The 72,089-nt window shown below is 35.9% G+C and overlaps 3 protein-coding genes across 5 annotated transcripts; 1 reads left to right on the forward strand and 2 right to left on the reverse strand.

The window, feature by feature from the left end:
* Positions 1-2,947: 2,947 nt before the first annotated feature.
* Positions 2,948-18,672, reverse strand: LOC128212259 (nucleolar protein 56-like). Of its 2 annotated transcripts, none has more exons than XM_052917625.1 (11): positions 18,643-18,672; positions 14,489-14,696; positions 12,779-12,946; positions 11,971-12,169; positions 10,374-10,561; positions 9,874-10,025; positions 9,482-9,582; positions 8,527-8,675; positions 6,566-6,687; positions 5,980-6,169; positions 2,948-3,578 (listed from the first exon to the last, which is right to left on the reverse strand). In XM_052917625.1, the coding sequence occupies exons 1-11, from the start codon at positions 18,643-18,645 to the stop codon at positions 3,460-3,462; spliced, it is 1,599 nt and encodes a 532-aa protein (XP_052773585.1). In that variant the 5' UTR covers positions 18,646-18,672; the 3' UTR covers positions 2,948-3,459. The 2 variants fall into 2 exon arrangements, with proteins under 2 accessions (XP_052773585.1, XP_052773586.1); XM_052917626.1 differs by lacking the exon at positions 18,643-18,672 and adding an exon at positions 18,423-18,434.
* A 1,005-nt stretch (positions 18,673-19,677) lies between these two features.
* Positions 19,678-34,810, reverse strand: LOC128211205 (BCL2/adenovirus E1B 19 kDa protein-interacting protein 3-like). Its single transcript, XM_052915704.1, has 6 exons — positions 34,654-34,810; positions 33,446-33,611; positions 30,726-30,798; positions 29,729-29,799; positions 24,828-24,983; positions 19,678-24,127 (listed from the first exon to the last, which is right to left on the reverse strand). The coding sequence occupies exons 1-6, from the start codon at positions 34,694-34,696 to the stop codon at positions 24,079-24,081; spliced, it is 558 nt and encodes a 185-aa protein (XP_052771664.1). The 5' UTR covers positions 34,697-34,810; the 3' UTR covers positions 19,678-24,078.
* Positions 34,811-35,087: 277 nt separating this feature from the next.
* Positions 35,088-51,187, forward strand: LOC128211204 (pyridine nucleotide-disulfide oxidoreductase domain-containing protein 2-like). Of its 2 annotated transcripts, XM_052915702.1 has the most exons (17): positions 35,088-35,340; positions 35,568-35,613; positions 36,716-36,979; positions 37,193-37,212; positions 38,784-38,877; positions 39,726-39,799; positions 41,229-41,387; positions 42,262-42,418; positions 42,874-42,999; positions 43,969-44,144; positions 44,836-44,967; positions 46,699-46,771; positions 47,098-47,254; positions 47,797-47,951; positions 48,671-48,777; positions 49,583-49,703; positions 50,063-51,187. In XM_052915702.1, exons 3-17 carry the CDS (start codon positions 36,880-36,882, stop codon positions 50,125-50,127), a joined length of 1,716 nt encoding a protein of 571 aa, XP_052771662.1. In that variant the 5' UTR covers positions 35,088-35,340; positions 35,568-35,613; positions 36,716-36,879; the 3' UTR covers positions 50,128-51,187. The 2 variants fall into 2 exon arrangements, with proteins under 2 accessions (XP_052771662.1, XP_052771663.1); XM_052915703.1 differs by lacking the exon at positions 35,568-35,613.
* The last annotated feature ends 20,902 nt before the right edge of the window (positions 51,188-72,089 follow it).

A 72,089-nucleotide genomic window follows, 5' to 3' on the forward strand; every position in this document is an offset into this window, starting at 1 on the left:
AACGGTAAGTCAAACACTGACAGATCTGAGATTTAAAAGACAGCCGGAGGCAAAAAAGATAAAGATCAATACACAGAATTGTGTACTACGGGGGGGGGGGGGGGGGGTTAAAGAAGGCTTAGGGTAGCCTTCAATGGATAGTATTTCATTTAATAATGAAGCAGCAGAACCAATTATACAAAACCTCTAAAAAAATATATGTTTATCTATTATGTGTTTCAAATTAGAAATGCAATTAATAAATCTGGGTACAATTTAGAGAATATACTATATGGTGTACTTATTTGCTAATGATTGCTGTTAGGCTGTCACCTTCAATCATAATACATTTGTTAAACAAAAATAAACATAAAATTGAAAGTTTTAGAATAGATGGAAGAAAATCTTGGTTTATATAACCTTTGAATGAATCAACAATGGCACAACAATTTGACAGTTTGAGCTTGGAACAATAAGGTATGAACCTTGATGATTAACTATTTTCAATAACGAACAACTTGTAATTATCACCAAAGGCTAATGAATTCATTTCATCGTTATGTTCAATAAGTGTTTGAAAATGAAACCCTTTGACCCAGAGCCGAAGTTATATCATTATACCTATCAATTAATATCAAAATAATGCAATGCATATTAATAAAGAAAACAAAAAAAACACATTTAAATATCTTTGTTTGACAATTATTTTTTTTGATAAAACAACATCAGTTTTTTATTTCAATAAATCTATATCAGTTACATGAAAGGTCCAAATGGATTATAAGTATTCTCTATAAATTAATTAACATTAAAACATCTGTTTAAACTACACCCATCATTCTAAGTTTCACTGTAAAGATAGCTTTTATTATAGACTGAAGAAGCCTTATCTGGTCAGCCCCTTGTCTGCATTTAGTCTTTCCCTGGTCTTCCCCTTGTCTTACCCTAGTGCACTACGAAGTGCACTGATGGTGAACTGATAGTGAACAAGAAGTTCACTTACTGTCAAGTTTGGTCTTAACAGTACTGTAGCTCACCAGAGTACTTGTTTCATACTTGAGAGCCATGAAACCCCTTTTGCTCACCGGAGTACTTGTTTCATACTTGAGAGCCATGAAACCCCTAATGCTCACCAGAGTACTTGTTTCATACTTGAGAGCCATGAAACCCCTAATGCTCACCGGAGTACTTGTGTCATACTTGAGAGCCATGAAACCCCTAATGCTCACCAGAGTACTTGTGTCATACTTGAGAGCCATGAAACCCCTTTTGCTCACCGGAGTACTTGTTTCATACTTGAGAGCCATGAAACCCCTAATGCTCACCAGAGTACTTGTTTCATACTTGAGAGCCATGAAACCCCTTTTGCTCACCGGAGTACTTGTTTCATACTTGAGAGCCATGAAACCCCTAATGCTCACCGGAGTACTTGTGTCATACTTGAGAGCCATGAAACCCTTAATGCTCACCGGAGTACTTGTGTCATACTTGAGAGCCATGAAACCCCTTTTGCTCACCGGAGTACTTGTTTCGTACTTGAGAGCCATGAAACCCCTATTGCTCACCGGAGTACTTGTTTCGTACTTGAGAGCCATGAAACCCCTAATGCTCACCGGAGTACTTGTTTCATACTTGAGAGCCATGAAACCCCTAATGCTCACCGGAGTACTTGTTTCATACTTGAAAGCCATGAAACCCCTGATGCTCACCGGAGTACTTGTTTCATACTTGAGAGCCATGAAACCCCTAATGCTCACCAGAGTACTTGTTTCATACTTGAGAGCCATGAAACCCCTAATGCTCACCAGAGTACTTGTTTCATACTTTAGAGCCATGAAACCCCTAATGCTCACCGGAGTACTTGTTTCATACTTGAGAGCCATGAAACCCCTTTTGCTCACCGGAGTACTTGTTTCATACATGAGAGCCATGAAACCCCTAATGCTCACCGGAGTACTTGTTTCATACTTGAAAGCCATGAAACCCCTAATGCTCACCGGAGTACTTGTTTCATTCTTGAGAGCCATGAAACCCCTATTGCTCACCGGAATAGTTGTTTCATAATTGAGAGCCATGAAACCCCTAATGCTCACCTGAGTACTTGTTTCATACTTGAGAGCCATGAAACCCCTAATGCTCACCTGAGTACTTGTTTCATACTTGAGAGCCATGAAACCCCTATTGCTCACCTGAGTACTTGTTTCATACTTGAGAGCCATGAAACCCCTAATGCTCACCAGAGTACTTGTGTCATACTTGAGAGCCATGAAACCCCTATTGCTCACCAGAGTACTTGTTTCATAATTGAGAGCCACGAGTCCCATATACCGCACCAGAGTATATTTAACTTCCTTTTAAAAAAAAAATACTGTGACCTATTGTTTGAGCTGGCATGGCCAACAATCAAACTTATCCTACATGACATTAAAACATTATGACCCGACCCTACCAATATTTGACCATGGTTCATACACAACATATACTGGTCAAGATTCTGGCCAATCTCATACTATATCATAATGAGTTGTTAGTGTGAGAAAGGTTAACCTGGTTATTCAAACATTTGATCAAGGTCTCTGTTGTTTAACTGGGCATAACCCATGCTGCAGTCATTGAAATTAGACTTTGATGAACAAGCACAGATGCTGATACAATTGCTTTGCATCTCATTTTTGAACAAGCCCCGTCCTATAAAATTCTAGAATTTGAGCAAGCCCGAAGACATTTTTCCAGTGCAGGGCTTGCAGGCTTGTGCCAATTTCGACCACTGCATATTGATTATTGAACTATATTTCATTAATGGCTTAAAAATTATGGCTGTTTCAAGGATTTGTGCTTGTTTGACATAGCTTCCATACTTTTGACCCACATCACCAACCTTAACCTAGATTTCTTTCAAATGTTCAAGTAAAAAATATTGACTAGTGACTAGCCGAATACAAAACAGGAATGCAATAATGAACTGAAGGACTGAACACTATTTATTATGAAATATGGTTTAAGGTATGCTTATCCAATGTAATGGGAAATAACAATGAAGCATGAAAACATACAAATGAACACAATTTTACTGCCCATAATGTACATGTATTACTTACAATTACAATTGTATAATAGTACTGAAGTTGGCTAAAACTTATTTCTCAAATAAAACAAATACCATACCAGAATATTTTATTTACATAAAAGTCAGGGGCTTTTTTTAAGCCATTTTGGCTTTAAAAAAAAGGAAAACAAATTAACTGGCAGAATATATCATTCATTTTATCAATGCGTTTTGAAAACTATTTGCCAACTGACAGTCTATCCTTGGTACATCTGAACAAATATGTCTCTTTTTCATATAGGCTACATTTACATTATGACAAAATAGTATCAATAATAAATCCATTAAAAGCATTTAAAATTCCTGGGTCACTTGAGACCACCCCTCACACCACACTGTGACTGCGGTACATCATGACCGCCCAATATTATTCATTATTTTGGCTTCTTCTTCTTTTTCTTCTGTTTCTTGGCTGGGGGTTCCCCCTCTGTCTCCTGGGAGACGTCAAGCTCCTGGGTTGTCTCCATGGTGACATTCGCCTCACTCTCACCTTCTGAAATGTGAGTCAAAGATGAGATATATCGGATGCTTCTTCAATCGGAGCACAATGCATTTTGAAAGCACTTCATATATTCCCAATTTCATTAAAAACCTTCTAATAATACAGAATCACTATTTATCTAAATGACTGTGTTGGCCATGGTTATAACAAATTACAAACTAAACTCATCTGCAGTGAAAAGGGCAACATAGATTTATCATTAATCAAATCCCATACTGAAGCATTACTGCAGGTTATATTGTTATTTTATAATTTAAGCCAGACTGACAAGCCTTCTTGCACATCTGCATTTTGTCATTAAATGTGTATGAAGTGGCAGTGAATTTTAATTTACTAGTAATATAAATTTAATTTACTACAGTTGAACACTATTAATCTGAAATCGTAGGGACTCAACAAATTATTTTGGAATAGCCGTGTTTCAGATTAACAATTTTCCGCAAATGACAGCGTTCGCGAATTATAGATGATGTGAAATACTAAGTCATGGGGACTGCAATGTCGGTTACACATTGATTTAGTGTTTAATAATTGACAAATAATTCATTATTATACTTCTTTATTAAAACAACATAAAACATTTAAAACAAAATGACAGCATATGCATTCGGATTGTTCGGTAGCGGGTCGAGTGAGCAATGCAGTGATCGAATACGATAAGATAGACATTTTCAAATGATACCAGCAATTGTATACACACTACATCACCTAAATGAATCACTCATTTTCTGACATCCATGTTTGTAACATACGCATACTCAATGTCATTCTTTAACAAGTGCAAATTGTGCTCCATTGTCACCTCAAGCCGATGCCCGAGCGCATTTGCAGTATGGTGTGAAAAAACTTTGACACGATCAAATTTGAAATAAAAATTGATAAATAGGTGTGAAAACCAATTCGGGACCTTAATATTTACTTCTGAATAGCGATTATTTCAGAATAGCGATTTCCGAATAAAGACCAAAAATTTTGTAAAACAAAGAAGGGGTAAAATCGGGACTGAAAAATAATTTCAGATAAACGGTGTTCGGAGTAGCGGTGTTGAAATGTAGTATTATAATTTTAATTTTCTAGTATTATAATTTTAGATAAATCTTTGCATGGCTCCTCAGCAGACGCCACACCAATGCAATCTCAATGACACTTCATTGTACATCAACATATTCTTTAGTTTATACAGGGTTCGAATTTTACTATGAGGAGCACTCGCAAAATTTTGCGAGTGCATTTTGAGGCAACTCGCAAAATGAAAAATCAACTTGCAATTTTATTATTTGCTTTATTCCCTTATAATACTGTCTAAAGTAGAAATTTACACCTAAGACATATTATGAATATTAAAAAGTATCAATCTTGAGTGACTCAACTACTAGAACTTGTTGATGGCTTATTCTATTTGGGGGGTACTGAAAGACTCATCTGATGCTGGCAGCTTTTTGATAACAAAGCTGTCCAATAATTTGACATTGTTCACTTTGTATATTTACGCTCGCCATCGGGTAATTTAATATCCATTCGACAAGCACGCTACAGATTTCATTAAGTCTGTAAGTATTAAAATCAAAAACAATATAAATTTGAAATAAAAAAAGCAACCGTAAATGTAGCTTGGATACTTTGGACCATGAAATATATCGATCGACGAAGTCTATTCATTTTGACAATTGGGCCAAAATATATTCAAAGGAGAATGCGCGAAAGCGCTAAATTTAGCCAATGATTGAGATAGGTGATTACGTCATTCGTATTCACTTTGTATAATGCACGCCTCGGAGCATCCCGGGAAAGATTCGAGATAAAACTCGGCCTTGTCCGTATTTGTTCTATTTTTGGAAACTTACTAGTGCGTGACTCCGTACTGTCTTCTTTATACTGGTAGTGTAAACATGCCACTTATCGGCTGTTTACACTCGACTACGAAGCGGAGTTAAGTTCATGTTTATTCTACTTTCCTTTTAACATTTTGTGGTCTAGAAAAAGCCACTCGCAGAATTTTGCGAGCTTGAATAAAAGTCACACGCAATTTGTAAATGTCGCTCGCATTTGGTGAGTATGCGAGTCTAAATTCGAACCCTGTTATAGTATTCATTTTAGCTCAATAGTGAAGATAACTGAAAGCTGATACAAATCACTCTCAAGATTGGTTCCCTGGGAAGAAACCAGCACTGGTGTCCCTTTGAGAGGCCATCAGAAAGTGTCCCTGTAAGGGATCAAACCCACAACCCTTGGTCGAGAACCTGACACCTATATCCCTAGACCACTTTCACCCTGGTGGGGATCAAACCCAACTCTGGGAGAGAGGAGGACACCCTACTCTCTCTAATACAAGACTTATACTTGATAAACTCAAAAGCAGTGATATGCCTAAGATATGAAGATAAAATCTTACCAGACTGCCTCTTCTTTTTCTTCTTCTTTTTCTGGGGCTCCTCAAGCATGGAGCTTTCAGCTGTCATGTCTGCCGTCGTGTTGGCGTCTGTTTCCATGGAAACGTCACCGGCATCTCCCTTACCCTTCTTCTTCTCTTTCTTTTTCTTCTTTCTGTCTTTCTTCAGAAGATTGGCTTGAACAACTGTAGCCTGCAGAAATTAACATACAGTCATCAAATTAAAGACTTCCTCATACAAGCCCTAATACAATATAATTTAAAGTATAAAAAAAACATAGATTTTTCTTAACAAGCCAAGGCTTGTGGACACATGATTAATTTCTATGAATGACCATTCACAACTTTGTTAAATGCCCTAGTCTTGCAATACATGGAAAACTTGCATGACTTTTACATATTTTTCCTTTCAAACATCCATGGTGAAATGCTGATTTAACCACAGCCAACATTACACAGTTGTTCAGTCATTCTCTGGAGTTATCATTTTAAAAGCTTCTAGAGTCATCATTTTAATAGCTTTGGACATTATAGACATTGTAGCAAGACCCCATGTGTTAACAAATCTATTGGTATTAAATCTACAAACCTCTTGCATGGCCTCATGCATGACATCAATATTCTTCTTGGGTGCCTCTCCTGTCTCGTAAAACTTGAGCCTATCTTCCACCTGTTGGCGGAGAAACTCCCCGTACACAGAGGTAGGGATGTCTGAAATAGCAAAGAGCACTCATGTACTTCCAAAAACCATGTTATTAATATTTCATGCAAACACTTAAGATTTATTGGTCCTCAACATCAGACCTATGACCTTGTTCGACATAAATAAAAATTCAACCAGCCATGCTTTAACCCCAGAAAATGAGCTAGCCTGAAATGCATTTTACCAGGGCATAGGTTGCTGGCTCATGCTGATTATGAGCATTGTAAATGTTCATCTCAAGAAAAAAAATGAACAGTGTTCGAATAGAAACATATATTTTGAAAAGTGAAATTTCCTTAAAGTCTAAAACATCTCCCTTTACAATCTAAGACAAAAGCTTAATATGATATGATAGGATCTCTCACAAAGACCTCATTAAAAATTTGATCATAATGCTTTAAATAGTACAATCATATTAAAGCCAATCAAGACCATTTTTTTCAATTTCTCGCTTCAATCGAAAATTATCTATTTTTAGATATATTTCTGTTACAAGTGCATAGTAAAACTGGAGAATTTCCTATGGCAGTTGAACATTCTATGTTTCATTCCTCTCACTTTTGTCTGAGTGATTTTCTTTTCTTTTGTGAGTGTATAAATCACTAATACCGTATTATATCATGCATAGGACGCACTTTTTTACCCCCCAATTCTCGTCTTAAAAATTGCCTGCGTCCTTTCTATGCTATTAGAATTTCATCTGTTTTTTTCCAAGTCCATTTCAGGTCGAAAATATCGGACCGGGGAAGAACGCGGTAATAGTAAGTATCTGTACTGCGTCACCGAAAAGAACAACTGACGTAGGTAAAATCACGCAAGTGAACACACGCAGAAATATATTGAATGTTTACTTTAAAATGATTTATTGAGAAATAAATTGAAAAAAACAAGAGTGTTTACTTTTTTATAAAAGGGACGCTACTCACAAAATCTCGATGTGAGTCAGCACTTTAACTGGATTGAGTTATAACGGTAACGGAAATCGGGAAAGGAGGTAAATATCAATTAATCGTTGTTTATGATTTTAATGTTTCGATATTTTACAAAACATTTTGTATGTAACTGTTTTAAAAAATTGATAAAGGAATGTGCATAACGTTAAGTAGCATTATTGTCACTATCAAATCTTTTCAAATGTGCGAAGGTGTGAAAAACACCCGCTGTCTGTCATTAGAAAAACATCAATAGAACAAACTATTGTGATGGTAATACCTTATGGTTGTTTGTTCGCACTATACCCGATGTGCCTTCCGCTGGCAAGGCTAATTAACGACACTTAATTATGCCGACATGCTTTAATCCGCACAGCGACAAGCCTTATCAAAACAATCATCAGTTTTGTTGCGATTGCAACGGTTGCAGCTGTTGACTGTCATTCAGAAGGCATGTCGAGACTATTGCAACGGTTGCAACGGTTGACTGTCAGTCGGGACTATTACGGCATTTGTATAAGTCTTATAATATGCGTAAATGTTCTCAAAATGTCAAGACATATATCATTGTTGTGTACGCTAGATTACCAAAATACGACGATAATTATCGAAATACACAAGACAGTTATCAAAATATGCCTCATATACAATTTTTTGTTTGTTTTTTACTTCAATATATATGTTATAAATACTTGACCAACCTCAATTTTTCGGCTCCGATTTTGACATTTTTCCGCTGCGTCCTATCTTATATATTAAGGGTTTTTACCCGTTTTCTCAACTATTTTTTTGCCTGCGTCCTATCTATGCTAGCGTCCTATACATGATATAATACGGTATGTGTTTAAATAGGTTTATAGAAGCAGATGACCTTGACTGTCTTTAACAGCATGTCTATTACTTGCTAGTTCTCACCTGAGAAGCAATCAATGCGAGAAGCAATGGAACACTTGTTGGCCAGGTAACGGGAGATTCGTCCTTTGTTCTTAGCCCCAGCTCGACCAATGAATGTCGAGTGAAATATCAGACCATATTTCGGCGTGTTCCCTTTTGTTTTCAGAGCTCTGTTGAGTTTCAAGGTGAAAATAATGAAATGTGTGACATTAAGAATGGGCTTTAAAAATGAGAAAATCGCCTTTTAGTTACAAAGACATGCATAAAAAATTGATCGTAAAAAAATCTTGATATTCGAGTAAACAGATAGCATAGTAGCCTTTCTATAACAACATATATGTATTAAATCTTCATACTCATTTATGCAACAATATACTTCAACCACATGCATGTATTTCAAATTTGGCAAATTGAGATTTGTCAACAATAATCAAACAAGAGCCATCTTTATTGTTATGACAACTAGAATAACTTTTTACAGAAACCAGCTTTACATTCCTTTCACAGACATTTACAATTGTAAAATGTAAAAGAATTTCGGACAATTTTAAATAACTTTTTCTTATGACCTTTTCTTCTATGTCTAGTATATTTTGTGGTGTCAATATGATACAAATCTTTTCCATGCACACAGAAATTCTCCTTAAAACATAACAAAGTTATGAATACCCTACACAATAGCTTTGTCAATACTTGTGAAAACAAAAGTGCTGCAGAGTGAACAACAACAATACTCATGACATCTGTTATTTTTTTTTTGTCTTAAAACGGGCTTAACTCATCAATAATTGAAGCCACAGTTATGGGCCATGCTGTACAATTGTATATTGTCTACGGCAAAGTATTTGCACAATATCAACACTGATGCCAAGGCTATGACAATACCTCAACTTTTTTTCATTGCAAATTAGACAAGCTAATAAGGTGTTGTAATAGGAAATTGAGACATTCTACAATAATTATTCCATTCTCTCACCTAAAGAGGGCCTTCTCAGCTCCCAGGATCTGTACAGTGGAGGCCGGGTATTTGGCCAGGTTGGTTAGACTGCCAGCATGGGCAATCAAACGGGCGCCCACCTGTAAATTACGGCATAATTCCAGTCACAATGGCTCATATTAGTATGAAAACATACTACAATGGCTAGTATTAAGTGTATTTTTTTATATAATTATGTTAAACATAATGTATCCTTTGACATGAATTCTTTCTGTTTTTACAACTTGCGACTATGATCAAGCAAACATTTGTGACAATTTTGCACCATTTTAAAACCCTAATCAAAATGCAATCCGACCAGCTCATCTATAATTAAACAACCTACAAGTTACACTCCTTAAGGAATTCATGCTCTTTAAACCATTGCTTACCTGTTCACCAATGAGTGTTGAGAGGTTCGGGGCAACGGCAGCCATCTTGCTTTTCAGGTATTCGTGTAGGGACTTCCTGTACTCCACCAGGGAGATCACCTTTGAAGCAAATGTCTCAATGTTGATCAGGTCAATCACTGAGATGTCCATTCCTGTAAATATTTAACATTTACTTTAATATGACATACCTATTTATGTTAGGAGGAGCACTGACCTGTAGCAATCAAGTGCTATTCATGAAAATGTCAATAGGTTGGTTGAATAAAAGATTTGTAACAAACTGAACATAATATAAATCATGTTATAGTATTTTCCCCCTTTTTGCCAACCAATGCTATTTTCCCTTATCAAACGGCCCGTCACCATTTCCTTGAAAGTGGAAAAAAGGTTTTCCTATAATACCTTGAAATTCTTGCAAATGCAAATCTACATGTTCAACTCAGCAGAAGTCAGAATGAAGAAATTCAATGGCAACACAAATATAATTTAAAACATCTTACCCATGGATGATCTTGACGCGTCATAGATGGCCTTGACCTTAGCATCATCCATCACAATCTCCTCCAGCTCTGTCATCTTGTCCTCCGTGAACTCCTTACGGTTCTTGATCAGGCGCGCCACCTTACAGTACATGCTGTTATCATTCACGATCTTCATCAGTTCTGGGAAGTGGTAAGAGTACCACTCTCTGTAATGGTAACATTGTCATTTACAAACTTGTGAGCTACAAACACTTAAAATATGCAGCAGAATGCTGACCAACAATTCATTGAATCGCTTGGAAAAATCTCAATTTCCTTACAGAGTTAAGATTAGGTCAGGGCTTTTTCACCTTTTTTGCTAGGGGCCGAAATGAGGCTACTTCACAATAGGGAAAAATGGCTTTTTTCCCCAATTTCCAGATATTTTTTTCACAATTCCCAGATATTTTTCCCAAAAAGGAAGATCTTACTTAAAAAATTTACACTAAAAATTTATTCTGTTTGATCAAATTATTCTTTTTATCTTTTAAGCTTACATAACAAGAATGCTGTATAATTTAAACATTATTCAAGGACCAATTAGTCCATATATTGTTATCAATTCTTTCCCTCGATTTAGAATCAACTCTATGAAGATTAAAACTAATCTCTCTTGTCATTGTGTCATGTTAAAAAAGCGAAGTCAAAGACATGGTTTCTCCCCCAATAAGATCTACATGTGTATCAATTGGAAGTCCATACATTTTAGACCTTTCAAGCTTACCCTGTGGAGTGTTTGTACACATTTCATATTAAAAAGGTCAAAATTGAAAAAAAAACAGCTAGAAGTAGACTCACATGTAATATATGAGCCTGTTTTTTGTAACATGAGTTCCAAGGTTCATATGGAAACCTTGACCCGTGTTTAAAAAGTGTCTTCAATCCTCATATGTGGAATTTTCCATTTTGAGACATTTACACATTTAAATTTCCCAATTTGCAGAATTTCACGCGTTTAAATTTCCCAAAATGAAAAGGCTAGGCCTCTTCACAATTTTTAGTGAAAAAGCCCTGTAGGTAGACTCCCAAGTACCAGTAAAAAACATTAAATGACAAATTAAAGAATACGCCAGGTACTACTCCCTATCATGGCTGTTATGTGCCATAGTATAATATGGCTGTTATGTGCCATAGTATAATATGGCTGTTATGTGCCATAGTATAATATGGCTGTTATGTGCCATAGTATAATATGGCTGTTATGTGCCATAGTATAATATGGCTGTTATGTGCCATAGTATAATATGGCTGTTATGTGTACCAAGAATCACAATGACACCTCTTAAACTGTGCGAGTAGTTTCCCCCTCAAACTTTTGCTAACTAAACATATGTTGACTCTGACAGTTTTAGCTCAAGAGTTACGGAAGGGTGCTGGACCCTGTCTTTTCTGCGTAGCACCCTTCTACCTTCATGGAGACCAGTATTTGCAACCTCCTGCACACTTCGTTCAAATACCTGCCTTTTTGCTTGCAGGATTATAAAAAGAGTTTTTGTTGCTTCAACCATTATCAAGGGAACAGCACATGCTTAAAGTTACAACTGCCAAAACAGAAAAAATATAACCTCATACTGACCTGATCCTCATTGCGAATGTGTTGATGTTCTTGTCCAGCTGGTCCAGCAAGCTGATACTCTGTATGATCATGTTGTCTACACGGTTAACATTAAACTTGACCTTGGCTCTGGAGTAGCTGTGACCGAGACCGAGCTGGGCTTTACTGGCTGACACCTCAGTGAGGCCCTTCACAAGGTTGGGAAAGTGCTGCCTGATTCCTGTTAGTTGGTATAATATGAAGGGTTTAACTTCTTATAATATTTCTTTTTGCAAAAAGTTTTTAACAAAGATACAGATTTATAAAACAATCAGAGAGCAAAAACGCGGTGATTCATTTTGCTGTGCTCCCTGTGCATTTGGATTCTTATGCTCATCTCTTTTACTGAGGACCAACTACTTCTAAATATGTGCATAATGGTGATGCTCTGTTTTCAAGTTATATACATGTGCACAAAGTAATAATCAAGGGGATCCCAGAATATTGTTTGCTCAGGAGCCACAATACTGTAAAAAAGTTTAAGCCAGTTCTAACTATGCTTTATCTAGAAGCAAATAGAAATACACATCTTAAGTTTCAAGTTAACTTATTCCTCTTACATTCCTTAATGAAGTGTTTTATTGCAGATTCCAAGCTCCACTTATTCCTTAAACAATTTAAGGTAGATTTTGAGCCTAACTTATCAACAAAACAGTTTATACACATTTCAAGCTTAACTTATTCCTAAGTTTATGCATATATTGCAAGTTTGTTTATTCCTTAAAATGACTTGAATGACAGAACAGTGCAAAGGAACTAGCTTTATTCTCTCTTTTATTCTCTCTCCTACCTCTGACAACCTCCGGCACTACTCCAGTATGCAGGCATGATACACCCAGGTCCTCACTGATAGATGAACCGATCTTAGGATCGCTAACTCCAAGAACCACCTTCTGCTTCTTAGATGACTGAGGGACATTGGTCTCAATGAACAGACGCAAATCTTCATGTACAACACCTGGAAGAATATAAATGTGAGCTATATATGTCTAGATGTGGCTAGTAAACCTAATACTGAAAAAAGTTAATTTATTGAACTGCATTTTGATGCTAATGTAGGGTTTCTGCTGACGACTTGCAGAAGGGTGCTGCCTTTGTCTTTTACTGGTAGCACCCTTCTGCCCTCATCGAGACCAGCATGGGCACCCTTCTGCCCTCATTGAGACCAGCATGGGCACCCTTCTGCCCTCATTGAGACCAGCATGGGCACCCTTCTGACCACATTGAGACCAGCATGGGTACCCTTCTGCCTTCTTAGAATTAAATAATTAAGAATAGATGATCAAATTTTTCTTTTGTTTTGATCAAAGCTTGTAATACTTTGCCTATTATTATACATACATACAAACACAAAATACAAACCCAACACTTGGCAGTTGAAACCTATGATAATTACACTTGAACACAATTCTTAACAGTTTCTGTCAATTTTATAATGCTTAAGTCCGCAGTGATTTTTATTTAAATTTTCAAAACCACCTGTGGCTTTACAATTGGGAAAATAAGCGTGTTAATTCCCAAAGTTGGGAAAATACAATGAACATTAAAATGGTCATTTAAAATAACCAGTAACAAATACACCTATTAAAACTGTTTTCAAATCTCTTTAATGACAGGTTACGATCATCAAAACATATAAAAAATGATTTTTGTGCCAAATGATCCGTATTAAGCATTATCACTTTCTCAACAAACAAATTTCAGCTTTCTGGTCTTGTGATATGTTAATTAAATGCAAGATCTTAAAAAAACACAATAAACAAAGTTACACTGGAATCATACATAAGTAACAAAAAAAACACTTTTGTTGAGCCTTTTACCCTAGTATTTGCTATTATGTGACATATTTATGATTAAACTTTTAAGTTGAATGTTACATTTTGCTATAAGGTAATGCTATCACTTATTATATGTTATTGTTTGCCGGAAAGTTGAAGTCAAAACATCGAAAATTGTAAACAAATTGATCAGTGTCATTAGACGAATTACTTGCGTTTCGGTGATGATGATCAAAAACGGTGTATTTCCCGGGCCTTATCATGGATCGAACCGGTTCCTGCTATTGTTGCGTGTTCGCATCGTGTTTAAAATGCATTGTTTTTTTACAAAATAAAAACAAAAAGCACAATTCATATTTGTATTTTTTTTTTCATTTCAAATCATGATTTCTGAGGGGAATTGATTACCTTTTATTGGGAAAATATGACTATTTTTTGGGAAAATTGGACGATTTTCGGCGAGGGGAAACAGCCGTTATTTGGCAGTAAATTTCACACAAAAAATCACTGATCCGTCACAGCCTATTTCTTCGTAAGCAACCTATTCCTTTTCTGCAGCACCATATCAATTCATTTTTTTAAATGACTCAAACCCTAGTTAATGCTGAAATAATTTAATAAACACAGAAAATGTTATGTTCTAGTAAAAGTTAAACAGTCTTTGACAGTCATTCAAACAATACCACAAAACAAATGTTTTAATTCAAAGCATTATCTATTACCTTCAGAAATGCTATTTATATTATCCAAGGCATTGGTGCCGCTCTTGAATGGTGAGAAAGCCACAAGTTTGACAACCGAGTTGAACTTGCTGAGATCGCGTATGGCCTCCTCAACAGCTGGCAGCATCATCCCAACCTCCTCAAACTCCTTGACCCTGAACAGGCCATAGCCTGATGCATGCTCAAACAGGATTAACATGGACTGTGCCTGGAAAACAAAGTATCTTCAGATCACACATACATCAATTGATAACATCTTTGGGCAATATACAAAGCAGTGCTTTTCCCACTATTTTGGAAATTGGGCTGGAGCCTTTCTGAGTGGGAAATACATGTATGTGTCATTTAAGTTACAACAGAGAATTACAATATTGCCTGGAAATAACAAGAATGATTTGAAAATACTGTGATTCTAAAAAAGTGAAATTGTTTGTTTCATTAAGTGTATACCAACTCTTCCTCTAACCCTTATTTGTTTATTATTTATTTCCCATTGGTAAAATAAAAAAAATACATTGGCTATGCATATTGTTCATACAAGAATTTGCAAGTATAAGTGCAACAATCAGAATATCTTCTCTAAAAGTGTCGACTCTAAATGCCCTTGAGCCAATAAACAAACATCAGTCTTCCCGAAATGTGCCGGTCCGCCGGACATGTCCGGCAAATTTTGTACGGGTCCGGCAGATATTCCTAAGATGACGGTCCCGATGACGACATATTTTGAGATGACTAAATAGCGAAAAGGTATTTGAAAGCGAAATGTCTATGAAAACATTCGCTGATTATTTGCCTTTGCGGTAGTTAGTCAATCCCATACTGATAATGACGTCACATCACAACGCCAGAAGTCGGCCATTTCGGATTTCCGATATGCTATCATGATGTTGATTCCAGGAAATAAACGAGTAATTACGATTCATCAGTAAAGGCATTTTATTACAACAGTTTTGATTGGTTATTGGTTTGCAACAAAGTACAATCAAAATCATCGGCACTCAATTTACTTCGTCTGCAGTCAAAATGGCGGCGGTTAGTGGAATTACCGGACGACCGAAAAAAACAGAAAGCACCTTAATGGCGGCGGTGTTTAAATTTTTTTTGTAAGACCAACTGTTTTTATTTTTACTAAACGACATTTCAATGTAGTGTTTATATGTTGTTGTTTTTTTGTGAACTAAATCAGGAAATCATTTACAACAGTTGACATTCATTTTTTTACTCTTTAGGCCACAACAAATTGATCATTTGTTCATCGGATTTGCCGCACCTAAAATTCGGAAGACGAAAAAAAAAAAAAAAACCTTTTTTTTTTGCGCCCACACATACCTTTTGGCCGCGCATATTATTTTTTTTGTTTACTGCTGAATTTCCTCTATTTTCTGAACTTCTATTACATAGAATTTAAACCTGCAACGTCGACTTTGCCTTTTTTGAAGGTATTTCCAAGCTTTACATTCTTTTCCTCGTGTCAGGACAAAATCAGGTCCGGGTAACCGCAAAACAGCCTATTTGTTGACAGTCTTTATTGTCGGGAATATTTTGCAGCACACACCGTTGTAATTTATTTCCGGTATTAATTTTCAGGTTACTTTCAGTTTTAAAATACATGTTTAAATGAAAATAAGTGTCATAGTCAATGGATTATAGCCTTCAGTAAACAACAACAGTTTCACAGCGTCGAAGGCAATAATTATTTATGTGTGTTTTAAGTAATTCATTGTTTTGTACTCAAAATTTAGTGTTAAATAATAACTTAATTGGATTTTGAGGGCAAAACTTATTTTAAAATACACGGACACACGACTTACAATTGAACATAAATTCGTGAGTTATTTTTTTAATTCTAAAATGCATTTCTCAGTTTTCATATACTCATAATTGTTATAAACTGATAAAAATAGTAGGACTTGTAAATGTTTTAGAAATATATTTTTTTGGTCTTCAAATAATTGCACGATACTATGAGAAATATTGTCTTTAAAATATATCCACATTTAAATTGTGTTACCATCAAAACCTTTTCATTTATAACTGAGAACCTATGTTTGCAATTAAAAAGCATTTCTTGACATAATTCATGATAGTTGTATAATAAATTTGGTAAGATATGAACTGTTTAATTTTTTTTTTTAATTTTTTGCTTTGCGCTCGCCTCTGAATTGCCGTAAGTTTAAAAAAAAAGTTGTTGTTGTTTTTTTGCTCGCTCGCTCCTACTTTTTTTGGCAAAATCCGTAGAACATATGATCAATTTGTTGTGGCCTTATTTATACTATGACATATTTGTTCGGACAGGCAAATATTTTTTCGGACAGGCAAAATCTTCCAAGGCAGAAATTTGACAATTTCGGAAAGACTGAAACACAGGAAATTTGACCCCTGCTGTGACAGAAGAGCCACACAGAATAAACATGCCACACATTCCTTAAACAGGGCCTTTGATATGGGGAAAAAGTTCTTTTATAGTTCCTCATTTACTTGTATGCATTGTATCTTCATTTTATATTGTTCTCCAAAATACAAATGCAAAACTTCTGAAAAGTCATGTACCAAGTACAGGCCCTTCAGTACTGACACAGAATGTTGTACAATTATGTTGAAAAGACATGCCTAGTTCCACATTAGAAAGTTTTTAAGGTATTTTTGTTCAACATGTTGAAATGGTATGAACAGAAACACAATAATAACACTTTGAATTTATAAAAAAAATAGTACTTGCAAATGTTCGCGTGTGCTGGAAATACCACCTTGCAAAATCTGAAGTTTGGTCGCAATATTTTGATTCACCCCTTTGTTTTTGTTAGAAAATGTAATGTTATATAAAACAACAACAATGTTTTCTTTGTTATAACAATTCACCTTCCAAAGCCATTAGACTCTTAACATAGAAAACGTATTTAGAAAGTCTGCTGCAGTCTGCACAAAATATCTTTCAGACGTTCCCATTGTTCACTGTCTGTATTGAAGGTTAATTTTATGTGGAGTCTTTCTTCTCCCACTTAGTAACATTTTATGGACTGATTATTTAACTTAGACTTCTACGTCGGATTGGTTTGATCATTGCCATCAGCTGTCATGGATATGTTAAATAACTGGTGTTTTTTTTGCATGTCATGATGGTGGACAGTGCCTCAAAATTGATTTAAGCCGAATACTGCCAGCTAAAATCTGAACACGATATACCTGTCCACAATGTGTGCCAAGCATAACATGCTTGTGTCGTTTCATGTGTGATTACAAAAAAAAGAAAGCAGGCAAATTGAAACTTATTTTTTTAGTTTTTGCAAAATCTTGCAAATACCTTAAAACTAAACTCACATTTTCCAATTTTCACAAGCATTTAGCAACTGTGCGAGTGCATAATTTGCGCCCTGATTACAGTCAATATTTCCTGTTTATTTTGTGTATTTGAAGGTACTTCATACATTTTAATAAAGCTTGCACATTTATAAACAAGGTTAGAATTAAAACATGTATTTATAATGTGACTTCATTGGATACACATGTGTTTGCTGATCAGTACTTTCTGGTAGACAAAGCAATATAACGTACTTTCCTTGTTCTAAACAAGTTTTACCAGCCCTGTAAGTAATTCAATTTGTTGATTTTGTTGATTATTTTACAAAATAACAACTTTGGTCAATTAGAATGTTTGATTTTACTTCATCAAAAGAAATAAGTTTTTGATTTTCTGACAAAGGTCTTACGTAATGATAAAAATACGACATATATTGAAATATCTTTAATTCACGTTGCAAATGGCTTCCAACAGGCTTTAAACTCCCAAGTCCAAGTCGGTATTTATGCCTGTAAAAAATGATAATTTTTCGGCGGAAACGAGCGGCCGTTAACTATTGACCGAATAAACTATTATTAAAGTAATAGACACAATATACAGGCTGTCCATTGATGTATTGCATTAGATTCCGCTCACTTTGAATATTGTAAAATTTCATATCCGAAAAAAATAGTATCCGAAAAATTATTAAAAATTGAAAACAGGAGATCTTACGGCGTTGTCAATTAATGCATACGTATGTTATGAAGAATAAATGCAAATAATGTGATAGATACAATACTGTTCGACCGAAATCATCGATAATTATTAAATTAAAGGCGAAAATAAAAGTAAATATTTCCCCACGTGCACTTACCATGTTGTTTGCTTGCAACTAGAAATTTATCTGGTTACACACCACCTTAAAAACGATCACGTATAACCGCAGTAACGTCCCTTTACAATTTTCAAGGACAACTCTGTCACGCCATATGCATTTCTTCAATTCACGTTTTTAATTTCGAAAAGAATGACAGAATGAAAGTAATCATGTTGTTTATCAAACATATGAACAATATTCTAAAGTTAGAATAACTCTGCCCTGATTTCAGGATTATTCCTAAACTTAAAAATCCCTGCAGGTATTAAATACCCGAGGAACATTACAGCAACCTTAGTTAAAATGTCTGGTTGGAATAATAATTGCAAAAAGCAAAACAATATTTGAGTTGTCTTTCAGTTTACAAATGAGGTAAACTGTATAGAGACATATTTGCAATCAGCGTGTGACAATCATAAGCTCACAAATTTCATTTAAATACTATTTCAGAGAAGAGTTAAAAATAAAACTTAAACTATGAATCTTAATTAGTCTAGAATCATATTACCAGACGAACTATATGTTTCAAAATACATTCCATTACAACCCAAAATAAGGTATTCGAAAAAACAATCATATGATACTCCTTGAAAAGATAAAACACAACTTTTATCCAAAAAAATTCCACTGGCCCACTGGCTACTTTTCAAACCTATACTTAGTCTAGTTCAAAAATTTATTTAGTGATTTATACCCCGATACATGAGGAGTTTGAACTTAAATGCCTCTTGAATGTATTAAAAGTTGTGTCAATTCTGTAACTGGCCCTCCAAAAATCAACCCATTTTAAAGTCCAATGAGCCTTGAGGTATTTTACTTACTGTGGTTCACATTTTGTGTATTTTAGACAAAGGTGATTTTTTCGATTTATTGACCAGAGATCTGACAAGGGCATAGTACGCTCAATGAGAGTTTGCATGGTCGCAGCTTAAGTTGTATAAAATTGAAATTTTAAAAGGACTTACATACGTTTATTCCTCTTGTCAAAGGTGGCAGCCATTCTACCAGGATTATAGTTCATCAACACAGACAATCGTTTAACATGATTTATTCTTATTGACACTTTAATAACATGCATACAACAGTAAAAATGCAAATTAGATAACTTTATATTAATACATACCACAAACAGTTAACAATGAGTAAAATGGGACATCCAATACAAAAATCCAGCGCACTATTTTTTACTTGAATTATGAGGCAATGTACATACAGGGACTCGTTCATGTTTAAAAGATGAAATATTAAAAACAAACAATTTTTTGAAAATATTTTTTTTTGTCTTATCAAAAGTTCAAATTTGAGGCCTATTTTTAATAAATATATAAAAATGTGACAAATGCTCCAATTTTCCGAAAATAATTAATTGTGCTGTTAACAATTGAATTGATTTTGCAAAACTTTGTTAAATGAATATCTGCAAGTTCGCTGTTCAGATAAGTAAGTACCATAACTTATTTACAACCACGTTGAGTTTGTGTTTTTGAGCGCTTGAAGTCTGTGAGAAATAACACGGAAAGTTTATTGAAATTGCATGAAAGTTTATGCTGCAAATTGCACATTCCTTTTACACTACACAAGAATGGATTACCATACATGTACCGGTACTTCTCTTCCAAATAAGGTACAAGCTGTACAACATCATAAAGTTGGTTTGATTATTATGACTTCAGCACAAAAAAATAGTACCGGTAATCACATATATGTGATAGTCGCTGTATTGTATTGATTGGAGAAACATTTATTTTAATTGCAGTAATGAAAAAGAGCAGACAAACAGCTATAAACAGTTAAAAATTCAAATCATTAGCTAAATTTAAATTTAAATTGTTGCAAAACCTTAAGCCATGATGAAAGGGCTCATTAATTAGCTATATTTAATGACAATTTTATATGAAGTTGTGTAGTAAAAATAATTAACTAAACATATGTAAAAAATAGGGAAAAATTAGAAATCATAACTGTGATAGTTGCAGTATGGTAATGATTAGAGAAACTTCATTTTTATTACAACAATGAAAAACAGCAGACAAACAGCTTTAAGAAGTTACCAATTCAATTCAACAACAGCACAAACAAAAACATGATGAAAGTGTTCATTCAGTGTCTACAATTGATGATATTTTTTTATATGATTAGAAATCTAGGTTCATCAGAATGAGTAAGTTCAAAAAGCCCTTTTCAATAAAAAGTAATATGTTAGGTATAGCACATAACATTGGATTTCCAAGACAGCACTTAAACTATGTTTGTTAGAAAACAATTAGCAAGAGACGAAAATGCGTAGTTTAATATCAAGGGTATATAAACAGTGATTTTTATCTTTAGTAATATTAATTGGCAACTTGTACAGTGTGTGAATACCACGTGATAAATAATGCCTTCAATGCTACATCGCCAGGCAACATTTTGCAGCAATTTGCGTCAATGAAGACATAAAACGAAGATAACTTTTTTTCTACACCATTTTAAATGAAACAAAGGGCAGTCGCTTAAGTATTGACTTTTGACGAAGCATTTATGATGCAATTAATCACGTGGTTTACACATACTGTTGTAGCACTTAGAATAAATAATATGCTGTTAAAAACATAATCATATACACTACACTACTAATAACTACAACAAACTAATGAATATACATGTATACATGATGCATTCCGTGCATCGAATACTGAAGGTTCTCCCCAAAAACAAAAATTAAAAACTACAAGACATTTTAAAAAGGAAAGATAACAAAAGAGCAATGTTGGAGAAATAGTGAGTTACAGGTATAGATAAATTAGTAATCAGTTACGAGCCTGAAAAAAAAATACGACAAAGATTACTCTACAAGGCAATTGAATTGAAAACATTGTAAAAATGTCACCTGCCCTTGATTCAGTTAAGGACAACAGTCGCTCATGTTAGCTTACGAAAGCGAACTGTTTTGTTTTCCCTGATGCATTGCAGAACATACACCGCTATACGGTGAACCAAATTAAAAACATTAGCCAATAACATTCACTGAACTCAGGGCTGATGTTAAAATAGAGGCATTAAAATGTCTTTTGTGCTTTAAATGAAATACTGATTCAGCAAAAATGGTTTTAAATGAAAGTACATAATTATTAAAAATTAATTCTAATATCATGATGAACTAAAAGTGAATCGGCTAGTGAGTTTATTTCATGAGCTAAATACAAAGGAAATGATACATAGCCACTTTCACAACGTGGAATGACAGAGTATGGTCATTGTCAAATTATTCATGGCCCCGTTTCAATCAAGATAGTACCGATAAGACTTAAGATAAAAGTGTAAGTTTCCAGAAGTTACCCCAAAGCTGCACTCTCCAAATTGTTTATCTTGGAATAAGCCAATGTCTGAAAACCAGTGATATAAGATTTCTGATAAAATATCAGATTACAGTTTTTCATATTTCTGTTAAAAATTAACGTTTTATGGCTAAAAGCGCTACTAACGCTTTAAGAAAAATGAAATACTTGACAGTTTACCAAACTAAAAAAATGTGATGTGTTCTATTGTGAGTTGTCTATTATGACTGAATTGAACGGATTGATGCCCAAAATCAGCTGATTCTGAGACAAAAATTATAAAAAAAATGATGACAAATCGGTCAATCTGTGAGAGTGCATCTTGAACTGTGTTCAAATAAAACTAGAGAAAGAACGCTAATCAGATTAATTCTGCCCGATTCTGCTCGCAACTAAAAGGTAATCCATAAGCACTTTAGACAGCTTAAGGTTCACGACTAAAATATCTCTTTGAAACAGAGCTCTCGTTTTTTTCCTTGGAATGAAGCACATTCAGTATCATTGCACAATTGTATACCAAAAAATCTAGTGAAACATGACACAAATTAATGCCGCATGTCTGTAATAACTTGATCATTCTTAACTCAGTCATAAAAAAGATTAAAGTTAAAAGAAACAAAGACATAATATAATAGCATAAGCTTATATATGAACATTCAATAAAACATCGCTTTCACTAATTGCTTGGCATTAATTTAGTTATTTTAAACCATACATTTTTAATGTTTTTGGAGTTACAGTCGCAACCTGTGGGAAACGATGAAATCAAGCAAAGCAATAATTCAAGCCAACGAGTTTCCACTGTGTATAAAACAGTCCTATTAAGCTTTTTTTTAATTCAAGAAGCTGAACAATCCAAGAAAGCAATATAAAATTATTTTCAACAATAATGACAAAAGTTTTAAAAATATTTAATTTTATCAAAAACAATTAAAACAATAGAAACTGTTCACAATAGTAGAAGATTATTATAAATGAAAGACTTATCATGAAAGTACCAAAAGATCTTTTTGTTTGCAATATTCAATTAAATATGATTTATTATCAGTTTAACAATCATTTTATCAATAACAAAAAATTACAGATCACTCTTCAATTTCTTATTACAATTATGCCCTTATTTTACAACTATGCCCTAATTTATAAAAAGTATCTGCCATTTAAAAAGGTAAAACATAAAACATCAAACAAGCAGGCCCCAAATCCTTGACATATCTTCAGTGTAACATGTATAAAAATAACGTTTGAGCCACATTGCACGATTTCGGGCCTTGAGACGTACATTTGCTTTTATTGTTCTCTCACATGTTTCAATTAAATGAAATATCAGGAAGTAATACGGAAAATTTCATGATATCCCTAAAATAGCAAACATGATGATGTGTTTACAAGTATGACCATTCATTGGGCATTTTGGATACATAATTGGACAACTTGCACATGATGTCAAAAAGCACATGATTGATATCAAAGCCATAATAAACATATCAATATTCCAACAGGCTTATAATTTTTAAAAAAGATACTTTTAAGGTCTCCTACCCTTTATTAGCAGAAAATTTCATAATTCAGCTTTACTTGTTCCAGTTGTTAGGGTCTTAAGATTGTTCAAGTAAATGGGTCCTGTGCATTGGTTCATTTATTAAGTCCAAACTTGAGAGAGAGAAAGAGAGAGAGAGTGATAGAGAGAGCATTCAAACATGAGTAAACTACAGATTTTCATCAAATTAAGCTGACTAGCTCAAGACATTTGATTATAAACTTCACAATCACATTGAGGAAATGATGTATTATCACAATCATCCAATCTCCTTGCTCATTCAAGAAGAGAAATACTAGTGGTTTAATAACCTAAAAATAATCTTAATCCAAAACATGTTCCCTTTTCTTTTCTGCATAAAAATAACAAAATCCAAAATAAATTTTAAAACATATCAAGAATAGCTTTCCCAGAATGAAATCCTATATCTATAAACCCCCTGAATGCAGAATATTTTCTCTTGACCTTTTGTGGTACCAACAAGCCCCACTATGAAAAAAACGAAAATTCTGCCAATTTTACGGGGACAAATACGCCACAACACCATCACCGGTCTTCAGTCTGTGAGCACTGCATTCAGTTTACTACTTCCTTACGCGCGCACTTGGTAAGGATCACCCACATCCTGAAAAAGGTATGAACACTGATAACACCCACTTCTCACCAAAGTGTACCAAGGTGGATCTCAGACTGGGCTATGTTAGTTTGGTTGGCAGTCACTAAGCCCTTCAAGTGGAATCTCTCAGAGTTTCCTTACAACACAAGCATTGTGCCAACAAGAAATTTGCATAAATCTTTATAACTATAACTTTCTCATTATCGTTTTTTAAAAAAAAGAGAAGTTTAAACATCATCTGACAGTTCTGACCAATCTGTAGCAAGATATGGTTACAGAAGAAAATGTGACAGAGTGACGGACAGAAAGACGGACGGACACACAACGCAAAACAATATCCCCTCCCATAACGAAACCTTCGATTCCGCAGGGTAAAGATAAATGACCAACATTTGTATTTTGCAAACATTCAAGGCACAATAAGTTTGTTTTTTATAAAATCAAATGGTATTATTTATCAATATCTTTTTTCCAACACATCAAACCCTTTCAAATAATATTTCCAATCTAACTAATTGTTTCAAAACATATCTCATCCTGACCAAGAAGAAGTGTTTCAAAACAACCAAACTACATTTGTTGTTAAGACAGCCCCAGTTAAATATTAAGTGTAAGAAAAATGAGAAAAATCTTTTCAACAATACACTACATGTATGTTAATGTACTTTAATAATGTTAGCAATATCTTCTTTTTTTAAACCCTACTTACAGTGAAGCGCCAAATATGACTCCTACAACTAGGGTGCACGTGTGTGTCACCGTAAGGATTGGCTTATTATCGACATTGAAGACCTGGCGCAGGCTACGTGGCTGGTCCTTGCCCTGGTATTGATGACGGGGACGGCGGTACTTCGTCATCTTATCCCTATAGTGTTGGAGAGAATGAGAATTATATTTTTATTTGAATTATAGCCTGTTGTCTTAGGTCACAGCTTTTAAGTCAAGAATTCAGTGTCAACTCATTATGCCTATAGTGTCGGCAAATCCTTAAAAACAGAAGGTCAAGATTAGACCGTTAAAGAAAATGAGAATCCGTTGCGGTCCTTAAATAAGAAAACAGTCTGAACAACAGAGAATTTGGATGTATCAGGATTTATTATAATATGAGTATACATGTAGTATGATCACTTGTCGGCTATTACACAATTATTCTTTTTAGTGTTAGCGTGCTTCATGGATTTGCAAAATGGTTGCAGAGATTCATACTGCATGAACAAATGAAAAATATGAAACACTCTTAAAATAAATACATAAAGGATATAACATGTATGATAGGATGCTTTTCTGACATCCTGAATCACATTGAGTTTGGTGTGTAACACATTTACATAGAGACCATGCATTTTAGTCCATGATTAAACAGACTGTTCGTAGTTTAACCAAAGATCTGTACTATTTCAGAAATAAACCAATAGTCAATTACATTGATGATTTAGGATAATTTTTAGAATATAAACACAAATTAGAAGTTTAATTCTTTTGGAATGCTTCCTCCAGGAAATACAGTACGTTCAGAAAAAAATGTCATTCATAAGTAAATATTGTATAAACTAAATAAACATCAGTGTGTAAAAGGCCGCAATAAACATACGGTACTGGCATGATACAGAATAGGCATACAACAATAGCATGATACAGATTTTTCAATATGTATGCTCTATTTTCAATGTTGTATATGGAAACAAAAAATTATAGGTACATAATTAATACCTTTTTTGAAGATATGATACTGATATGTTAGATACTTAAGCAGAGAAATTTTAGAAGAATGATGTATAATGGTGTGTATGGTATCTACGTATCCTGGAATTCAACCTAGATTTTAAAGCAATGCAATTGCAGATAGGCAATCATTAAGTAGAGGGGCTGGGCTTAAACATTAAGAATTTCAATTTTTATGAGTATCCAATAACTGACTGCCACTCATCCAATACACACTGACTTAGCCAATGAGATGGTATTCTAAGACAGTTAGATGACCTGAAGAAATACTGGTATTTGAATGATTAAAAAGGGCTTCTTTACCACGCTCACTCAGCCCATGCTTATTCATTAAGATATTACTTCATGTTGTCTTACTATTACATATACCGTTACTACATAAATCAATGACATTGCAAAATTATATAGTAACAAATGTCTAATATGCAGTTTTAACAGCCTTTATTGGTAATTGATATAAATTATTTGTTTATTAAAAGACCATTAAAATATTATAAGTTACATCTCCTTAATAATGGAAAGTCATGTACCGGTACCATAATATTTATTTTTTGCTGCTAATCAACTAAAACAAACAAAAACTAAAACTATTCAAAATATTGTTCTTTTGCCATAATGACAATTTTGGCCGAATTGTTACATGGCCACATAATAATTGCATAATGATAAAAAAGATTGCCTGAAATGCTCATTACTGTTGCTTATGTCAGCAAATAAACAAACTACGGTACAAATACACAGCAATCTAAAACCAAAACATCTCAATCCTGATTTCAGGATTAATTCTGAACTTATTCACCAGTCAATTGTAATCACAGCCCCTCCAGGTCCGGGGAATGGCGGGGACTTTGACTTTCGTTCTAGCCAAGCCCGAGTAAAACCTCCGCCCTGCAGGGATGAACTGATGGTAAAATCCCCGCCAAATGCCCCGCACCCCAGGGACCCTAAGTAAGGCACATTTCCCGCTATATTTGGCGCGAATATAAAACCACCACATTCACCGGCACTGTGGGGCCACCGGGATGGTAAAAACACGGCCCATTTCCCCGGCTATCCCTGGTATACCCCCGGACCTTGGGGGGCCGTGGTTACAATTGACTGGTGCATTATATCAGGGCATCCATTAAGAATTTGAACTTAGAAGTATAAACTTCCTGTTGATCAATATTGAAATTTTTTCACTGAAATGTGGAAGTTTAAGTTTCTCGAATACAATAAAAAAAAATCACTATCTTTCAACTAGTACGGTATATAAACCAAGAGGCCCAAAAGGGCCTATGCTCTACTGGCATGGCTCTTGTGGTCATTTTCAATCCAGAGCATGTACGTTTGAGTAATAGGCAACACATATATAGTTCACTTTTTGTGTTTGGGTAAGCTGAAAACGCTGCACCTTCAACATCTGAGGACAGGAAGTGTTGTAAGCAGATTAGTTGCATGAACTATTTTAATATGTGCCAAGTAAAGGTAATCTGAGGGTAAAAAATATTTGCTTTCAAAACTGTACTCATGGTCAAAATTTCATTTCTGTAGCTTTAAAAATAAAAAGTAAGTCAAAAGGGGTGGGGCCAGCTTTTGTACAAAGGGGCATTATTTCAAATGTTTTCAAATGCATCATATGATGCTCCACAACAAATATCAAAGGTATTGGCCTTGTGGTTTGAAACAAGAAGATTTTGAAAATATTACTTAAATAAGTCTCTAGGAAAATTGTGACACCCAGGGCAGTGCCAGTTTTGACCCAAGGGGCATAATTTGAACAACCATGGTAGTGGACCACTAAATAAAGCCTTGTTCAAAATAGCAAGGATTTGCATAGTGGTTTCAGACAAAAAGGTTTTAAACATTTCCCAATTTAAGGGGGGGGGGGGTCTGTCCCTTACAAAAAAGAGAACTCTTCCCGGGGCATCCACCAACGTCGCCGAGGTCGTTTGTGTTGCTGCACTGGTCCCTTGTGGGACGATCTCCGTGGGAGGGGGGCAGTAATGACCCAAGGGGCATAATTTGAACAAACCTTCACAAGCAATTGTGACTTTACATGTAAACTTGGTTAAAAATAGACTTCGCTCATGTAGACTTGGCTAAAAAAAGACTTGCCTGAAAATAGCATTTTTTTAATACTTTCAAGACCCATAATTCAGGCATGCATGGGCAGATCTGGCTGGTTTTCAAAAGGAACCGAGTTCTAAAGGATATCTAAATACTGTACAAGTTTCATCAAGATACAATCAAAACTGAAGACTGTATCGTGTTCACAAGCTAGTGTTTACACAATAGCATTTTTTTATACTATCAAGGGCCATAATCTAGGCATGCATGGGCGGATCTGGCTGGTTTTCGAAAGGAACCGAGCTCTAATGGATATCTAAATACTGTACAAGTTTCATCGAGATACAATCAAAACTGAAGACATTATCGTGTTCACAAGCAATTGTTTACAGACGCACGGACGCACATACTACGTACACATTACCATCGCTTACGCTCTTCTGGCCTTTGGGCAGTAGAGCTAAAAATCAAATCATTTGCAATTATAACTAGCCAAATTCACTTATTTATATTATAATAATTCATTTTACTTCAAGACTGAAATTGTGACCATAAAAAAATATTGACAACAGGTTTTGATTTTTGAACTTCCATTATTTAGCTTTCAAAATAAGAAGATTTTGTACTTCCAAGAAATGGAATTTGGAAGTTTAAACCCATTTCTAGGGAAAATAGTATAATACCGGTAATATACTTCCAAACTTCCTCTAACAGGAGCCCTGCTTATATCATCAAGGAGTTGACTTTCATTGTTTTGTTACAGTGCATGACAGGAATGTAAAGAATGTATACAAAACTTATGGTATTTTTTTGTCATTTATTTTCAGCCAGGAGTTAAAGAACTGAGCATCTGCACGTTTTAAAGGTGGCCAAGTAAGGCTAACCTCTGCCAAAAGATTAAGACATGCCTGGCTATTACAAAATCAAAACTTATAAAACAGTCATTAGTCTTATCGCTATGTTTACATGATGTTATCATTTAGTGACCCTCGATAAAAAATAACATCAATGGCTGAGGCATTAACCTGTCAGATTCAGCATGCTTAATACAAGCTAGGTGATTTATTCTTATCTGTTATCTACCATGTCCATGAAGTTTACCTTTTCTTTCATTCTTATAAGGAAAATGACATTGGGAGGGCTCAACATTAAACAAACAATTCATTTTTATTTAGAGTTACCGGTACATCATTCTTTTTAGTCTGTCGCCCTCAAATTTTGTTTAGAAAATATACAGATACAATGAATTATGTGAAATCTATTGTATCCATAAATATTTTTCTACTGAAATACAGTATCTTAAGGATTTAGTACCGGGGTATCTTTGTTTAAGATTTGATTTCAACAATTTGTTACCCCTGAAGCGTCTGATGACAGTCACAAATTTGAGAGGTCAGATTTCTTACACGCATAGCCTTAACATCAGCAGTGTCACTGCCACAAAATAATGTTCAGGTTTAAAGGGATCATATACCAGATGATAAAATTGCAAAAAGAAAAGAAATGTGTCAAGAACTTGATATATTTTGTGTACAATGGATTGAATCTTAGTTCTTACTTTATGTATCTTTACTAATCATGTGACTTTCACATGCTAAATATACAGACCATAAACTAGGAAACCACTGCCCTATTTAAAAAAGGGTACCTCAGCTGAGACAGCGACAAAATATTCGTTTAATCATGTATTATTGGCCCCATACAAGCTCATACTGACGATTCTAGACTTGTTTTGAGGAAATACTGTATGTGCCGATTTTGGGACTATCTGGTGTCTAGTCCCTTTAAACAATAATTCATTAGCCCAATCTTAATAATAAAACCCTTGTTTGTACCTACCCAGCGGGGTTTCGTTCTGGCCCAGACGACCAGTCCCAGATCCAGTCTGTCCCTGGCTCCTCCCTCTCATCCTGACAACAGAAGAATAAACATGGGTTCTTTCTATATTTCTTAGTTAAAGCTGCACTCTCACAGATTGAGCATTTTGATAACTTTTTTGTTTTTTGTCCCGGAACGAGCCATTTTTTGCGAAAATCAATGAAAGCCAGTGATATAAGACTGCTGACAAAAAATCAGAACCAAGAATTTCATATTTAAGTTCAAAAATTGATGTTTTATGCATTTTTCGTAAACCGTTAGTAAAGGTTTAAGCCATTTGACATTAATTTTCGAACGGAAATATGAATATCTGTGATCTGATTTTTTGTCAGCAGTCTTATACCATTGGTTTGCAGGTATTTACGCAAAAATTGGCTCTTTCCAAGACAAAAAATAAAAAAGTTGTCAAAACAGTAAATCTGTGAGAGTGCAGCTTTAAACCTAGTAAACACACAAACCTGTGAAATTAGTTTTAAACAAAAGACATAATCACGCTTATTGGCCAGACGCTACACAAGAATGTGGACTCTTTTGTAGCGGAAAACAGAGCACCCGGAGGAGACCCACTTACCCAGCTCACTTAGTTTGGTACATGTACCTTCAACCTTAACTCAAAGATGTAAAGGTCAGACATTAGAGCCAGTAGCCCTGTTGACAATGTTTGACTGGTTGCATGCCACAATGCCACATGTCTACTATACATACATGTACTCTGTCCATAAACTATTGAACCCATGTCTTCAATAATTATGCAAATTTTGTCACCCAGATATCATCATAATATTGGGAAAGCAAATGACCCGGAGGTGGATAATTATCAAAATTGACAGATTGACAAAGCAATGTGGCATTAGCTTAGATAGTGGGGCACAGTTAAATGGGCAGGTCATTGAGCCCTACCATTTCATATAATAAATCTTTGATATTAATAATCCATACACCAAAGAGATGATCTAACCTGTGAGTTGGAGCTGTGGGAACTATGTGAGCTGAGGGCTAGCTCAGGAGCCGGGCTGCTAAGGCCTTTTGGGCTGAAAGAATACATTCAATTGTGAATCAGTTTTTTTTTGTTCCAATTTGTCTCTGTGGAAGACACTGAACCTAATTATAAAATTTAGCTAACATTGAGAAGTTGGCTCGCCTCAGGATGGAAGTTCTTGCCGAATAATAATTTTCCAAAACTTTCAAGTGTATCTTAAGGAATAATATATACGGCATTTGATGTTTGAAGTCTCTTGGGCATATATAAGAAAAAGACAAAAATGAAAAAAATTGTTTGATTCCAACCAATCAATGAAAATAATTTGTTTTTAAAGAAAATAATTTAATTTCATTTTGTTCTGAGCTCCACTCCCTACATATTATCATTTATAGCTACAGTTTATTGTGGCATTGATTTTCATGAGAAATTATGAGATATCTACATAATAGATCAATATTGACTAACACTCAGCTGGTGACCAAACAGTCGAAGTACACCAGTAAAAACCATCATTGGTTCAGAATAGGAATATGCTGTTGTGATAACCCAAGAATCAATACGCAAATCAAATATGCCAATGCAGTAACATTTAAACCTTACATTGCCGTTGCACCAGTCACATGACTTATTAATGGTGATATTGTCTCGATATGGTACAAATAAGGGATGATCAACTTGATTGTTTTGCACAACTTCAAGAAAAGGCCATTTTGGGGGCTTTTTTGTTGGATTCCATGGAATCATTGAAAGAAATTTTTGGAAAAGGACACATGATTTTTTTCTGAACTTTGTTGATCTGTGACTATGCAGCTTTATTGTGCTCAGCAAAACAACAATTGTAAGATAGTGGCTCTGGCAATAAAGGATGTTGGGACTTCCTGGTTACAGGGCTTACAGCTGTATGCCTTTATAAATGTCTTCAAATATGAGACAGTTATAACCAGTAAATTACAAGTACATTTTTACAATACCACAGCTAGAGAAAAAGAAAGAAGTATGGGCGTATTTCATTCTTCTAAATTTATTTTCTTCTTGCATGGTATAATTTATTTGCAAATGAAGAGGACTGAATCACCTACATGTAATAGCTTATAATATAGAAATGTTACAAGGTTCCAATCATCATTTTTGCCACAACATAATTTGTTGTGTATATTTATTACAGCTATGACAGCCTTGTCCTAAATACCACTTTCTGCACAGAGTGATAAACTATAAGCACAACCATATGATAAGGTCACTTGAAGTTTACCTTTGTAATAAAACAACGAGTGCATTGAATTCAATTGTTAAACATTACCCAAAGAGTTTAATTTTTTAGTATGAAAAGCATCATTTTGCCATTCTATTACTTACAATGATTTAAAATTTATTTTATCCTAAAGGTATTCTTACTGGTATTCTTTATTTTAATTCATTCTTCTATATCAAGCAACCTAAAATTTGGAGACATACCAGTTTGGGGTTTAAAAAAGAAAAATGGCAGTCTTTCTCTGAGTATATGTTGTAGTTAGAGTTCAATTTTTGGCAATCTACAGAAAATAAATATTTTTATAGATCGTAAAAATTGGACTCAAACTTATTTGGTGCTTGTAGGTGCATTCGTCAGAATCAATGTAAGTAAAATTAATAAACAGAAAAATTGGAAAATCCTCGATTTCCATTCGCCAAAACAAAAGTGCAAACACCGTTGCCAAGTATATGCTTCCTTTAAAGATGCACTCTTAATCCCAAATAAGATTTACCACAATTAATAATATTGTTTTAAAATTCCAAAAAGAATAAATAAATGTCAGAAAAAATGGTTGCTATGACCGATACCAAGTTTAATTTGAAAGAAATGAGCATAAAACAGCGTATTTCTACCTTACCAGACTATAGTAGTCTACAGTTAATATCTTAGCATTCACCAATCATTTAATATTTTAGCGCTCTTCGCTATTAAATTCACGGTTACAATCTCAGTAGTTAATATTTTCCATATAAATGCATTATTTAGTAAGTAGTTTAAGGTTTAGCAGTAAACATTCATGTTTGTTGTGTATGTATTTATTTTGAATAAGAGTATCACTTTAACAACTGACACTAGTTGAACAAGTAAGCCTTGGTGGAAAAATAGACTGAATGAAACTATTTTTGGTGCATTCCTCAATATGGATTTTCGTTAAATAAACGAAGAGAAAATTTGAAGAATTTTTTTTTCGTCATTTGCCAACACACAAATGCAAACACCAACAAAGATTGAAGAAAGAGTTGTTTGCCTAATTAATTTAAATATTATTAGCTGAGATATTTAAACATTATAGTTATAAATAGTAAGTATGCAATGGGGCATTTTATATCATACATGTACTGTACAACCATAAAATGAATATATATTAAAAATAACTTCCTTTGCAAATTTGAAATGTTGTCAGAATGCTGACAGAATCAAAAACACAGTTAGAGACTCTCACTATATTAAACAGAAATAAATAAACATTGTAGTAGAATTGAAGAGAAATTACAACAACAATCAAATGGTACCTTTTGGCATTGTTTCAAATCTGGTAAAGCCACTGCATGATGTAGAAGATGTTTTGAATTTTAGTACGTTGAAAATGGTTTGTAAACACTACTATTTTAGATTATAAGAAGTATACATTTTTTAGGCCACAAGTAATAAAAAATACATTCAGAAGCAAAATATTCAATACCTCCCCCGCGCTGAAGCTTCCCTACTGTTGCTGTTGGACTCTCGCTGTGCATCATTGAGGAGCTTCTCAATGTTTAGCGGCGTATATAACCCGCTTGCATGTATTTCATTGTTCTCTTTCTCTTTCTCTGGAGAACATGCCTGGTAGTACAGGTCTACCCATGACTCTGAAAAATACCAATAGCATGTTGAAGAGTACATGCAAGACTGTGGTTACCACCTGAAGTAAAACAGTGACTTTTTACAGTCTGGAACAAACAGCCTTGATTTTATATATATATATACTGTATGTCTATGCTGCCTCAAATCAAATGAAGGTAAAAAAAATCATGGTGTTATGATGATGAACTTTTGTAGGCCAGCTTCATTCCTTCTGAAAGACAGGAAGATATTTACAGACTACCAACAACAAGGATACTTTTTTTGCATTAGGCCAGTTAATATTTTTTTATAGATTTTTTTTTTAAAATAATATTTTCAATAAGTTCTCATTCCAGATAATGCCTGCTTAAAATACTCAGCCTGAAGATAGTTTTCTATAAAAAAAATGGTATCAATGGAAAATGGTTTGAATTTCAGTGAATTTGATCACAGTGATTTGGTGGGAATGAGCTCCCTCTTTGGTGTCATTTGACCTGTACAAAATTTAGTGACATTAAACCTAAAATAGTTTTTTTTTTCAGAAATGACACCAAAGCGGGAGCTCATTCCCACCAAATCACTGTGAATTTGATCCTACTCCCAGATCTGATGAAACCATACATAGTAATTAAATTTAATAATGCCACAAGTTTTCTTCAATTAAAAATATTCAGATTCATTTTTTTAATACAGAGTAGTACACTAAAATACACCATTTAGTTTAATGTATTATACAGTAACAGTTATATAACTTTATAAGCATGTTTTTTTTAACAACAGATGTATACAGACATCACATTTCATTTCAAAGCTTATATTTTCGTCAAAACCGTTCTGCGTACACAATTTGCACTTCCCTAACGTCAAATCAAGGTACGGCCCCAGTAAGCTATAGACTGTATAATTGAAGCACATGTATTCAACTTCAGCAGCGAAACGTGCAGGGCTGCACCTGCTACTGTATATTCAGCGGGGAAAAAGAGGCAACAAATTACTCGTTTTTTAACTCAATTATACGCAATGTTTTAAAATAAAGACTTCGATCAAGTCTGCATTATTGTTACTCACCCCTTAGTTCATCTTTCTGTAGGGGAATATTCTCCGAATTCATCTTAAAAACGTTGTTTGCGATAGCAAAAATGTAAGGCGTAATTTCAATGTTTGTTGTCGTTTCGTTTATTTACATCTGACGTCAAACAAGTTGACCTACTTTGGACAGGGGACGTAATTATCAATGTCGCTTATATCTATGCAAATCGGTGAATGGGGTTACAACTATAAATAATTAAGCCGTGTAAATACCTCGCAACGGTAACTTCCCCTTTCTAAACAAGTGGTTAACATTTCTTTGTAGACTCAAATAGATAAGTCATGGTGATTTATAACATCTTGTATCATATTTATTGTACCAACTATTCGTCATATCTTGTGTCACAGTGAAGGGATGTTTCAGTTTCACAATCAGTCTTATGTAACCATTTAAGTCACATGATCAGAAAATGGCGGATGTACAATAGCAAACTCCGCGCAGTGTTACTTCCCTTGCAGTACAGTAATCACTGCCTTCACAAATATCACGTGATGATAGAAACGGCACGTGATTGCAATTTACAAAATGGACGGAACACCTTTAAAAGAAATTCCAGCAACATGTTTCATTTGTTTAGAAAATAAACGATTTTATTCCATAAAAGGAAAAAATGCAAAACGTTCGATACATGTCTGAATAGCTAACAACACATCCATGTTGATATTGTAATTTGTAAATCCTACTTTCAATTTGAAAAAAGACCGAACATTTCCGAATGTTTTTTTTAATTGTTATTTTTCTATAAAACATATTATGCCTATCAACTGGCGTAAAGTAATTATTTAAGAAAGGATATAAGAATAAATATATATGATTAAAAAAAATGCCATTAAAAGTTTTCATCCAATTTTGGATGAAAATCTTGTGGTGGCAGTGATTACTGTACTGCAAGGGAAGTAACACTGCGCGGAGTTTGGTACAATAGCCCAAATAAAGAGGTTTTATCTGAAAATTTATTATTTACATCTTACCATTTTTGTCCTTGTTCCCTTTGCAAAAAGAAGAAATATGATATTGTAAAGACTTGGTTTCATTGTTCTTGGAACTCCAATATATTAATGGGATTCTCCAATAGATACAGTAGGCACTAACAATTGCAAAACGTGTCCCAATCAATCTGTCACATTCAAAGCTTGGCAACCAGCAGTGCGTTCAGTAAACATGTTTGCAGCAAAGGCTTCGTGTTTGGTTTCCCGCTTGATGCACTGCGTTGCAACAGGGATACAAATCAAAATGTTTGCGATCGTTTTATGAACGCTCGCCTTAGTGAACACACTGCAGCCTTAAGTCCCCAGGGGGAAGATACTTTTTAATTATACCACCCCCCTACAGTAAACTAGTCATTTCAAAATGCTGTACAGGGTTCTTTTTATATAAAAAAAGATTAAAACACACTTGCTGTACAGGGTTTCTTTTCTATTCTGCCTTAAAGACGACATAGCCTAGACAGCATTCTAGTATGACTAAGGTTTGCAACCTGGGCCCTGCTTGCAAGTCAGGCACATTATCAATTCAGCTTACCCAGATAACTTGCTAAATATTACTCTTTGATCTTTGTGAGAAACAAAGACTCTTAGATACAAGGAGATGTGTGTGTGTGTGATACTCTATTTTTAGGGCTTTGAATAGTCTTCTTCTTAAATTCTTGTTCTGTGCGCAGTGTAAAGCAAATACACAGGAGGCATCTTACTATATTTTTCCAGCCCTAACCTCTTATATCTAGTGCTAGCCATTTTCTAATGTCTACCCTATGACACTGTTGGGGATTAAGCCCGTGACCTCTCGATCCTGAAGCTGACAAGCTACCGCTAGGCCATCTGTGGCTTAATCCATTAATTGTTTTTGAATCTGACAACAGTTAGCAATTAAGAGAAAGTTTTATAAGCTTTCTACAGGAGTGCTACTAACACAGAAGTCAGAGTTAGCAAAGTCAGCTGTGTCCCATTTAAAACTTACATACAATTACTTGTACAGTAATTTGGTCAAATCACAACACATGCAAATTGGTATAATAATTTACCTAAAAAATCTTTTTTACAGAAAGAAGTCTCCAGAGAAGATCGTTTGGTTTGTGATAACTAGTTTTATCAGCTAGATACTGTGTGAATTGCGAGGAAAACTCCACACAACAGTAACTTCCTTTTGCTGTACAGTACTTCCCTGCTCTTCAAGGGATATTACTGTGTGGGAGATTGTTAGTGAGGATGAAACTTCTTCAAGCTTGCAGTAGACTGTATACAACACAGGCGGCAGTTAATTCGAGACAGCTAAAGTCAGCCTATGATGCTGTAGTTATTGGCGGAGGTACTGTTTAGTTATTCAACTAATAATAGACATATTCAAATAAATAAAATGAATATAGTCAAAGCAAAATGCAAATTGACTTTGCATTCAACTTCTATGAATCCTAAAAAGTGTTTTTAATTTAGTGTGTCTTATTTTAATCGTGTATGTTTTAAAACACCTTTTTATATTTTACTGTAATCCCTAATGATGTTGCTTACTCTGTGTTTTTAGGCCATAATGGTTTGGTCTGTGTATGTATTCCTTTTGTTCGCCTAGCAAGATTTATTTTCCATAGCTAATAATTACAATTCACCTTGCCTCAATTTAACACTTACCCATGTCCTTCTCTCAGTTATATTAATGCATACACGTAGTAAGATGTTAAGTTATTCCCTTCTTCAGTGACTTCCCATATATTGAGTCTTTCAGTATTCTGTCTGTTCAAAACTTTCAGAAATCATGTAGTAGGGTTAAGCATGAGTTCTTAAGTTCAAGACTAATCCTGAGAATAAGAATTGAGAACTTTAAACTTCAGGCTATTTTACAGTTGTAACTTGTATAAAGGATTTGTTTTGCTCAGATATTTGCATCAAAACAGTAGGAAGTGTAACCTAGAAATGAATAAAAATGACTCTGAAACTATTTCAAAATGTGAAACTATTTCAAAATGGGTCTAAATGACCCTTACTAAACTCTTTATGGGGCATGAAACTGTCATACTCAAACACATTCCACCTCTTAATTTTCAGGATTGACATTTATCAGCTGTTAAAACCTCTGATTAGGGTTAGCTAAGTTTTTAAATCAAGCTTTGAAGAATTTTAAAATTATGAATTTGATAGGAAACTGGAAAATTGTGTTAAAATGAAGCAAATTTATGTTCCAACTGCCAAATATGTACTTATTTATTATCATATAAGTCATCAATTTTGTAAGAGTAGAAGTTTGCAAAAGCTCAGTGGTTGTAAATATCACAGAACCGCAAGTCCTGAACTGGAAAAATGCTTTGAAAGCTTTCTCAAATTTTGGATTATATAACAGGGATTATGACTTTTTTTGTGCCAATTTCCAGTGTAAGAATACGGTAAGCGGATGTTCGTCCCAAGTCTTATTTTAATGACTGTATTGAGCTGATCTCCATGAGAATAGAAAACTGTTGCTAAAGCGGGCAGGGTAAAGCCCCTTCCTGAAACTGCTCACCTGACAATGAAAGTGCCTAGCTTAAAAACAATATTGTACACTTGTATATGAATACATTTAATAGACTTTTCTCCTTACTAAATCAGTAGAAATTAAATGTAGTAGTAGATGTTCAATTTACATTTTTCTTTCCTTAAATCTCTAATTAAGCCAAAAATAAAACAAATACCTGTTTTCCGACTGTTAAACAATGTAAAAACTAAAAACATTCATATATAAAATTTCATAGAAGCCATTCAAAATCTTTTTCAAAATGATTAATTTTGTACTAGTCTTGTCAAAAGATTTATCTAACAAATTTCATGTTACTTTGCCAAGAATATGCATTTTGTCAATAATATGTGTTTGTCAAGAATTTGCTTGGCTTTGCATGTAAAATTTAATAGTTTTTGGAATGCTAAAATTTAATATTTTGCATGGTAGAAACCAACATCTCTGCTTTTGAGCCAAACATGATAAACCTTTACTTTGTTACCTTGTATACCTTGGCCCGTGACACTTTTCTTTCATGTTTAAGGGAACTGTGCAAAATAATATTTTACAAAAGCAAAATAGCAGGGATTTTATTAGGAGATAGAGATGATTAGCTTTGGAATATTAATTGTGTTTGCTGTTTTTCCAGGCCTCCTACCTGCAGAAGGCGGGGCTGGATGTGTGTGTTCTGGAACGGCGCCATTTGATTGGTGGAGCTGCAGTCACTGAGGAGATTGTTCCAGGTAATGGATGTCTGTATTGTTATACTTCCATATTTGTCTATATCCTCTTTGTTTTTTGTGCCTTATGTCATTCTTTTGGGCTGTTAATTGCCTCTAAATAAGTTTGTCTTCGCATGCGAGTTTGGTTTGGTCCAAGCCGGACAAGGGAGTTTCATCAGGGTACTCCAGTTATCACTGTTATCACTGCACTCTTGCTCAACATCGGACGGACAAGAGTGATTAATGTAATGTTGTAATAACTTGTTTTACAATCATTGTAAATAAAGAAGTTTAGACTAAGCTAAATAAGACATAAAAAAAATAATAAGTTGTTAAGATGGTCAATCTGTGCACCTTTAATGAATCATATTTTAATTGTAAATAGTTAAGGGTATGACTGCTGTACTGTTGGCCCTGGGTTAAAATGATTCGCAAATATCACTATGGTTATAAGTCCAGAGTTTGTTCCCCTATCACTACTTCATACATGCCATAGGAAATATTTCCAGCAACACACTGAAATTACAACAATTTTTGGAATTAGTCAACATGGTCTTTGATGGTACAAAAAAGCTACAGATTGTTTGTTCATTTAATTTTAAACTCATAATATTATGGATGCTTTCCACTGTCAACCTTGAGCTAGTTTTTTTTTTTTTTTTTTTAAATTTCTTTTTTTTTAATTCCAGAGATTTTTTGATCCCCTGCATGTATGCTACATTATTGATACTGTTTGCAGTATCAGTATGACAGAGACCAGACTCTATGATTCCGGACCGATTGTAATGTTGATATTGATACGTTTGTAGTTAGTACAGCCATTATCATACATGTCTTGAATTGTCTATTTCTTTTGTTTTCTTCTCCAGGTTATAAGTTCTCCAGAGCCTCCTATGTGTTGAGTTTGCTGAGACCACAGATTGTTTCAGATCTCGACTTGAAGGTAAAAATGTCTGTGTTGTAAGTGTCGTTAAAGGAAAATGTAAATGTTTCCTTTGTTTGTTAATTTGGCATTTGTTGTCTTTTAGCTTGGGTAGTCGTTGTCAAGATTGAACTTGTCTTGGGTTTTGTCTAGGTTTTAAAAAGGACAGGGTGCTGCAGAAGAGGGACAAAAGGGCATATTGATTCAAGGCTGTGATTTGAATTTGACCAATAGTTTTAGGAATGTGTTAAAATTAAGTAATATTTTGTGTCAACTGCCATATTTGTGAAGCTTATAAGTATTTATAATCATAATTTAAGTTTGAATCAAAACAACAGAAAATTCCACAGTCTCCAGTATTGAATTCTATGAAGGCAGAAGGGTGCACACGTTGGTCTCCATGAGGACAGAAGGGTGCGCATGTTGGTCTCCATGGGGGCAGAAGGGTGCACATGTTGATCTCTATGAGGGCAGAAGGGCGCTCTCCATGAGGACAGAAGGGCAGAAGGGTGCACACTTTGGTCTCCATGAGGGCAGAAGGGTGCAAAGGGTGCACATGTTGGTCTCCATGAGGGCTGAAGGGTGCACATGTTGATCTCCATGAGGGCAGAAGGGTGCGCATGTTGGTCTCCATGAGGGCTGAAGGGTGCGCATGTTGGTCTCCATGAGGGCTGAAGGGTGCGCATGCTGGTCTCCATGAGAGCTGAAGGGTGCGCATGCTGGTCTCCATGAGGGCTGAAGGGTGCGCATGCTGGTCTCCATGAGGGCTGAAGAGTGCGCATGCTGGTCTCCAAGAGGGCTGAAGGGTGCGCATGCTGGTCTCCATGAGGGCTGAAGGGTGCACATGCTGGTCTCCATGAGGGCTGAAGGGTGCACATGCTGGTCTCCATGAGGGCAGAAGGGTGCTACCAAAAAAGGACAGGGCGCAGCACCCTTCCATAACTCTTTAGCTGAAACCTTCCATATCTCAAGAAATAAAGGATAATTGTTATGTCAGTGTTGTAGATCACAGTATATTTTACTGAGTGATCACCAAAAGTTACCTTTCATGAGTGGCATAGCCACAATTGAATGATTTACCTGCGATGTTCAAGAAATGAAATATATATTTACACTGTAACAACAATATTTTTTATGTGCCTGAAAAGGATATAAAATGGAAATTAATTGTAGTTTTTCGGAAAGATGCTTCAAATTGTATGAAAACGTAACATCATTTCAGAAATAATTTTTGAAACTAGAAAAATATCAAATGGATTAATTTTCTTTGTTTGAAACAGTGAAATATCATTTATTTCTATGATAAATCTCTATAAACAACAGGAATCATAAAATCAAGGTTATTCTATGTATAATTTTGATCAACATATTAAAAAATTATACTTTTATCTTCAACTTTTTCATTATGCTGATATTAAATCATGTACACTTTTCATTTCCATTTTTACAGAAGTATGGTTTAAAGGTGTACCTCCGAGACCCGAATGCCTACACGCCCCTTATTGAGCCAGTCAGGGTCAAAGGTCAAGAGGTCAGGTCCTTGACCTTGGGTAGGGATGCTGCTAAAAATAGACAACAGATTGCACAGTTCTCTGAAAGAGATGCACAGGTTGGATGCTTTTCATGGCTTTGACAGTTTTATTTCTCACATTAATACTTAAACATAATGATTATTCTTTAAGGGACTAGACACCAGATGTTTCCAAAGTCGACTAATATGGTATTTCTTCAAAACTAGACTACAACTGTCAATATGAGCTAGTTTGAGACTGATAATACATCGTCTTTTCTCTTACATGGTTTCCCAGTTTATTGTTAGGTAGTATATTTAGCTTGTGAAAGTCACATGATTAGTACAGATACATAAACAGAATGCTATTTTAAAATTTACTGGGATTAAATTTGTAGTAAGTTTTCAAATTTAAAAAATACGCAAAAACTTTGAAAGATACATATGTCCTAAGCGATGTGATACATCAGTAAATAAAGATAAAAAAGTTGAGGTATTGTCATAGCCTTCCTTCCGTTTGCAAGCTGGCATTTGCAAGAACTAAAGATTGGCCTTAACTAAAAAATATGTTAAAGATCTTAATATGAAACTTAGTGCACATGTTCCAATCATTAGGGAAATGTCAAATGTACAGCTAGGCACATAATTCTGGTTTGAATGATTAAGATATGCCCCATTTTTACTGAAAAAAAGACTAGCTCAAGACATTCTGTTCGTCCTTAATAAAAAATCATGGATTGGTTTTATACAAATTATACAAATGAGTTCAGAATTTTGTGGGGTAAATGGCACAAGTTTTTAATGTGACAATAATAGTGAGTTGTTTCCCTTCGGCTGTGAACCATCATTTTTACATTCATACTACATTCAAATAGTATGCAAAAGTGCAGAGAGCACAATATGACTCAAATAAGATTTTAAGCTGTGGCTTTTTTAAACTACATGTTTGTTTTCATTATGTTTCCATAAACAGAGGTACACAGAGTTTGAAGCCTTGTTGGACAGAATAGTGACCTCCCTGGACCCTATGTTGGATAGTGCCCCGGTAGATGTGTCATCACCATGGAAACACAGGTCACTCAGAGAGAAGTATGCCACCTTGACCAAGGCTAAACAGCTTTACAACTGTGGTAAAAAATATATATATTTATTTATTTTTTGCATAAAAACATAATTTTGGTCAGAACTTTGGAAAGTTTATGCATTGCTTAAATATCATGTTAGGATATTTTCCAAAATTAATCTGGTTGTATGATAAAAAAATATATATAATTCAATAGTTTGAACCGAAAGAGAAATGTGGTTTGCTTTATTTCATATTCAAAAAGATATCTTGGCAATTTCCAAGGGCTATTCCATTTAAACATATCATCCCCAGGGGGAAGATCCTTTTTAATTATACCACCCCCCTACAGAAGCAATATTACTCTTTTTGGGTCCAAATCAGCCCTAAAAGACGCCAACCCATATACTATTTAAATAATTGCTTTCCTTCTGTGGCTTTTACTGGAATAGCAGTAAATAAAATCTTTATCAGTTTGTACTGAATTCTGAATATTAACCTCCACTTTTAAATCTACTGCAGCACGGCAGCTTGGTAGAGACAGCCTTGCCTTTTATGAGCTGATGACAGCTCCTGCAGTGAAGGTGCTCGATAAGTGGTTCGAATCAGAGCCCTTGAAGGCCACGCTTGCCACTGATGCTGTTATAGGTATGGAAATTATATGACATTGTTCTCCATAATTCAAATATTATTTGATTTGAAATTGTGTTAGGTATTAGACAGGCTATTGTTAATAATAATTGTATTTTTTTTTAGAATACTTGTAATCCTGATCCTTTAGGCAGGCTTTTTAGCCAGGATATACAGTTGAAGCCTGTTAGCTGGACCTTGTTTGGCTTGATTTTCTTGTTGCCTTGAACTACGTGTAAAGGACAGATTTCTTTATGCTGAAGGTAAATAATCTCGCTTGGCTCTAATTTTTCAAGCCTCAAGGTATTTTCGCCGATCCCTGGGAGTTCGAGGCAGCGGGGCTTGACTGTATTTGACTTTATCATTGATGATTGACCAGTTGCCAAGTACTTACTGCAACTTTTTCGAGAATATTTGGCGAGGTTTTTCAATTCATCTATTGGGCAATGCAACCATATGATTTCATTTATTGATAAAATGTAATCCTGTTATTGGTCCACTTGTTTGATTGACAACTGGCCAATTCATGCATTGTGGCTACTGTTTGGGTGTTGGAGCTAGTACATGCTTAAATTTGTTGAAAGATATTGCTTGTGTTATAAAACCATTGGCATTTATTATCATTATATGCCATTGCAAATATTTGAATATCCACATGTTTACATTCTGCTTTTCTCGTCAACACAGTTCAGGGATGATACAGTTCTGGAATTATGCTCAAATCAGGAATGAGACCTTTCATTTCCAGACTAATGTACATGTATTTGTTTTATGTTTAGCTGACCAGGCTATGACCTTTTGCATTAAAAAAGAAGCATCATGATATGGATGAATTGGCTTTGAAAACAAATTTCAACAGCGTTTTTTTAAGCCCATTGTCACTGCTTTTGGCATTAAACTTTAACTAAATTTTCAGGATTGAGATTTTGCGCCTGTTATCATCCCTGACAGATGAAACATACATCCACTTTCATTCATTTTTCCCAGGAGCTATGATGAGCCCAGAAAGCCCCGGGAGTGGCTATGTGCTGCTGCACCACGTGATGGGGGAACTTGAGGGTGTCAAGGGGGCCTGGGGATATGTTGAGGGAGGCATGGGAGCAGTCTCCAACGCCATAGCCGACTGTGCCTTAGACCATGGGGCTAGTGTCTTCACTAAAAAGGTAGACAAGTGTTTGATAACATTTGGGGTATTAAGGGGGCCTGGGGATATGTTGAGGGGGGGCATAAGTGCAGCCTCTTACCCCATAACTGACTTTGCCCTGGACATAGGGGGCCAGTCTCTTTACTGATGAGGTAGAGTTTTGTGTCATGGTTTGATATATTTGGGATATTTAGGGGCCTGGGGATATGTTGATGGGGGCAGCGGACCAGTTTCAATACTATAGCCAACAGTGCCCTAGATCAGGTGGCAATTGTCTTCACTAATAAATTAGAATGTCAATAAATGTAGGACTCTCAAGGGGGCCTTGGGTAATGTGGAGGGATGCATGAGAGCAGTTGCCATAGCCAACTCGGCCCTTGACAATCGGGTGTGTTTCTTCACTGATAAAGTAGATTTGTCTATGAAAGTATGACAATTTTTTATATCTTGGCAAAAATATGAATTATTAGTATTTAATAAATGAAGCATTCTAAATTTAGTAGAAAAGCCTAAGCGTGTTATATTTGCGAGAATGCTGTTTTTCAGAGAATTATATGATTATCTCTAGGAATTAAATAGAAATAAATTCTATGTTCAAACATTTGACGGCATAAACATGAATGGCTTATATCTGTATTTAGTGGAAGAATGGGGTTCATGTTTGTTTTAGACCTATAGACCTATCATGTGACATGGTTTATATTTCACAGCCAGTGAAGGAAATAATCACCCGAAACAACGAGGCATGTGGTGTTGTCCTGGACGACGGTACCGAGATCAAGGCCAAGGTTGTCCTGTCTAATGCCACACCAAAAGTCACCTTCCTCGACCTGCTCACTGAGGTATTCCACAGGATCATAAATGATATCAGATCAATGCTTTCTTCCTTTTGTTTTTGTGACATTGTATTTTGACAGGTTGTGTATACTACATGATAAATAACATCATAAATGCTAAGCCGGAAGGCAACCTTTTTGCTTCGAATGATGACTTGAAGCAAAGATAACTTTTCTTTTTCTACACCATTTCAAATGAAACAAAGGGCAGTCTATGACGCTTAAAGAGCCTGGCCTTCATTGTATTACTAGGGTTTGATCAGGTGATTAGTTTCCTCAGACACTTTGACAAACCTGTTTCCAAAATAATGTATTGAGAGTCCTCCATCATGCATCAGTTTTGTGAGAAGGTTTTTTGAATTGTTTCAAGAAACTAAACTCTCAATCAAACTCTTGTTTAATTTAAAATGGTGAATAACTAATAGAGTAATCTTTGTTTAAAGTCTGCATTTGAAGCAAAATATTGCCTTGTGACATTTATGATGTTATTTATCCTGTGCTGTACACACACTGTTTCTATATGCATTTCTTTAAAAGTATATAATATATATTATCTTTAGAGGATTGTACGAGGGCTGTTTATGAAGTTTTTCAGACAGGCTTCGTATTTTTAAATATCAAAAAAGTTATATAATGTTGAATGTAACGTTGATCAAACTTTTTAAAGAGTCACTTTTTGGTCATTTAAGACACATATGATGAAGTAGATGTGACCATATGGCATATACGTCAACGTTGCTAAGGGAACCAACAGTATTGGAACACAAAGCTAAAAATACTTTAAACACTGTTTACATGATGCAAACTTCATAAATTATATGAAATGTTACTCAACATAAAATTGATATCTAATATTCCGAATCCCTCTTAAAACATTGTACCAAATTTGAATGTGATCATAAACGCTAGAAGAACTTAATGGGATTATTAAACTCTTGGGTGAAAACAGAAACTCTGAAAACCTTGAAATTGACATAAAACATGGCGCAAAAATCCTTGTCATGAAATGTGTTATGGTTTATTCCGATCGTTTGCTTCTAATACCTGATCATTTTTACCTTTTAAAAGGAATGTGAAAATGTTTTCTCCTAATATAAAGGTATGAATTTTATCCAATTCTGGCTTAAATCGAAAGATTTGTGACCTAAAAACTATTTCTAAATGCTTTATAGAGGATTTATGAGCGTTGCTCAACCACAATCTACCTTACAACATAAAACATGTAGTAAAAAAGGAAAAAACCGTCCAAACATGAGATCTAAATAACAATTAATTGATCTTTATAGTTTCTTAATATAAAATGATGGGAACAAACACACAATACATAAGATACAGCATAGTAAGGATATATGGAAGGAAACTGTTTGTTGAAATAAATTGTTGTTGTTTTTCACGGTGCCATGACGTGTCAAAGTGTTGTGCGGAAAGGGTTGGTTGTTAAAAACTGCAGATAGAAAGACTTCCAATCAGTATTGTTTAAATAAATGAGATACCGGTAGTCACAATATATTTCATGATATGTTGCAAATATTATATTGTTTACATTAAGGCCTTGTGGTATGAAATAGCTCCTGTCCACAATCTTTACGAATAGCCCTCTTAAAATATGGATTTGAAAGCTATGGCTTGGAAGTAACAATCTTTCTTTGAAATTAAGTTATCCGTTTATTTAAATGATGATATCCTGAAAACAGTAGTCTTAATATTGTTTCCATGGTAATTCATACCTTATTTCAGAATGTGTTGCCAGAAGAGATGAGAAAAGACCTGGAGCTGGTCAGCTTTGAATCTCCTGTGACAAAAATCAATGGTAAGAGCTTTTACCTAACTTGTCTGTTTCAGAAGAAAAAAAGTTAAGATTTGGTAATGAAGTGTGGCAAATCATTAAGAGTGATAAAGATTCTGACAGCTGGAAATTTCAAAACATTAGCACCGCGATTCACCAATGCGTTGTTGCGTGATTGTCATAGCCTTTGTGTTTGTGCCAAAGTGCCACAACAAAAAAAAACAACATTTAAGATATTACAATGAAATGATGAAACTTGGTACACATGTTGCGAGAGACAATTCTTACATTTGGGGTAAATCCATTGTCAATGAATGCATTAATTATAAAACAGAATCATCAATTTCAAGTGGCTGTTAACAAGATACCCAACTTCCTAGCCGACCCTAACACTGGACCAGACTCTGTGATGCCGCACCACCGGTGTACCATACACCTGAACTGTGAAGACACTGCCGACATCACACAGGCTTACCTCGCTGCCAAGGCTGGGGAATACTCCAGCAGGTAGGTTGGCAGTGGAATAATGATGTTCATATCTGAACTGTGACAAGCTAAAATGAAACCTAAAGTACCTTATTATGGTGTATAGAAACAGTATGACATCTTAGTTGCTGTTTACTGGAAAACAAACTACCTCACCTATGGTCAGATGTGTATTAAAGGTCATGGGATCTTTTATCGTTATTTTTACATTTCGTCTTTTCGTAAAACATATTGTATTTTATGCCGAAAACTTTTAAAAGTTCACTTATAGACCAATTTTAGCTTGTTGCAGATTTATGGTACCCTTTCTTTTTGAATTTATCATGTTCGCATTGATTTTTGTCAACAATTTTTAGCCACAGATTTTACATACTTCACCAGTATAATTGTCCTGATCACCTTTTCTGTCCACAACAGTTATTTCAAAGTCATATGTTAAGTCGACTCAAAATTGTAATGTAGCCAAAGGTAGGACATTTATGGCCCTCTCATCCATGTAGCTATGGTGTAAAAACCAACAGAGTATATTATAGTAAAACATGATTTGATTTTATCCTTCGAAGGCCAATGATTGAGATGACAGTCCCCTCAAGCCTTGACCCGACCTTGGCCCCGCCAGGCCACCATGTTGTTCTGCTGTTTACCCAGTATACTCCATATACATTGGCTGGTGGGAAAGCTTGGGACGAGGATGAGAAAAACAAATATGCTGATATGGGTAAGTGGATTTGTATCCATCTTGGCCCCACCAGGCTACCATGTGATCCTCTTGTTTACCCAGTATACTCCATATACACTGGCTGGTGGCAAAGCCTGGGATGAAGATGAAAAAAACAAATATGCTGACACAAGTGAGTTGATTGCTATAATCCGACACCATCTAGGCTCTACCTTGTGGGGCACTATGTGGTTCTTCTGTTTACCTAGTATACAACTACACACCAAAAAAAAAAGTATTCTGACACGGGTATGTGTGATGAAGTAATACTGTTTGACCTTAATCCTACAAGGTCATTATGTGATTCTCATGTTTACTCAGTGTACACCTTACATACTGGCTCAGGGGAAGTCCAGAATGAGACAGGAAAAACAAGTATGCTGACACTGGTAAGTGTATGGTTGAACATTAGCTTAAAGAAGAGTTTGGCAATACAATTAGGGAATCTATAAGGACAATATCAGCAGCCAATCATTTGACTGTGACCTTGTTTAAAGGAAATTTGGTCAAGGCCTAAGAGACACTCATTGAGGGACTCACAAGTCACAAGGTAAAAAACACAGATTACATTAACACTTAAATATCGCTGGAATGAGACAGAAAAAAAACAATTATGCTGACACTGTTTAACATCAACATTGAAATATCTCAATCAATGAATGTTTTGTGTATTTATTCTTAACCAAAAATACATGCATTGTTCATGTTCTGTGTTTCAGTGTTTGGTTGTATAGAGCAGTATGCCCCAGGGTTCCAGGAAAGCGTTGTAGGGCGGGACATTCTAACCCCTCCTGACCTTGAACAGATATTCGGCCTCACTGGCGGGGTAGGTTATAAAGTATGACTATGGGGGAAGGGTGGGGATGATGACAGTTTCAGTGTTTTGTGTGTATAGAGCAGTATGCCCCAGGGTTCCAGGAAAGCGTTGTAGGGCGGGACATTCTAACCCCTCCTGACCTTGAACGAATATTCGGCCTCACTGGCGGGGTAGGTTATAAAGTATGACTATGGGAAAGGGTGGGGATGATGACAGTTTCAGTGTTTTGTGTGTATAGAGCAGTATGCCCCAGGGTTCCAGGAAAGTAGGTTATAAAGTATGACTATGGGAGGGTGGGGATAATGGGGTGTAAGTGTTTGTTCATTGTTGTAGGGCAGGACAGTCTGATGCTGCCCGACCTTGAGATAAATGAAGAATAATGAAGGACTCAGTGGAGGGGGGGGATGGTTGTTTCAGTGTTGTTCTATAAAGCAGTATGCCCCAGGGTTGTAGGGTGGGACAAACTGACCTCAACTGACCCTGAAAGGGCATTCTGTCTCCCTGGAGGGGTCGGTTAAAATGTAGGAATAGTGAGGGGGGTTTGGCAATGGTTGTTTTAGTGTTTTCCTGTATATAACAGTTCACCCAAAGGTTGTAGAGTAGGTGATATTGTAGAACTATGGGTGTTGCTGTGAGTGAAATGAATTTAATCAAAGCATTTAAAACCTGCATTTAGAATTTGTTGAACATTTGAATATTCTGTAGCATTTAAAACTTATAAAATACTATCTTACAAAAGTTCTATCTTACTAAAGTTCCTTTAATATATGATTAAATGAAAATGCAATTTATTAAATTTTGAAACTATTTGTAGAACATATTCCATGGGTCTATGTCCCTGGACCAGCTGTACATGAGCCGCCCCGTCCCCTCCATGTGTAACTACAGATTGCCCGTCCGCGGTCTCTACCTTTGTGGGAGTGGCGCACATCCAGGTATGTTTAGTTTACTCTGAAGTAATTGTTTTGAACTTCCAGTAAACAGATATGAATCACTCTCAAGTCGTATCTGGATAGAAACAAGAGGCTGTACACTATAACCATCTTTGATTTCACTAAATTTAGAATCCAAGTGTTTTGATTGGACTGTAAAAATAACTGGCCAATGGACTAGTTATTAAGTAGTGAAAGGTTTATCACTCAAAATTTATGTTTGTTGTATTGTTTAGTGTCACTTTAAGGGTATAACTGAAGAAAAAGCAGAGCAAGACATAAGTCTGTGGCATAACAGGATATAATGTTATGGTATCCTTCACTATAGCACATTTTATAACCGTTATGTACATATTTTATAGGAGGTGGAGTGATGGGTTCCCCAGGCCGGCTAGCAGCTCTCACTGTGCTGTTGGACAGAAAATAGACCAGAATCCACATGTTCAATCATAAAATACTTAATAGACTACACACATGTATAATTCTATTTGACTAACAGTATCACATCTTTTGATTCTTTTAACAAACATCTACATGTGAACAACTTATGGTGGTTGTCTAAAACCTTAACAGTGGGTTTGTTTTATAATCATATGAATGATACCTAAAGGTTTTCTATCACATTTTGTTTAATATTCAAGGGTTAATTGATCATAACCATGATTTTGCCTAGTTTCACTATGGATTATTATGAATAAATATTTGATAAATTTAACCATTATTATTATAACTTGAGCTTATGGAATGAAGAGCCCATGATTTAAAATTTCTCTTCTGACTTGAGTACAAAAAAATGGGGTTTTGTCATAGCCTATGTGTCATGTCAGGAAACATTATGCAAAAACAAAAGCCTTGGTCATAATTCAAAAAACCATTCAGGATATTCATACAAAACTTGGTATACATGCTGCCACACCCTTGAGACAAAACACCCTTGTATAGCAAGCCCTGAACATCTGGTTTTACTTTCTTTTGAGTTATGTCTCTTGTTTGGTTTTGAAAGCATTAACACACTAGCTTTGCCCCTCAGGGATCTTGTTTACCATCTTAAAACAATTTTAGCCCATTTAACTATGATATGTAAAATGGTTTGAGCTTATGTAATGAAGAACCAATCACTTTATTTCCACATTGTGTTAAAACAGTATGGGTCTATCTATGGCTATAGTGTTTCACCAGTGTGAGGTTTTCTTGCCAGCATGATTGATGGCTATAGAGTAATCTTTTCATTGCATTTTCTAACAGCATTAGCCCGAAATATCAGTACATGTTTGAGCAATGGGGCGAATACAATTAATAATAAAGATATATATTTTACTTACTAATCAATTCACATTATGTTTGGAAAATACATGTACTGTAATGATATTCAATGTATTAAATGCATATTTTGTTATGATCTTGTTTGAATATTATGGATACATATTTAATTATTTATACCACAATAGATTATCCATGAGGTAATGACGAAAAGCAAACACATCATAAATAATTATATGTTACACACACAAAACATGATAGAGTATCTTAAAGTTATTACCATAACAAAAACGTTGGAAAAAGGTGTGAATATGTGTCAAACAAATAAAATATATACATGTTGAAGAATCATGTGAAAGGAATATTTCTGTTGAAAACCAACTGTTTTTCAAGACTATTTTTTCATTCTAGAAATTTTGTCAAAATTATGCCCCTTTTTTACTTAGAATTTAAGTTAAAGTTTGCGTACCACCTCAAATATTTTCAAAGTCCATTGACATCTGGCTTTGAAACTTTGCACGCTTGTTCACCATCATGCCCGCAGCCTGTACACAAGAGGAGGTAACTCTATCAAGCATTTTGACAAAATTTTGTCCCTTTTTCTACTTAGAATATATGTTAAAGTTTGCGTACCCCCTAAAATATTTTCCAATTCAATATATGTAAATATCTCAGCACATCATGTATTGCATTGAAATCTAATCTAACAGTGATCCATGCATGTTTCGCCAAAACTTTTCGAACCATACACAGAAAAGCGGCAGAATAATCGAGCGCGCTGGTGACAGCTCTTGTTTGTCTCCTCGCGCTCAAATCCGTAGAACAATATATTTACAGGGTTCCCACGCTACCGGGGAAACGGGAAAAAGTCGGGAATATCGAAAAGTCTGTTCCCGGTCGTGAAAATGCCTTGAATTTTGCGATTATAGGTTGAAATCGGGAAAAAGCCGGGAAAAGTAATATTTAAAGTTCGAACTGTTTTGGGTACGAAACTAGTAAAAGTAAGTACTCTCGATCATCTAGACGCTTGCATCTGACACTGTTCTGTTGAATTGACTCTGATCAGAGCGGCTGAATGATCGAGACTAAGAAGGTTTCCGTTACCACATGCAAGCGTTTATTTGTCACTGCCGTCTGCATTTAAAAGTTATTTTAAACAAGAAATTGACCGCAGTTTGTCGGGATTCGCTTTATATACGCTGTCAGTAAGAATCGTGGGTGCTATATACAACGATATTTTTAATCTGCAGTATGCTAATTAATGATCATGGATAATTAGCGATCCATGCATTCATCGAAATATATTTTAATACGTGAAATTGGCCCTAGTTCATTAAAATAAAGTTGAGACACGCTGTCAATAACATGTATACATGAATGTTAATTGCAATGATCTTACTAGTCTGCGAAGTGCTATGTACACAGCCTGGCAAATATTTGCTATTCATGTGTGAATCTATGAATGATCATGCCTTTAGACTGACCTTGCTCGTATTTATAGACATTGAGAAGACCACAGTTCTTTGGCCAGTAGACATCATAATAGTTTTAAACTTGTGCAAAAAAGTCACTTATTTTGCATTTTCAGCCATGGATTGATGAAGATTGACGGACAGATACAGCTGAATTGCATGCTCATTGATGCAAGTAGATTTTTTTTAAAGAGAGTTCAACTCTTTTAAAATGACACTGGATGTTATGAGTTCAAGTTGTTCAATATTTGTTTAAAGCTTCCCTCTTACGGATTGAACAATTTGACAACTTTCTTACTTTTGTCTTGGAACGAGCCAATTTTGGCAAAAATCCATGAAAACCAATTATTTAAGACTGCTGGCAAAAAGAAAGATCACAGATATTTATATTTAAGATCAAAAATTGGTGTTTTATGCATATTTATTTAACCGTTAATAAACCATAAAACATAAATTTTCGAATATAAATATGAAAATTAGCGATCTGATCTTTTGTTGGCAATCTTTTATCGTTGGTTTGCAAATATTTACGTCAAAAATTGATCTATCTCAGACAAAAAATGAAATAAGTTGTTAAAAAAGTATCTATGAGAGTGCAGCTTTAAAAAATGTTCAGAAAGTAAGTTTTTGTTCAGAGAGTAAAACTTTTTTTAATGTGATATTTGAGTATATTTACCTTAAGCATGCATTTATCCACCAATTACGAAAATTGGTGTTGTTAGGAGATCAACCGGTACCAAACCATGCTGGCTGATCAGGGTCCACACTGTTCTATGCACTATAATAGGTAAGCCTTTTAGTTTCCAAGTAGCAAATACAAATAGCCTAGACCCTGATCATGCCAGCTGATCCGTGTCTACACTGTTCACAGAGGCCAACAGTATTCAGCATGCTAAAGGTTAATCATGTTGTTCAATAAATGTCTAAGAAGTTCAGAAAGTGAAAGGTTTTGTTTTTGAGAATAAAACCCTTTGAAAATGACATTTGATGTTATTTAACAAGTTGTTTAATAAATGTCAAAAATGGCAAATAAGTTATTTCACTGAAATGTTTCGTTGTAATAACTGTGAAAAGGGTTGAGAGAAAGTCTGGAATTTGCAAAAAAATAATCTTGAAAAAGTCTGGAAAAAGTCTAGAATTTTACTTAAAGAAAAATGTGGGAACCCTGTATTTAATTGGTGTCGCCTCATGTTAGGTGTGTGTATGCTTTTAGTTCATTTGCATTACAAATGCTTTCTTCATGAGTGGTTTCAGGATTTTGCGTTAGAGGGAGAGGGAGGTGGGGGCACTTTGAGAGCCCAACTTACACTATTAATAATTACCATTTCAAAGAGTACATTGAAATATGCTACATCTGTTAATCCTTTTATAGAAATAATTTATTTTAATTGATTCATATTATTCAAAAATTGTATTGAAATGCAAATTATCTTGCATCGTTATTGAAAAGTGTATGAATGCATCAGCAGCATTAACACATGTACACAAATAGCCTTATTTTAGACTATAGCTTAGTTAACAATTTTTGCCTGTAAACCTTCCATTTGATTGCAAGTATTAGATTAATATTTGAGTTACATGATTGCCTAGTTACATGCCTTATTCATTGTGTAATTATGACGTGGATTATATGATGTTGTGTTTGTATAGATTTGAATTAAATGATTTAAGATTATTTTTCTTTAATTTGATTTCATGTAAACATTGATCACTGAGTTTTTGAATAAACTGAGTTTTAATCTGAAGTAAAAAGTCCTACTTAAGCTTTCTTTGAGTGAATTCTCCACCCCTCACCATCCCTAAGCCTTCTTTAAGTGAACCCATTCCTACCCCATCCCTTATCTTCCTTTGAGTGACCACCATCCCTAAGCTTTCTTTGAGTTGACTCCATAGCTAATCCTTCTTTGAGTGACCTCCATCCCTAAGCCTTCTTTGAGTGACCCCCATCCCTAAGCCTTCTTTGAGTGACCACCATCCCTAAGCCTTCTTTGAGTGACCTCCATCCCTAAGCCTTCTTTGAGTGACCACCATCCCTAAGCCGTCTTCGAGTTAACGCCATACCTAAGCCTTCTTTGAGTGACTTCCATCCATAAGCCTTATTTGAATCATCCCCATCCCTAAGCTTTCTTTGAGTGACCCCATCCTTAAGCCCTTTTGGGTCACCCTCATCCGTAAGCCTTCTTTGAGTCACCCAAATCCCAAAGCCTTTATTAAATCGACCCCATCATGAAGCCTTTTTTCAAAGTTTTTTGAGGTACCCCCATCCCTAAGCCTTCTTTGAGTGACCCCCATCCCTAAGCCTTCTTTGAGTCGACCCCATGCCCAATCCTTCTTTGAGTGACCCCCATCCCTAAGCCTTCTTTGAGTCGACCCCATGCCTAATCCTTCTTTGAGTGGCCCCATCCCTAAGCCTTCTTTACGTTGACCTCATCCCTAAACCTTCTTTGAGTGTCCTTCCTATCCCTAAGCCTTTGAGTGACCCCAATCCCTAGTGACCATCTACCCAATCCATACTTACGCCTTTTTTGAGTGACCCCCATCCCTATTCCTATGAGTGACCGTAATCCCTAGTGACCCCCACCCCATCCCATCCCTAGTGACCCCAATCCATATCCAACGTCTTCTTTGAGTGACCCCCATCCCTAGTGACCCCCACCCCACCCCTAAGCCTTCTTTGAATGACCCCTTATCCCTTTCCCTTTGAGTGACCCCCATCGCTAGTGACCCCACCCCATCCCATTCCTAAGCCTTCTTTGAATGACCCCTTATATCCCTATGCCTTTGAGTGACCCCCATCCCTAGTGACCACCACCCCATTTCATCCCTACGCCTTCTTTGAGTGACCCCCATCCCTACACCTTTGTGTGACCCCATCCCTAAGCCTTCTTTGAGTGACCCCCTCACCTAAGCCTTCTGTGAGTGAAACCACCCACCCCATGCCACCCGTTACCGATATTACTCAATGTTGTTCATTGCTCATTTACTGTTTTGCCCTCCGGTATGGAATTAGCAAAGAAATAATAGACTTAGACTTGTTGGTTATAACTTAAAGAATCAAACCCAAACATTAGGTAGTTTTCTGATGGCTCCATAGACCTGAATGTTAGATGTGGATTCCAGGTGACCGCATACACTTTTGATGATATTATTATATCTTTATTTCAATTGAAATCGGACGTATATGACCTAATTTGCAGTCAGTGAATGCCAAACAAACTTGTCTGCCCTATAATTTTGGTCAAGTTTTTAATCCCCCACCACGGAGTTGTGAGGGGATTATTGGAATGCACTTCGTCCGTCTGTCTGTCTATCTGTCCGTAACATTTCGTGTGCGGGCTATAACATACTTATGCATTGATGGATTACCATATAACTTGTTTTAAATGTTGTCCTCTTTGAGACGATTTGCCGTGACCTTAACCCACGTCCATACCTCAAAGGTCAAGGCCACACGAGCTTTTTAAAGGTCAGAATACATATGCTCGTGTCAGCGCTATAATTTACTTAGGCATTGCAGGGTTATCATATAACTTAGTTTAAATGTTGTCCTTATTGATACGATGTGTAGTGACCTTGACCCGGGTCCATACCACAAAGGTCAAGGTCACACGAGACATTTAAAAGTCGAGTACACAATTGAAAGTGTTTGTGAATTAAGTGTTGAACAAGTTGCACTGATTAATACTCTGAGTTTCTGCCCAGCATTATCATTATGTGCAACAAGTATTTATATATTTAATGACCATGGACAAAAATGTGATAATACGTCACCACAATATATATGTATCACTTTATCGAAAATACTTAAGACTATCTATTTCACCGATTTTATAAATCAAAGACTCATTTTCCTTCCTTTTTAGCAAAAATAAATTTGACATTGATCTTCCTTCACTACACACAATCTAAATTACTTTGACAAACATCCTTTTATAACATGTTCATATATCCAAGAATATTAAGATTACCGATCAAACAACTTGTATTTCCTATTTTCCCACTCTTGACCAGTGGCAGTGTAAAATTTTGGTCATATTTAACAGATATCACTACTTAAGGTTCAGAGAAAAAAATGGTCTAAAAAACAGCGACAGGGCTTTGGACTGCCTTGTTATATTTTCTTTTTTATCCTTCACACACAAGTCTTTCAAATGATACAAACATAATATGGGGGTCCTGTGTCTCGGTTTTCTTACACAGATATGTTTACAGATATGCTACCTTAAGCAGGTTTACATATATGCTACCTTTAACACATACATAGATATGCTACCTTAAACACGTACATAGATATGCTACCTTAACACGTTTACGAATATGCAAGCTGTATTACACGTTTACAGATATGCTACCTGAACACTTTAAAAGACATGCTACCTAGACACATTTACAGTTATGCTACCTTTACACATTTACTGATATTCTACTTAAATCACGTTTACAGATATGCTACCTTAAACATATTTACATATCTGGTACCTTAGTTACGTTTACAGATATGCTTCCTTAAACACGTTTGAAAATATGCTAAGGAAACAAGTTTAGAGATATGCTATCTTAAACATGTTTACATATATGCCACCTGAAACACGTTAACAGATATGCTTCCTTAATCACGTTAAGAGATATGCTACCTTAAACATATTAACAGATATGCTACCTTAAACGCGTTTACAGATATGCTTCCTTAAACACTTTTACAGATAATCAACCTCAACCATGTTCACATATATGCTACCTTAAACATGTTGACAGATATGCTACCTTTAATACGTTTACATATATGCTACCTTAACACGTTTATAGATATGCTACCTTAACACGATTACAGATATGCTACCTTAACACGTTTACAGATATGCTACCTTAACACGTTTACAGATATGCTACCTTAAACACGTTTACAGACATGCTACCTCAAACACGTCTACAGTCATGCTACCTTGAACATGTTAACAGACATGCTACCTTAAACACGTTCACAGATATGCTACCTTAAACATGCTTACAGATATGCTACCTTAATTTTAACGTCTACAGACATGCTAACTTAATCATGTTAATAGACATGCTACCTTAAACATGTTCACAGATATGCTAAGGAAACTGCTTTAGAGCAACACTGCACATATGTGTCATGTTTGATCACTCTGCCTTGAAATGGTTTTAAGTTACGCCTCTTGGTCAACTGAGTGAAATTGACGCGGGCTTGCGTTCGCATGTACTCTTTTATCTCATCAATTCTTTGGCTATCCCTATAATACAGATTCGATTTTCAAACCTTCGATCTATTGTCATTAGCAATGTTATTTTATCGTCGTCGGATTCCAATATCATCCATTCATTGATGCTGCACCGCATGTGTTAGTCCTATTTATTGGACTCTTAAATACAATGAGTTTCACCTGTGGTCACGTTTATCTAAAAGTGTCGCCAGGTAAACAAATCAATTCTGTGATTGCTACAATCTTTGATGTAAATAATTTATGACTAGGCCGATTGGAAATAGTTGTTTCGTGACAAAACAGTATATCGTCAGTGAAGATTATCGACCATTACTAAAATGCTTTGCTTTGATTTCAAAGTACAAAGTATGATGTCCGCACGCCATATCTATGCCCTATTTCATCTGGATTCATCTGAAAATTATGTCAAGAAACAATGGTTGGCTTTAATACAATAATTATGAGCTAGATTGGTCCTTCCAAAGCTATTATGTTGATTCTGAGCTTGACGATTGATCTTTTCGAAGCCATTATATCGATAAATATAATGAACTAGAAGATTTATCTTCGCTCTCACCCGATATGGTTTTCTTTTCCCCGTATATCCTATACATGTTTATGGTCATCTTCTTAAACCGTAACTTTTGATATGATACATGCAACATTGTATTGTTCATTAACTTCTACAATCTTTGCGAACTGTATGCATCGCATTAACACGGGTTGGAAATTTAAATAAAAGGTGAGAATGAGTGGTTGCCAACTATAGCGAGCCGGACATACAGAGCTTTATTGGCCATACTTTGTTTTTCTTAAAAGTGATTTTCAATTTGATTATCGATTGCATGCCATTTCTGAACACAATATTTTGTGTTAGATATCGTGCTTATTCTAAGCGCAGCGTTCAATGTTTAATTAAATAATTCCTCTGATGTAATGCAATATGCAATCGCCGGTAGAGACTACTTTTACAGATTTCTGAGATAACTGTTACAATTCTCAAAGGGTTGTGAACGTGATCCTTATGAATTGCTTGATTGCGTGCAAAATTATTTAAAGTTTACATTAATAATTGCATAATTTTACAACCGCATGTTTTTGCACAGTCGTCTCGATAATTTATAAAGCTCAATATTTCTGTAAAAAGAGGATTTGCGGTATCTTTCTTTTAAGTATATTTTATCGATTTGAGATCCATTTTATCTGAAGTTAACGCGAAGAAATAAAGGAAATTGCATTTCTAGACAGAAATGCCATCCGATTTCAACTCTATAGTCGAAACTATTTCCACAATTTCTATTATAAATGTTTGATGTGCAATAAAATAGCTTTATCAAAATGTTTCATGTAAAACGAACGTTCACAATGACCAAAAACACATGGAAAAATGGCATATTCCACATGATTTGCTTTACTATCATGCATCTTTTCTGCATTTCTGTTCATTACATTGTTCGTAAAATGGAGTTTGTGCAATGTTTCTATATGTTGTTCAAGGTAAACCATGTATGGCTTTGGTCCTTATCCGCGAAAAACGTTTAATGCATGCTCCCACTGCCATAGAATGGTACTCTCATTGTGTTTTTTTTTTACCAAAAGGTAACGTAGGATACGAGTCTAGATTGGCATTCAGCCGGTGATCAACATTGACGAAATTTTTTCAAGTGTCCGAATGTATCCCAAAAAATGTGTCCATAGGACACGGATGCCCCCACTTCGATTTTTTTTGTCACAGAAAATAAGCCATAATGATTATTCAGGATAATCTGCACATATAGGATAAGTTGAGTTGAGTTGGTTTTTACGGCATCGCAAGACTGTATAGGTTATATGGCGCCATTCAGGCAGGAAAAAACTTGTTGGATCCACATTGGACACATACTTTTCAAGAATTAGATTGGAAACATATATTTTTGAAGTATTTTTGGCAAAAAAGGGCCGTAACTCCTAAATGACTAAAGCGATTTCCATGACTATCGAACTTGATCAAGAAATTATGGTCACAAACATGTGTTTAAAGTTTGGTGAGGATTGGACAAACAGTTTTCAAGAATTAGATTGGAAACATATATTTTTGAAGTATTTTTGGCAAAAAAGGGCCGTAACTCCTAAATGACTAAAGCGATTTCCATGACTATCGAACTTGATCAAGATATTATGGTCACAAACATGTGTTTAAAGTTTGGTGAGGATTGGACAAACGGTTTTCAAGAATTAGATCGGAAACAATCTTCGGGACGTACGTACGTACAGACAGACAGACAGACAGACGGACAGACGTACGTACGGACAAGGGCAACCCTATATGCCGCCACTTTGTGGGGGCATAAAAATCTCAACACAGTACTCCGGTTCACTGAACCACACTACAGTCAATCGAAGGGAATGTACTCCGACAGAAGTAAGGTCCCTTTTAACGACATATAGTTTCTAATTTCGTCAAATAGACGCATGTCTATTAGGTAAGCATTCTGGTTGGAGGGTAATCTGCAGGTAGGCTTCTTTCTATTTGTTACAACTTTTCGTTTGGTTACTTTTCTTGGCATGTTTTTCGTACTGAAAACTTTTCGATCAAATCGAAGTTGCTGAACTTTGAGCTATTTAGGCATTTCGAGATTTTCTGACATTTTTAAACTGCAGAAATGTATAGTTATTTTATGCTTGATTGTTGGTAGGAGTGACCCCTTTGATAAATCTGAAGAATAAATAAATAATTTTAGGTTAAATGTCACTAAATGTGTTTCAGGTCATATGACACCAAAGCAATCTTCATCTTGAGTTCATTCCTATCAAATGAAGGTGGCCTTTATGGTCATGAGTTTCAATTTCAGACAAGAGTTTAATCTCTTTTATATGTTGATAAAGCATTATTTGTGGCTTTTCATTTATTTTTCATATTTAATAAAGCTCTTGAATTCATATTTGATAACTGAACCCGATTTTAATCATTGAAAAACCAAGACAAATTTAACGATGTTTTCATCTCTACATTAGCAACGATGTCCTGATTTTAACTTCTTACAAAATTTAAGAAAATAGGTTGATAGAAACCTTTTTAGAAACCTCGTTTCTGCAAAACACCCTACCCTCGGATTTGGATATACTTATCTTATACTCTCGGCCATGGAAGATACACTAGATCACTCCCACCCTCTTTTATATTGATATCATGAACACCTTTAACGACACTCAGAAGAAACTACAAGTAAGTAAACATGTTTTCAAACAACAACAAAACCAACAAACCAAGTAACAATATACTATGAAGTTATGAATAACTCTACCGTGCCTTTTCTAACATTACGCCGCTGCTCCGGTATGATCCATTCCTTTGCATGTGGTGTTTGTATCCTGTCGTTTGGTACTTGAAATTACTAAAACAATTTATATCTAATGTTTGACCTAATTCTTCAGTGCTTTTAAGTTGAAAAGGCATATAATTTTGTGAATATTGATAAATGTTCAGACAAGTGTGATTTTATGGTCATACAAACTAGTTCAAGCCCCAAGTAGACTCGTGTTCAAGTAAACTCGTGTTTCACTGACCGTTTAAAGGCGCATGGTTATCCCTTTATTTATCGCTAACGCTATTTTGATACGTGTTTGGTCTGTTTGTTGTGTTTGTATTCGTGTCTGTTAATGCTGTAACAACGAACAAATGTATCTCGGCGATTATTTTATTAAAAAAATGTTGTTCATGTAGAAAACACAATCGTAAGAACAGTATTAAGGTTACATACAACTATTATTGATTAATGTTATACAATGTAAATGTAATACTATTACTAATGCGTTCGTGTCTCCAGTTGATTGCCATTTGGGTCATGGCCTTGCGCCTCTAAACAGCTGCAGGTGCCCCATTGTTTTCGATTACTGAGCTTGACCCTTTAGTTTTCATTGTATTATTGTTCAACTGTGAAACTGGTTGAGCATCATCTTCTAGTCCTTCAGTCAGTTATTAAAATGTTCTTTACTGGTAGACCATACCGATGTTTTATTTTGTTGTAAGGATTTGCTGGAAATATGTAAGCATGTAGGAGGCATTTGCTGATAACTGTATACGGTAACTCTGTCAGACGAAATTGAATGTGCATCTAGAATGACAATTTCCGTGTTCCGATGCTTTTCGGCATTCATGAGGCGATTAAGCATTCCTAATGATGGCAGGTACCATGCAGTAAAGCATGAATAATGCAGTCCTTAATTCTAGATTATCGCGATAACTATTTTCAATTATGCAAGGTATTTGAATATGCTCCTCAAAGCGTACAATTGATTTGCTTGAATATAGCGTAGTGCAAAATTACTTAATGGCATAATCTACGATCGTATTTGTCTGTATGGCCAACCCGAAATTAGAACAAGTAAATGAATGTTTTAACACTTAAGTGAAAGTAATTGATGTGTGGTTTTAAATCTAACTATTTCAGAATTTTAAATTACGTGTAACTTTACGTACCGACGAGAGTAAGTAATTAGCTGTTGCGTTTTGTAAAACGTTGGTAGCGTTGGCGTCGTTCAAAAACTTCAAATGGCGACCATAACTTGAAAACCTTTAAAGATATTCCCAAAGAAACTGAGAACACATTTTGAGAACAACAAAGCGTATATTCGTACATAGCAAGTTATATATAATATGTTTAAAGCTATACACATTGGTCAACCAAGATTCATGGACATCCGCTTGTATAGCTTCTTGTTTTTTTATTTAAATGAACAAGAGTTCTTTGGACATGTATTATTTTACCAGATTCAGCGCTATCGGAAATATGAAATATCAATAGTTGCGAGATTTCAATCGTGAAATGTTAACGTTTTTGTTATATCACCTGAGTAAGTTCTATTATCTATAATTCTAAGTACAAGTTTCACCAGCGGTAACGTTATACTGGGGTGTCATAAAGTAAATTCATCGATTCTATGCTTCTTCAGAGTCTGCAGAGATTATCGACCTTTACTGAAATGGCTTGCCGTGATTAATAATTTTGTTTGTGACCGACATGCGATATCTTTTTCTGATCGAATCGTATTGATGATACATTGAATTGTTCAACACTGGCCAATATGAGATTATTGATAACAGAGAACCAGAAAGGAATTATCATAGGGATCAGTAACGCCATTCACACAAATATTGTTACCTAAAATGGTGTAAAGCATTATACATGAGATATATTTTTCGAGTAGGAAAAAGTTGCTGAAAGTACTGAGGTTCATTATTTAATTGTCGTAATCCTGAACAAAAATATAAATAGTTACGAGAGTGATTGAAATAATTTAATTGCTTTAGCTGTTGTGCAGAAAAGAAGTAAAATAAATACCGAAAATAATATAAGAACATTTTTGACCTTCAGATTGCAAAATATTTCATTTACGACCGATTTTAATTAAATTAAAGAGCAAATAAACGAAAATGTTAAAGCTTTCTGTAAAATTATTTTCGATCATTTATTTTACATATCTGTAATGAAAGTAAGCCTTGATACCAAAATAGTATGGGATCAGTCATCGTCGGATACCCCCGATACACACTTCGCTATGTTTCGTTGTCTACTGTAGGGAATTTGGCTACGAAAATCTCGTATCCATAAATAGTTATTGAGGCTGTTTCATTGGTTCCGCAAAGTACCAGTTGATTTCCGGTTGAAAAACATTCTGGCGATTGCCGGAAATGAACCCTGTCCGTCATCTCAGTACAATAGTAGTTATTGACCGTACGGCCACGGAAACTAGACATTGTTTAGTTATTGAACACTATTTGACTGTAACGTGCGAATTCATTGGATGAAGAGTTGTCTCTCCTGCTTCATGCATATTCATTAAAACGAAATTTTGTCAGTCATTTGTCCCAGGGTACGTATGTTTGAAGTGTAACGGAAGAAAATTCCGTGGTTGCCGACGATGGGGATCAGTACGCATATTGAGCATTATTTAAGTTTAATGAAGCTTAAAGAGAACGAGCTTTTTAAGAGTCTGTTTCTTTAAAGTCTCAGTATTTTTAATGGTGTCAGGCAATCTAATGTCAGCGCGTACAGCAGTATTACAAATTGCATATCATGTGACTTAATTCCTTAATTCCGAAATTTCTATGTTGTTCAATATACTAATGATTTACATTTTGACGAAGAAATTATTTGTTTAAATATTATAAAAAATACATACTTACATTGTTATATTCATAAAACATTTCAACTGAAAGCTAAGTTATATTACACTTAAAACGGGAGGTAATCGAAAATGCTTGTATCACATTTATTTCAGAAACAGCGGATAAATTTTCTTAGTTTTAACCTTCATTTGAATATTATCAGCAGTCCTCTTGTTATTTATCCAGTTAAAAACCTCAAAAAGAGTCCGGCAACTACTTGGGTACTGTTTGCAAAGCGCTTTGCCCCGCCCACTTATCTGCATCATTTGCATTAAGTGAAACAGTGGTCGAGTTAGGGATTTCCTTAATATTTCCCATCCATAGCTATATTTTTTTCTCTAGTATTTTAATCCTACATAATGGTGGCTCTTAGACCTTAAGGAGAAGCTATTGTTCATCGGAGAACAATCAAGGCGAAGTCCATATACAAACCATAATGAAACAGCAGCAATCCCTTTACAGACTGAAGTGAATATATAATCATCATATTCGGAACTAGTAAATATTAATGTCAATTTCCAGTACAATAGTGTATGATCATATTTCTGTTTTACATCAGCAACGTATTTAAACAGGTATTACTTTAAACATTGCTCTCCCTGAAGATAGCGACTACCGAGTTACCATTTCAGTTCCATTTCAGCGTTGCGCTAAAGATAAATGCTATCAAACAAGAGCTTTTATTGTGGAAGACAAGGAAGCAATCTAAATTGAAGGTGAAACATTTCCCATCCTTCCTTTTGTCTGACAATAATTATAAAATCGATGATCTAGTATCATGTTCCCTAACATTAAGTATTGAAAGGTAATTGAGGCTGCCATTCCTTTCCAACTACTTTCCTCGTTAAATGAAAATTATAACATGATTTATTTATTTACCTAACGTCGGTGTTTCATTTCGTTGGCTTTCCTTTGAGTATGGTTTGGATTTTCATTTTGCCATTGTCATCAACATTGTAATTTTGTCGTAAGATTCTGTTTACAATTTGTATACGTGGCTGTTGCACAGCATGCATTTGTCCTATTAATTGGATTCCTAAATACAGTCAGTCACATTTGCGGTAACGCTAATCTGGCAATGTCGCTAGGTAAACAAATACATTCTTGATTGCTACATTCCTTTGATGTTCATAATTTGTGGCCATTTCGATTGGAAACAGTTGTTTCGTGACATTCAGTAAAAATTATCGAACTGTACTGAAATGCTCTCTGTAATTATTTTTCTAATGTCCTCACGCGATATATTTGTCCCTTTGCATCGTTGAATACTAACTGGAATATTGATCCTTCTGAAGTAACTATGTTGAATACGAACTAGAAGACTGGTCCTTCCGAAGCTATGTTGAATACGAACTAGAAGACTTGTCCTTCCGAAGCTATGTTGAATACGAACTAGATGACTGGTCCTTCCGAAGCTATGTTGAATACGAACTAGAAGACTGGTCATTCCGAAGCTATGTTGAATACGAACTAGAAGACTGGTCTTTCCGAAGCTATGTTGAATACGAACTAGAAGACTGGTCTTTCCGAAGTAACTTTGTTGAATACGAACTAGAAGACTGGTCCTTCCGAAGCTATGTTGAATACGAACTAGAAGACTGGTCCTTCCGAAGCTATGTTGAATACGAACTAGAAGACCGGTCCTTCCGAAGCTATGTTGAATACGAACTAGAAGACCGGTCCTTCCGAAGCTATGTTGAATACGAACTAGAAGACTGGTCCTTCCGAAGCTATGTTGAATACGAACTAGAAGACTGGTCCTTCCGAATCTATGTTGAATACGAACTAGAAGACTGGTCCTTCCGAAGCTATGTTGAATACGAACTAGAAGACTGGTCCTTCCGAAGTAACTTTGTTGAATACGAACTAGAAGACTGGTCCTTCCGAAGCTATGTTGAATACGAACTAGAAGATTTGTCCTTCCGAAGCTATGTTGAATACGAACTAGAAGACTGGTCCTTCCGAAGCTATGTTGAATACGAATTGGAAGATTTGTCCTTACGAAGCTATGTTGAATACGAACTAGAAGACTGGTCCTTCCGAAGCTATGTTGAATACGAACTAGAAGATTTGTCCTTCCGAAGCTATGTTGAATACGAACTAGAAGACTTGTCCTTCCGAAGCTATGTTGAATACGAACTAGATGACTGGTCCTTCCGAAGCTATGTTGAATACGAACTAGAAGACTGGTCCTTCCGAAGCTATGTTGAATACGAACTAGAAGACTGGTCTTTCCGAAGCTATGTTGAATACGAACTAGAAGACTGGTCCTTCCGAAGCTATGTTGAATACGAACTAGAAGACTGGTCCTTCCGAATCTATGTTGAATACGAACTAGAAGACTGGTCCTTCCGAAGCTATGTTGAATACGAACTAGAAGACTGGTCCTTCCGAAGTAACTTTGTTGAATACGAACTAGAAGACTGGTCATTCCGAAGCTATGTTGAATACGAACTAGAAGACTGGTCCTTCCGAAGCTATGTTGAATAAGAACTAGAAGACTGGTCCTTCCGAAGTAACTTTGTTGAATACGAACTAGAAGACTGGTCCTTCCGAAGCTATGTTGAATACGAACTAGAAGACTGGTCCTTCCGAAGTCACTTTGTTGAATACGAACTAGAAGACTGGTCCTTCCGAAGCTATGTTGAATACGAATTGGAAGATTTGTCCTTCCGAAGCTATGTTGAATACGAACTAGAAGACTGGTCCTTCCGAAGCTATGTTGAATACGAACTAGAAGACTGGTCCTTCCGAAGCTATGTTGAATACGAACTAGAAGACTGGTCCTTCCGAAGCTATGTTGAATACGAACTAGAAGACTTGTCCTTCCGAAGCTATGTTGAATACGAATTAGGAGACTGGTTTTTCCGAAGCTATGTTGAATACGAACTAGAAGACTGGTCTTTCCGAAGTAACTTTGTTGAATACGAACTAGAAGACTGGTCCTTCCGAAGCTATGTTGAATACGAACTAGAAGACTTGTCCTTCCGAAGCTATGTTGAATACGAACTAGAAGACTGGTCCTTCCGAAGCTATGTTGAATACGAACTAGAAGACTGGTCCTTCCGAAGCTATGTTGAATACGAACTAGAAGACTGGTCCTTCCGAAGCTATGTTGAATACGAACTAGAAGACCGGTCCTTCCGAAGCTATGTTGAATACGAACTAGAAGACCGGTCCTTCCGAAGCTATGTTGAATACGAACTAGAAGACTGGTCCTTCCGAAGCTATGTTGAATACGAACTAGAAGACTGGTCCTTCCGAAGCTATGTTGAATACGAACTAGAAGACTGGTCCTTCCGAAGCTATGTTGAATACGAACTAGAAGACTGGTCCTTCCGAAGTAACTTTGTTGAATACGAACTAGAAGACTGGTCCTTCCGAAGCTATGTTGAATACGAACTAGAAGACTGGTCCTTCCGAAGCTATGTTGAATACGAACTAGAAGACTGGTCCTTCCGAAGCTATGTTGAATACGAATTGGAAGATTTGTCCTTCCGAAGCTATGTTGAATACGAACTAGAAGACTGGTCCTTCCGAAGCTATGTTGAATACGAACTAGAAGATTTGTCCTTCCGAAGCTATGTTGAATACGAACTAGAAGACTTGTCCTTCCGAAGCTATGTTGAATACGAACTAGATGACTGGTCCTTCCGAAGCTATGTTGAATACGAACTAGAAGACTGGTCCTTCCGAAGCTATGTTGAATACGAACTAGAAGACTGGTCTTTCCGAAGCTATGTTGAATACGAACTAGAAGACTGGTCCTTCCGAAGCTATGTTGAATACGAACTAGAAGACTGGTCCTTCCGAATCTATGTTGAATACGAACTAGAAGACTGGTCCTTCCGAAGCTATGTTGAATACGAACTAGAAGACTGGTCCTTCCGAAGTAACTTTGTTGAATACGAACTAGAAGACTGGTCATTCCGAAGCTATGTTGAATACGAACTAGAAGACTGGTCCTTCCGAAGCTATGTTGAATAAGAACTAGAAGACTGGTCCTTCCGAAGTAACTTTGTTGAATACGAACTAGAAGACTGGTCCTTCCGAAGCTATGTTGAATACGAACTAGAAGACTGGTCCTTCCGAAGTCACTTTGTTGAATACGAACTAGAAGACTGGTCCTTCCGAAGCTATGTTGAATACGAATTGGAAGATTTGTCCTTCCGAAGCTATGTTGAATACGAACTAGAAGACTGGTCCTTCCGAAGCTATGTTGAATACGAACTAGAAGACTGGTCCTTCCGAAGCTATGTTGAATACGAACTAGAAGACTGGTCCTTCCGAAGCTATGTTGAATACGAACTAGAAGACTTGTCCTTCCGAAGCTATGTTGAATACGAACTAGGAGACTGGTTTTTCCGAAGCTATGTTGAATACGAACTAGAAGACTGGTCTTTCCGAAGTAACTTTGTTGAATACGAACTAGAAGACTGGTCCTTCCGAAGCTATGTTGAATACGAACTAGAAGACTTGTCCTTCCGAAGCTATGTTGAATACGAACTAGATGACTGGTCCTTCCGAAGCTATGTTGAATACGAACTAGAAGACTGGTCCTTCCGAAGCTATGTTGAATACGAACTAGAAGACTGGTCCTTCCGAAGTAACTTTGTTGAATACGAACTAGAAGACTGGTTCTTCCGAAGCTATGTTGAATACGAACTAGAAAACTGGTCCTTCCGAAGTAACTTTGTTGAATACGAACTAGAAGACTGGTCTTTCCGAAGCAATGTTGAATACGAATTGGAAGATTTGTCCTTCCGAAGCTATGTTGAATACGAACTAGAAGACTGGTCGTTCCGAAGCTATGTTGAATACGAACTAGAAGACTAGTCCTTCCGAAGCTATGTTGAATACGAACTAGAAGACTGGTCCTTCCGAAGCTATGTTGAATACGAACTAGAAGACTGGTCTTTCCGAAGCTATGTTGAATACGAACTAGAAGACTGGTCCTTCCGAAGTAACTTTGTTGAATACGAACTAGAATACCGGTCATTCCGAAGCTATGTTGAATACGAACTAGAAGACTTGTCCTTCCGAAGCTATGTTGAATACGAACTAGAAGACTGGTTCTTCCGAAGCTATGTTGAATACGAACTAGAAGACTGGTCCTTCCGAAGTAACTTTGTTGAATACGAACTAGAAGACTGGTCCTTCCGAACCTATGTTGAATACGAACTAGAAGACTTGTCCTTCCGAAGCTATGTTGAATACGAACTAGAAGACTGGTTCTTCCGAAGCTATGTTGAATACGAACTAGAAGACTGGTCCTTCCGAAGTAACTTTGTTGAATACGAACTAGAAGACCGGTCATTCCGAAGCTATGTTGAATACGAACTAGAAGACTGGTCCTTCCGAAGCTATGTTGAATACGAACTAGAAGACTGGTCCTTCCGAAGAAACTTTGTTGAATACGAACTAGAAGACTGGTCCTTCCGAAGCTATGTTGAATACGAACTAGAAGACTGGTCCTTCCGAAGTAACTTTGTTGAATACGAACTAGAAGACTGGTCCTTCCGAAGCTATGTTGAATACGAATTGAAAGATTGGTCCTTCCGAAGCTATGTTGAATACGAACTAGAAGACTGGTCCTTCCGAAGTAACTTTGTTGAATACGAACTAGAAGACTGGTCCTTCCGAAGCTATGTTGAATACGAACTAGAAGACTGGTCCTTCCGAAGTAACTTTGTTGAATACGAACTAGAAGACTGGTCCTTCCGAAGCTATGTTGAATACGAATTGAAAGATTGGTCCTTCCGAAGCTATGTTGAATACGAACTAGAAGACTGGTCCTTCCGAAGCTATGTTGAATACGAACTAGAAGACTGGTCCTTCCGAAGTAACTTTGTTGAATACGAACTAGAAGACCGGTCATTCCGAAGCTATGTTGAATACGAACTAGAAGACTGGTCCTTCCGAAGCTATGTTGAATACGAACTAGAAGACTGGTCCTTCCGAAGTAACTTTGTTGAATACGAACTAGAAGACTGGTCCTTCCGAAGCTATGTTGAATACGAACTAGAAGTCTGGTCCTTCCGAAGCTATGTTGAATACGAACTAGAAGACTGGTCCTTCCGAAGCTATGTTGAATACGAACTAGAAGACTGGTCCTTCCGAAGCTATGTTGAATACGAACTAGAAGACTGGTTCTTCCGAAGCTATGTTGAATACGAACTAGAAGACTGGTCCTTCCGAAGTAACTTTGTTGAATACGAACTAGAAGACTGGTCCTTCCGAAGCTATGTTGAATACGAACTAGAAGACTGGTCCTTCCGAAGCTATGTTGAATACGAACTAGAAGACTGGTCCTTCCGAAGTAACTTTGTTGAATACGAACTAGAAGACTGGTCCTTCCGAAGCTATGTTGAATACGAACTAGAAGACTGGTCCTTCCGAAGTAACTTTGTTGAATACGAACTAGAAGACTGGTCCTTCCGAAGCTATGTTGAATACGAATTGAAAGATTGGTCCTTCCGAAGCTATGTTGAATACGAACTAGAAGACTGGTCCTTCCGAAGCTATGTTGAATACGAACTAGAAGACTGGTCCTTCCGAAGTAACTTTGTTGAATACGAACTAGAAGACCGGTCATTCCGAAGCTATGTTGAATACGAACTAGAAGACTGGTCCTTCCGAAGCTATGTTGAATACGAACTAGAAGACTGGTCCTTCCGAAGTAACTTTGTTGAATACGAACTAGAAGACTGGTCCTTCCGAAGCTATGTTGAATACGAACTAGAAGACTGGTCCTTCCGAAGTAACTTTGTTGAATACGAACTAGAAGACTGGTCCTTCCGAAGCTATGTTGAATACGAATTGAAAGACTGGTCCTTCCGAAGCTATGTTGAATACGAACTAGAAGACTGGTCCTTCCGAAGCTATGTTGAATACGAACTAGAAGACTGGTCCTTCCGAAGCTATGTTGAATACGAACTAGAAGACTTGTCCTTCCGAAGCTATGTTGAATACGAACTAGAAGACTGGTCCTTCCGAAGCTATGTTGAATATGAATTAGAAGACTTGTCCTTCCGAAGCTATGTTGAATACGAACTAGAAGACTGGTTCTTCCGAAGCTATGTTGAATACGAACTAGAAGACTGGTCCTTCCGAAGTAACTTTGTTGAATACGAACTAGAAGACCGGTCCTTCCGAAGCTATGTTGAATACGAACTAGAAGACTTGTCCTTCCGAAGCTATGTTGAATACGAACTAGAAGACTGGTCCTTCCGAAGTAACTTTGTTGAATACGAACTAGAAGACTGGTCCTTCCGAAGCTATGTTGAATACGAACTAGAAGACTGGTCCTTCCGAAGTAACTTTGTTGAATACGAACTAGAAGACTGGTCCTTCCGAAGCTATGTTGAATACGAATTGAAAGATTGGTCCTTCCGAAGCTATGTTGAATACGAACTAGAAGACTGGTCCTTCCGAAGCTATGTTGAATACGAACTAGAAGACTGGTCCTTCCGAAGCTATGTTGAATACGAACTAGAAGACTTGTCCTTCCGAAGCTATGTTGAATACGAACTAGAAGACTGGTTCTTCCGAAGCTATGTTGAATACGAACTAGAAGACTGGTCCTTCCGAAGTAACTTTGTTGAATACGAACTAGAAGACCGGTCCTTCCGAAGCTATGTTGAATACGAACTAGAAGACTGGTCCTTCCGAAGCTATGTTGAATACGAACTAGAAGACTGGTCCTTCCGAAGTAACTTTGTTGAATACGAACTAGAAGACTGGTCCTTCCAAAGCTATGTTGAATACGAACTAGAAGACTGGTCCTTCTGAAGTAACTTTGTTGAATACGAACTAGAAGACTGGTCCTTCCAAAGCTATGTTGAATACGAATTGAAAGATTGGTCCTTCCGAAGCTATGTTGAATACGAACTAGAAGACTGGTCCTTCCGAAGCTATGTTGAATACGAACTAGAAGACTGGTCCTTCCGAAGTAACTTTGTTGAATACGAACTAGAAGACCGGTCATTCCGAAGCTATGTTGAATACGAACTAGAAGACTGGTCCTTCCGAAGCTATGTTGAATACGAACTAGAAGACTGGTCCTTCCGAAGTAACTTTGTTGAATACGAACTAGAAGACTGGTCCTTCCGAAGCTATGTTGAATACGAACTAGAAGACTGGTCCTTCCGAAGTAACTTTGTTGAATACGAACTAGAAGACTGGTCCTTCCGAAGCTATGTTGAATACGAATTGAAAGATTGGTCCTTCCGAAGCTATGTTGAATACGAACTAGAAGACTGGTCGTTCCGAAGCTATGTTGAAT

This window comes from Mya arenaria, chromosome 12 (genome assembly GCF_026914265.1).
Source record: "Mya arenaria isolate MELC-2E11 chromosome 12, ASM2691426v1".
Classification (NCBI taxonomy): domain Eukaryota; kingdom Metazoa; phylum Mollusca; class Bivalvia; order Myida; family Myidae; genus Mya; species Mya arenaria.

Bases quoted from the DNA above. Each gene is read 5' to 3' on its own strand.
- LOC128212259 (XM_052917625.1), bottom strand. The intron at 10,562-11,970 runs GTCAGTATGAGG...TTACCATTACAG, and splicing joins ACATTCGCAATGAGGATCAG to AGAGTGGTACTCTTACCACT. The intron at 9,583-9,873 runs GTAAGCAATGGT...CGTAATTTACAG, and splicing joins CAACACTCATTGGTGAACAG to GTGGGCGCCCGTTTGATTGC.
- LOC128211205 (XM_052915704.1), bottom strand. From the start codon at position 34,696: ATGAATTCGGAGAATATTCCCCTACAGAAAGATGAACTAAGGG. The intron at 30,799-33,445 runs GTATTGAATATT...GTATTCTTTCAG, and splicing joins GAAGCTTCAGCGCGGGGGAG to CCCAAAAGGCCTTAGCAGCC. The intron at 24,128-24,827 runs GTAAGTAGGGTT...TACCTTTTTCAG, and splicing joins GTCATATTTGGCGCTTCACT to GATGTGGGTGATCCTTACCA.
- LOC128211204 (XM_052915702.1), top strand. From the start codon at position 36,880: ATGAAACTTCTTCAAGCTTGCAGTAGACTGTATACAACACAGGCGGCA. The intron at 41,388-42,261 runs GTTGGATGCTTT...TTCCATAAACAG, and splicing joins TCTCTGAAAGAGATGCACAG to AGGTACACAGAGTTTGAAGC. The intron at 43,000-43,968 runs GTATGGAAATTA...CATTTTTCCCAG, and splicing joins TGCCACTGATGCTGTTATAG to GAGCTATGATGAGCCCAGAA.